The 72,089-nt window shown below is 37.1% G+C and overlaps 2 protein-coding genes across 10 annotated transcripts; both read left to right on the top strand.

Moving 5' to 3' along the window:
• Nucleotides 1-26,977: 26,977 nt before the first annotated feature.
• On the top strand, nt 26,978-49,996 carry LOC132606071 (ribulose-1,5 bisphosphate carboxylase/oxygenase large subunit N-methyltransferase, chloroplastic). 9 transcript variants are annotated; one of them, XM_060319393.1, is made up of 15 exons: nt 26,990-27,192; nt 27,399-27,502; nt 28,064-28,127; nt 28,212-28,322; nt 28,428-28,487; nt 29,270-29,377; nt 38,311-38,380; nt 39,106-39,146; nt 40,653-40,733; nt 42,985-43,020; nt 44,114-44,197; nt 46,613-46,746; nt 46,914-47,002; nt 47,082-47,230; nt 49,365-49,996. In XM_060319393.1, exons 1-15 carry the CDS (start codon nt 27,109-27,111, stop codon nt 49,509-49,511), a joined length of 1,362 nt encoding a protein of 453 aa, XP_060175376.1. In that variant the 5' UTR covers nt 26,990-27,108; the 3' UTR covers nt 49,512-49,996. The 9 variants fall into 9 exon arrangements, 8 of the variants coding, with proteins under 8 accessions (XP_060175380.1, XP_060175376.1, XP_060175378.1 ...); XM_060319397.1 differs by lacking the exon at nt 29,270-29,377 and having other exon boundaries at nt 26,989-27,192; XM_060319395.1 differs by lacking the exon at nt 39,106-39,146 and having other exon boundaries at nt 40,666-40,733.
• A 2,943-nt stretch (nt 49,997-52,939) lies between these two features.
• On the top strand, nt 52,940-53,227 carry LOC132607770 (protein PELPK1-like). Its single transcript, XM_060321850.1, has one exon. The coding sequence runs from the start codon at nt 52,940-52,942 to the stop codon at nt 53,225-53,227; it is 288 nt and encodes a 95-aa protein (XP_060177833.1).
• Nucleotides 53,228-72,089: the final 18,862 nt, after the last annotated feature.

The raw sequence follows: 72,089 nt of genomic DNA, 5'->3' as shown, positions 1-72,089 counted from the left end.
AAGAACACTGTGTTCAAGCCCTACCTAGACTCATTCGTTATAGTGTTCATTGATGATATCCTGGTGTACTCTAGGAGTAAGGAAGAGCATGAGAAACATTTGAGAATTGCTCTTGGAGTATTGTGAGAGAAGGAATTGTATGCTAAATTCTCCAAGTGTGAATTCTGGTTGTCTTGTGTGTCGTTTTTGGGGCATGTTATTTCGAAAGAGGGTATTATGGTGGATCCTCAGAAAATTCAGGCAGTCAAGGAATAGGCTAGGCCCACATCAGTGATCGAGATCCATAGTTTTGTGGGTCTGGCTTGCTACTATCATTGGTTTGTGAAAGGGTCTGCTTCTATTACTTCTCATATGACCCGTTTGACTCAGAAGGAGGTATCGTTTCAGTAGTCCGACGAGTGTGAGGAGAGCTTTCAAAAGCTCAAAACATTATTGACAACAACACCGATTCTGGCATTGCTCGTTGAGGGAAAGGATTTTTTTGTTTATTGTGATGCATCACGTTCTGGTTTGGGTGCTGTTTTGATGCAGGAAAAGAAGGTGATTGCTTATGCTTCTCGGCAGTTGAAGGTGCATGAGAAGAACTATCCAACTCATGATCTAGAGTTGGCAGCGGTGGTTTTTGCATTGAAAATCTGGAGGCACTACTTGTATGGTGTCCATTGTGAAGTGTACACAGACCATCATAGTTTGTAGCATGTGTTCACTCAGAAAGATCTGAACTCTAGACAGCGGAGGTGGATGGAACTGCTGAAGGACTATGACATCACCATTTTGTATCACCCTGGTAAGGCTAACGTGGTAGCTGATGCATTGAGCCGGAAGTCGGCTATTATGGGAAGTCTAGCTTGTTTAATTTCTTTTGAGCGTCTGTTAGCTAGAGAGGTGCAGACTCTGGCTAACAGTATTATGAGACTGGATATCTCTAACACAGGTAAGGTGTTGTTGGCTTGTGTTGAGGCTCCGTCATCAGTTTTAGAGCAGATTAAGGCTAAGCAGTTTGAAGATGCTAAGCTATGTAAAATACGAGATAAGTTGTTGCGTGGTGAGGCCAAGGAGGTCGTGATTGATGAGGAGGGCGTGTTGCGAATCAAAGGGCGAGTGTGTGTGCCACGTGTGGGCGACTTGATTAAGACCATTCTGACAGAGGCTCATAGTTTGAGGTATTCTATCCACCCTGGTGTCACTAAGATGTATCGTGATTTGAGGCAACATTACTGGTGGACTAGGATGAAGCGGGATATTGTAGAGTTCGTTGCGCAGTGCCTAAATTTCCAACAGGTGAAGTATGAACATCAGAAACCTGGGGGTGCATTGCAAAGGATGCCCATTCCTGAATGGAAGTGGGAAAGAATAGCCATGGACTTCGTGGTAGGTCTTCCGAAGACACTAGGGAAGTTTGACTCTATCTGGGTTATTGTTGACAGGTTGACTAAGTCTGCTCACTTTATTCCGGTGAAGATAACTTATGATGCAGAGAAGTTGGCTAAGGTTTACAGTCGGGAGGTGCTTAGATTCCACGGGGTTCCTATCTCCATCGTGTCCGCTAGGGGCACCACATTCACATCCAGGTTTTGGGAGTGTTTGCATGAGGAGTTGGGTACGAGGTTGGATCTTAGCACAGCCTTCCCCCCTCAAATTGACGGGCAGTCTGAGCGGACTATTCAGGTTCTTGAAGATATGCTTCATGCATGTGTGATAGACTTCGGTGGGCATTGGGATCAGTTCTTGCCATTAGCCGAATTTGCTTACAACAATAGCTATCACTTAAGTATTGATATGGCCCCATTTGAGGCATTGTTTGGAAGGAGGTGTAGGTCTCCTATTGGATGGTTTGATGCATTCGAGGTGAGGCTGTGGGGTACTGATCTTCTGAGAGAGTCCCTAGAGAAGGTGAAGGTGATTCAAGCTAAGCTTTTGGCAGCGCAGAATAGACAGAAGGTCCGAGATCTCGAGTTTGAGGAAGGAGAGCAAGTGCTATTGAAGGTCTCACCCATGAAGGGGGTGATGAGGTTTGGGGAAAAGGGAAAGCTTAGCTCGAGGTTCATTGGTCCGTTTGAGATTCTCAAACGTGTGGGAAAGATGGCTTACAAGTTGGCTTTACCTCCGGGTTTATCAGGCGTTCATCCGGTGTTCCATGTGTCGATGTTGAAGAGGTACCACGGCGATGGTTCCTATATCATCCGTTGGGATTCGGTTTTGTTAGATGAAAATCTTTCGTATGAGAAAGAGCCCATTGCTACCTTAGACAGAGATGTCTACAAGTTGAGGTCCAAGGAAATAGCCTCCGTAAAAGTTCAGTGGAAGAAGCTACTTGGGAGACAGAGTCGGATATGCGTAGCAAATACCCTCAGCTTTTCGCCGAGTCAGGTAACTCCTCCCTGGATTCTCATCCTTGTTCGTTCGGGGAAGAACGGTGTCTTAATTGGTATCTAGTGTAACGACCCTTCTGATCGTTATGGGAATTTGGGACTCCATTGGGAATTCCGAGGCCGCGGGTGGATTCATAGGGCGTCTTTTTGTATGTATGCATGTTTTGTGTTGTCTTTTGAGGCCTTGGGTGAAATGTGGCGTGATGGGGGGAAAACTGGATAGAAAATCTAGCTACTGGCCAAAATGCACCGCTGCGACGATGCCGCTATAGCGGGATCGCTGCAGCGGCGCAGTGACCGCCGCAGCGGTCGATGGTAAGGCAGAATCCGGTTTTTAATGCCTTAGTTTTATATTTTCATTCATAACACACCAGCACACTTCCTAACACCTAGATAGGATTTTCAAGGTAGGGCAAGTTAACCTTGAGAGGTAAGTCCCCTTGCTTTCCATTCTACCATCCCATTACCTCCGTTATTGTAATCCTCTTCAGGGTCTTTAATGGTGAAAGTGAAGTAAGAACCCTAGAATATCAATAAACCTTCTAAACTTGATGGGTGGGAATTATTAACGCGTATTTATCATTTAAATGGATTGATTAGTTGCTATTTGTCATAAATTGAACAATTAGACTAGTAAACTAAGTGATTGAGACCTAGGGTTCTATAAAAATGGTGTCTTTGTCATAGAAAACTGTTTGTAATGGGAATGTTTGATAGAATGTGGTATAAATTGATGGTTTATGAATATCAGGGGCTTTGATAGGTTGTTTATCACCTAGAAAATCAGCCACCCTTAGAATGGGGAGAGAGAAGGGTATTTCTTGCCGTGGTATTTGTGAATTGAGCAATGTGACTCATTAAGCCTTCTATTTTCTAGACTGCGAACATATTGAGGCTTTGAGGAAAGGAAAGGTTGTAACAGAGTGACATGCATTGTTCCAGCTCTACTTTGAGGTATATTACGGTTTACTTGAGTTAGACTTTGGTTAGTTGAATGTATGTTTTGTGATTTCATTAGGAGAAAGCATGTCTAGTATTCATTACATGATATTGTGTGGTTAAGCTCCTATGTGCTTGTGATTGAGTGTTGTATAGGCTTCATGCCAATATTCCTGTGTGAGTTAATCTGCAGTCGATGTATTGTGATGAAAAGTTAATATAGTCTTCTCGAGGGTATTGTGACATGAAATGATGAAGTGAATATGGATATTAGAAGGTAAGAAACACTGTTCTGTAAAAGGTATGACAAGGCAAACATGTGGCCTAGATTATGGGCTCGTGGTCCGAGGATAGTTCAGGAAACGAGATGTTTATTATAATATCCCGCGTCCGAGGTTCGTTCCGGAGCGGAGGTTATGCTCGGGTCCGAAGAGTGTTCCGAAACGAGTGGTACATGGACACCATGGGTCCCCTGCAGGTCATGACTACTGAGCTATGACATCAGATAGCATGTGTGTACAGTGAGTGGGGTTATGGTGGTAAATTTATTTCCGTTGTGGTTGACGTGTTTGTGATTCTTGGCAATTTGTTGAATTATTTGTGGTTGTCCGTGGTTGACTTGTTATGATGTATTGATATTCGTGTATGATTGACTGACTTGTTTATTCTATTGATTTTATAAGATATGCATGATACTAATCTTAGTCGGCCTATAATGCTTACCGGTACATAGTCTTTATACTGATACTACCTTGCTTCATTCTTTGAGTGCAAATTTTAATATAGAGACAGCTACTTGTCTTCACATCTAGCGTGGAGGATAATTGCTGACAAATTTTGGGGTGAGCTTCTTCCCTTCAGGCCGCTCGAAGATCTTCTACTTACGATGTCTTTTCTTATTCTAGACATTATGGATATTTATTAGGCAGATTTCAGTTCTTAGACATGTTTTGGCTTAGAGTCCCGTACGATGACTTTCGAATTTTGGGGATTGTAATAGTTAGAACTTCTGCACTTACTACAGTATTTATGGCATTAGTTACTTGTTCTTTTGTTGTTAAATGGGTAATAATTGTTTAGCTTGATTTATATAAAAACCGTATTGAATGGATTAGGTGGTATGTATGTTGGTTCGCCTATTAAGATTTAGATGGGTGCTAGTCATGGCGGGTTGGGTCGTGATAAAGTTGGTATCAGAGCACTAGGTTCGTCGATCTCATCGTACCAGGGCATGTCTAGCAGAGTCTTGTAGATCGGTACAGAGATGTCTGTACTTATCTTCGAGAGGCTGCCGGACACTAGGAAAACTCCCTTTTCTTTCTCCTTTCGTGCTACTTGATTCCAATTGGTATCTTCTGATTCAAATTGGTGCCAGTCATGGCGGGTTGGGTCGTGACAAATCAAGAGACTGAAATTGTACTTGTTGATGTAAATAAAAGAATTGTTGATTGATTGTGTATATCTTGTATATCCGTGTCTCATCTATGTGACTCGAATGTTTTGACTAAATGATTGATTGTTCTTATTTGGTGCATATGTGATAGCCCTAGTGGCCATGAGTTTAATATTGAAAATTACTTAATCACCTTGAGATTAACTTTTTAATAATGCCAAAAGGGGGGAGATTAATTAACCTGTTCATTAATGCTTTTTGACTCATGCTAACCTGGTTTACTTTGAGAAAATTTGGAATATACGATGGACATGACCGTTAGTGCTTGTCATCATCAAAAAGGGGGAATTTGTTGGCATAAAGCCATATGTGAAGTTTTGATGATTGACAAGGCAAAGACTTGGTGTTACGCCTCTCGTTTTCGTCATAGTAAAACTTATGGTTCCTAGTCGGGCATGCCTTAGGAATGGAGACCCGTGCCTGAGTTTTGGAGGTAGAAAGTGTCTTACCCCGTTTACAAATGTACCATCAGGTATTCCTGGTAACACACAAGATTGGAAGTTGAACGGATCGAATCGTCGCAATCTAAACTAAATCGGGGAGATCTGCAGACATCAGTCAGCATCGACGGGCCGTCGACACATCGACGGACCGTCATTACGCACCGTCAACATGTTTTTGCAACCTTAAATCTACAGGCGCAGGTCGACGGAGCAAGTCGATGGACCGTCGACACGTCGACGGGTCGTCGACCCGCTCGTCGAACCGCCTCGCTGGAACTTTCCTGTTACAGTTATAAATAGACGATCCTTGTTCATAATCTTCATTTTCTACCTTCTCCAAAAGCCTTGAAAGCTCCAGAATATTCTCTCCACTATATTAACACAAATTCAAGAGAAATCAAGGATTAAACACCAAAAATCAAGAGGATCAAGTGAAGGAAGGCTCCTAGGGTTTGTAGAAGTCAAGATTCCCTTTGGTATTGAAGTTAGGGTTTCTCTCAAGTGAATTATATTCATCTAAGTTCATCCTTACATAATCAAAGGTGAGTTGTACATCTATTTCATGTTATTAAGAGTATTTGAGTGGTTGAAAGACTTGGATGAGAGAAGGAAATAGAATATGAGCTCAAATATGGAAATAATGATATTTTGAGTTGTAAGTTAACTTGAGCCATGATTCTTAATATGCTATGATTATAATCTTGTTATGAATGATACTAAGGGTGTTGAGGAAGTATTATATGAAAATGAATATGGTGTTGTGTCGTAGTTATGATTATGGATGATTTCGAAAGGGCGTTTTGAGAATTGAACAATGTTTAACGTAAGAAGTTTATTGATTATAGTATTGTGGGTGTTGCTATTGATGTTTGGGAGCTGTTTATTTTATGGAGGAAGTTGTTGAAACAAAGGAAATGCTGCCCAAATTTTTGTTAGCCTTTTAGTCGCTTTAATTTAAACTTAAGCGTGTTTCTAATGATCTAATTTTAGTGCGAATTCTCTTGAATGTAGAGTTGTGAGCTTGGAAGGAGAACGTTTAGTCGTTAAGAATCCATAAAGGTATGTCAGGCTATTCCCCTTTCTTTCAAAGGCATGACTTCTATATTATGATTTCCTCTCTATATTTCCATGACCTTCTTACATTCCAAAAGTTGAAAGTTAAAGATTCTTAAGAGCTTCTTATGAGAAAGAGACAAGATGTGTTCTATGATAATGATGATGATGATTTAACTTTCACAGATTCCAAAGCTTATGAATTGATGTTATTATGAGCTTAATGATTTCATTTCATAATTTCCTTGATGTTATTCATTGTTGGCCATCTCACCTCATGATACTAGTTCCTTCAAGGTGAGACATAGTGATGATGGTTTTTCCATAATGTAATCAGAGGTTACCGACCTTACGTCACTCCGATAGAGTTGTAGCTTTCACTTGGGCTCTCACGCATGCTTTATGTTATGTATATGTATGATTACACCGTGCCTGGCAGACACCACTGCGCTGGGTGTAAGTGGGCAGCTATGATGATAATTACACCGTGCCTAGTTGGTCGGGTAGACACCACTAGTGGGCGGCATGAGATGGTTACCCCGGATGCGGGCTAATGATGATCACACCGTACCTATATGATCGGGCAGTTTATATATGTATAAATGATATGATGGTGTTTTAAATATAAAAGTTAGCATGCATGACTCTGCCTTAAGAAGCAATCAGTTACAGGTTATCTCTTCATCTTATGCTCTCTTATTTCTTGATTATGTTGTTATACATGTCTTACATACTCAGTACATTGTTCCTACTGACGTCCTTTCTTTTACGGACGTTGCGTTCATGCCCGCAGGTAGATAGGGAGACGACACGGACGCTTAGGAGCTTTATCAGCAGATACACAGGAGCGCTCCACTACTTTGGAGTTGCCACTTATTGGTATTTTCTTTTGTGTACGTATTTGGGCATGGCGGGGTCTTGTCCCGTCCTTATGATTTCAATACTCCAGTTAGAGGCTCGTGGATACATATGTGTGGGTAGTAGATGTTATGTGATTTCTTAATGTCCATCTTGTACATCATTTTGTAGCCTGGTGGCTTGCATACATAGATGTTTATTTTGAGAAGGAGTTGAAGATCATTTCATGATAAGCTCGTGTTGGAAATGGTATATGTTCAGCTTAAGTTGGATGATAAGTCTGAAGGGTGGTGCTCGGTGGGCTAGCTCCGGGTACTCGTCATGGCCCTCTAGTTGGGTCGTGACACTTGGAACAAGAAAACCAGCTTACAAGGCATGATAAAAACTAAACTAAAGTAGATTAAAAATGACAAGCAAGAAAGCATAGTGAATTAATCAGGTCCAAGACATATGGGTCAATAGAAAGATAAGTTCCAAGAAGCATATCAGAGAGAGAATGAATGTTCCACATACGTGATCTATGAGAAAGAGATATGATGATTGACATAGGTCCATAGACATGTTCCATTACACAGTAGTAGAGACAGATGTAGGCACATGAACACAGATGGTACAAATATGTGAAATAAAGAAAGTAGATCAGAGATGCTGAGAAAAGGAGATGGAATGATATGTTCACAGGTGAATAGAACTGGTCAAAATTCATGTACCAGATACAGACAAGCACAGTCCAAGAGGAGAGAATGAAGTGTTCTTGTCACAGAGATGTTCGTGTATGACATGATTAGATCTATGAATAGAACAACTGAACAAGGAAACAAAGGGAGAGAAGATGAGGAGATAAGATGACTTAGTGGAAGAAGCAATGGTCACAGGTCATCAGGTGCATTGGTTGAATGACCTAGCAGTGTGGAGGTGAAGGTGACTCAGACTTAGAAGACAATGTTTATAAGGGAGAAATTGTTCAGCTAAAGAGTTTGCAGGCAAAGCATGTGAATCAGGTTAATAGAAGAACCAGGTATGCAAACATGTTCACTCATAGAGCTAGAACAAAATAAGAAGTCAAAGAATTAGTCAATATTGAAAGCATGATTTATTCCAGTAATGAATAAATACATGTGGAGAAGGCAGACATAGAGCTACACATGATCAATGAAACAAGTCTATCAACTGGTTCCATCATCCACACCAAAAGCAGACTCAAGAAAAAGTCAGAAGTATGAATGTAAAAGGGATGATGAAACAGGTATAAGAACATGTTCCATCTCAGACAGTGCAGAGATTCAGAGGCAGACAAACCAGATGGATGAAGCAAGTTCATGAACATGTTCCAAGGCAAGTCCTACAACAACTAGGATTTACAGAATTATGGAAAGAACTTGGTGGTCAAGTATGAAAGATTCCTTTCCATATTTGTAGGGATTAGTAAGCCTTCTACATGTATTAGAAGCGGACTCAGCATGGCAAGAATCCAAATAATACACAAACCCTACATGCGTGTTATTGACCGACTAGGAAAGGGTTTTGTCTTTATCGACCTGCGGAGCTTCAATGTTATAAATACCCAGGTCTTTCAAAGAAGAAGTTTACGCAACAACAAAGAGAGATTTTAAAATATTGTGCTATCAAAAGATAGATCCAGCATATTCAAGAATCCGGGGTTGCATCCCTATTACATAGAGAATGATCGATGGAGCTATTTTACTGAACAATGTTTCTCAGTTCTGAAGTCTAGATTTGTGTATGATATTTGGTTATCGAGTTTTATCTTTATCAGCTTATTAAGAAGCATAGAAGTAGATACAAAATATCGTAACTCCAAGTAGCAAGTTTGCTACTTGGAGATAGCTTGCTAGTCAGTGGTTAGGTAGCAAGGCTGAGGTAGGGGTTAGATTACAAAGGTTGTAATTGTAACTTTGCAGTTGGCTCATTATTGTAGTGGAGTTGGGGAAATCCTGCAGGCATATAGGTTGTGGTTTTCTTCACTTTTTGAGTCGGGTGGTTTCAACGTAAATATCGTATGTCCTTTACTTACCTGTTGATTAAAATTCCGCAAGACGAATAGCATACAACTGGTAGGGTAACGTGTTCCATCCTATAATCTAAAATAAGGCACGTATAGGATAGGAAGTAGGTCATGCAACCTAACAAGTGGTATCAGAGCAGGTTCTCTTTGAAATGGTTAACACCTTAAGAGAAAATCAGAATAGATGAGGTACAACCTACAGGACAAAGCAGTGGTGAACCATTTACCGGCCTTCATGGTTCAGAAGCGAGCACTTCTTCATCTGGTAGAATAGGATGCAAGATTATCTAACAAGTATGGACTACAATCTGTGGATAATCACGTCAGAAAGACAACTAATCCCCATGAAGACTATGCATGATGGAACAAGAAGGCCAAAGATGAAAGAGGAGTTCACGGCTGAGGATATTTCAATGATAGAGCTAAACGCAAAAGCAGTCAACATTCTACATTGCAGCTTGGGAAAAGACTAGTGCCACAGAATCTCAGGTTGCTATAGCGCAAAGGAAATCTGGGACTTGCTTGCACAAACGCATGAAGATATGACTCAAGAAAAGCAACTCAGAATAGAGGTGCTCATAAGAAGATATAATTTATTTGCTATGAAAGAGAACGAGTCAATCAAAGACATGTTTAATAGATTTGTAACTACTACCAGTAACCTCATAGCACTTGGCAAGACTTTCTCCAACGAAGATTTAATCATGAAAATCCTATGGAGTCTTTCTCCCTCGTGGGATCTGAAAGTCCTGACCATCAATGAATCTTGAGAAATAAGCACCATACGGATAGATGATCTATTTATGAACTTGCTAACACACGAAGCAAAAGAAGATTCCTCAAAATTAAGAGCCAGATCAGTGGATTCAGATAGTGACACAGAAGAACCAAGAGTAGACAAATTTCCACACAAAGGATGCTCTGGCTGTGGAAAATTAAACTCCAAGATTCGAAATGGTTCAGCATGGAGAGCAAAAGGAAAGGGGCCCATGACAGCAGCTTCAAATCTAAGATCCAATAAAGACTTGGCAGAAGCAGATTACAAGGCTCTCATAGTCGTTGTAGATACAAACTCTAACATTAAAAAGAACAATGGGGAAGGAATACTTGATCTTAGAAAACTAGATGATATCCCTAAGAAAAGCCTCATAACATTGGTGATGAAATTGAGTTATGAATGTCGAGATAAGAGCAATGAAAGAGTCAAGCTGCTAAGCACCATTTCTAGCTTAACAAAAGGGTCTAGGAGATCAAACAAGAGCGAAAATAAAATTACTAGGGAAAATCACATATTGAAGGAACAGGTAGCCTAACTTGGTTTATACGTAGTAACTTTCCAAGTTGAAGCTCAGAAGCTGACTGAAGAGGCTGACATGGTCTTGAAAAGAGCAAAGTTGGTACCTGAAGAAAAGAAGGAGAAAATTACGCATAGAAAGAAGAAAAATTCAGCTAACAGAGGAAAACGAAAGGGACCCAAACCAGACAAGGGTCATAAGACCAACCTCTTATCATCCAGGCAGAAAGGAGTGACAGAAGGGCAAACAAAACAATGGGATATGCAAAGGCTTGGTCTAAAGTAGCTACAACAGGAATATTTCAAAAAAATTTATTCACTCTTATGTTAGACAAGACAAGGTTTAGAGAGAAAATTGAGTAAAAAGATGAATTCGAGAAAGCACCCAGGGCTGAATGTGAGGGGGAACAAATGCAAAAGTTCTGAAGAAAAATCAGTTCCACTAAGAGGATGATGACAAAGTGGAGACAAGTGATGAGACGAAGAAAAGGGGGAGTGCACTTATTCAGAAGAAGCTGCTTCAAATGGAAGAACAAATCCAAGTGGAAAGCAATCAAGTGATCATGAAACAGGTTGAAAAACCTGTTCTATCAAGAAGAATGAAGACAATCAACTGGAACAAAAAGTTCAATCTAATCCAGCGAAGTGCTACGGTGATTCAAATTCCCACTGGAATAACAATAGAGAAGGACATCAGAGGACTACAACAGGTTATGTAGTATACAAACATGGAAAAAGGTTCCTTCATTGTTTAAACTAAAGCATTGATTAAGAATGAGTGAAAAGGAATGATTATATTAGTATTCAGGATGATTAAAGAGGCACATTATTCCTTTAAATTGGCTAGAAAGGTGTCTCAGACTGTGTGTTTTTAAGGTAATTTAATATTTTACTCAGTCTTGTACATTGAGCTGTATGTCCTATACCATAATATGGTCATGATCTCCTAAAAGGCCTAACATAGTGACTGTCACATAAAACTGGCATAAATGTTAAGATTACATATGGTTAGTCATCTACATTTCAAGTATGTACTGTCTTTTGCAGTCACTTACATACATACATATCAATAGAACAACTCAAACAACCTGGTGTCATCATACTAAGCCAACTATAAACGTCATTAAATATGTGCTGAGAACTTAAAAATTAAGTCATGATGACCCACTTGAAAAGATGTCACAATTATGTCATCCAATCTCCAAGAAGACTGTTCAGATACTCATTCATACTGTATCATTCTTCACTCTCACAGTTGTTTATATTGGTAACCCTTATCACTCTCTTTGTTTATGGAACCAAAGTAGAAAAGATCCATAGATTCGCCAAGCTGAAATAACCATCCCTCTCAGTCACTAAAAAATTTCCAACCTTAGCTTATACTGTTCTGTGTGCTATCTCTGAAATTCACCCTTCCAAAGTTATTCATATGTGCATATCCTCAAGGGAGGTTAAAAGAAAAATTAGGTGGAGCATATAGACAGGGGGAATGAGATGAAACCTCTCAAACAAAAAAAGGTGAGGGAGAAATCGTCAAAGCAACATTTTCTTAAATGGAAAAATGAGTTTCTAGATGTTGCAAGATTGGTTTAGGTAAACACTGGTAAAATAAGGATGAAAACGAGGTGTGAAGAAATAAGGGTTCTGTAACACTCCGTAAATCTGGATTAGGTGTGAATGTATTAAATGAGAATTAATGAGATATTTTTAGCATATGAAGTCCTATCAAGATGAGTTGGGATGGAAATAGTTGATGTAGGATCAAGACCAAGTAGTGAAGTTCGTAAAGTTCTCAAACTCGTCTAAATTTCGGTAAGTTTGATTTGTAGGCCAGTTTCATTAAAATCTGTTGAGAATTTGGGAAAACTTCCTAGATGAAAGTTGTATATCTTTGAAATACCTTTCCAATTATAAATGGTGGAGCTAAAAAAAAAGCTGTGTGCTAGAAGTTATGCTAATTTTACTGAACATCGTCAATGCAGTAGAAAAATTAGGCATGCGCGTCGCCCTGCTCGTCTCCGGGCACGACGCCCTAGGCCAAGTTTCAGAAAACTCAAAATTTTTACACCATCAAAATATATACCATGCGCACCGCGCAGTGCGACGCACCAAGCCATTTTATGCCTGAAGCTATTTTTCCCAAATTTTATAAAAGCCTAACTTTGTAAAACTTTTGAAGGTGATTTATTTCTTTCTTGAATGAATTCCATTAAAGGTTTTATTAAGTTGATGATTTATTCTATCTCTGAATTTTGAACTGATTTAATTGACACTGTCTTACCAATCCTTATTATACTATTTTGTTATATTAACTATTGTCTCGGAGACACTCACTGAGTACCCAATACTCAGGAAACCATTGTTGTTTTTGAAGGTATGTTAGGTAACGTTGAGGAGCAGGTTTGTGTAACGCCTATGACTTAAGAGAACTTGCTATTTTTGAGACTATTTGGTGAGCCCACATGATTGTTCGTGGGGCACCATTCTATTATTACCTATTTATTTCAGTTTTCTGGGTTGCGTCCCGATGAGTTAGACATTTATTTATTATCTTAGAAGCTCCATAGTAATTGTCAGATTGTGGGTAGTGTGTTGGAGTCTCGTATGACTTGTTAAGACATTTTGCCACGTTTTACAACTAAGTATTTTGATATGACTTCCGCTGAATTATCTCTAAGAATGGTTATGCTTTCATTCAATTATAAATGACTTGTTTTATATTTATTAAGACAATTGTTTAACAGCAATGGTTAGGTGTTCATTAATTACAATAAGGTGCTTCCGATGCCGTTCATATTATCGGATGCCTGTTACGTCCAGGGTCGTGTTTGCGACGTGACAGGTTTGTGAAAAAATAACAAACGATGAAATAAAGGAGAACGATATGAATAATTAGGCTGCAAGTGCCAAAAGTATTCTGAGGGGCATAAATTTCAATAACTTATCCGATACCTGGTTGAAATTCAGATCAAGGAGAAAGAAAAATATTTGATGAGCTCTTGTCCTGCCAATGACACTACCTCCAGAGCTAAAAGCCTCTACACATCTCCTAGATAGAACTGCTTAGAATGTGCCCAGAAAATTAGGTTCAATGTAACAATTCTTTGCGTCAAAATTACCAGTCCAGCCTAAATTATCTGATGTATTTAAATTGTAATCAAGAGACTAAAATTTTACTTGTTGATGTAAATAAAAGAATTGTTGATTAACTGAGTATATCTTGTATATCCGTGCCTCATCTATGTGACTCGAATGTTTTGACTGAAATGAGTGACTGTTCTTATTTGGTGCATATGTGATAGCCCTAGTGGCCATGAGTTTAATATTGAAAATTACTTAATCACCTTGAGATTAACTTTTTAATGATGCCAAAAAGGGGGGAGATTAATTAACTTGTGCATTAATGCTTTTTGATTGATGCTAACCTGGTTTACCTGGAGAAAATTTGGAATATACGATGGATATGACAGTTATTGTTTGTCATCATCAAAAAGAGGGCTTTTGTTGGCATAAAGCCATATATAAAGTTTTGATGATTGACAAGGCAGAGACTTGGAACAAGAAAACCAGCTTACAATGCATGATGAAAACTATACTAAAGCAGATGAAAAATGACAAGCTAGAAAGCACAGTGAATTAATCAGGTCCAAGATATGTGGGTCAATAGAAAGATAAGTGCCAAGAAGCATATCAGAGAGAGAATGAATGTTCCACATACATGATCTATGAGAAAGAGATATTATGATTGACATAGGTCCATAGACATGTTCCATTACGTAGTAGCAGAGACCAATGCAGGCACACGAACACAAATGGTACGAATATGTGAAATAAAGAAAGTAGATCAGAGATGCTGAACAAAGGAGATGGAATGATAAGTGCACAAGTGAATAGAACGGGTCAAAATACATGTACCAGATACAGACAAGCACAGTCCAAGAGGAGATAATGAAGTGGTCTGGTCACAGAGATCTTCGTGTATGACATGAATAGATCTATGAATAGAACAACTGAACAAGCCAGCAAAGGGAGAGAATGTGAAGAGATAAAGATGACTCAGCGGAAGAAGCAATGGTCGCAAGTCATCAGGTGCATTGGTTGAATGACCTAGCAGTGTGGAGGTGAAGGTGACTCAGACTTAGAAGACAATTTTTATAAGGGAGAAATTGTTCAGCTAAAGAGTTTGCAGACAAAGCATGTGAATTAGGTTAACAGAAGAACCAGGTTTGCAAACAAGTTCCGTCACAGAGCTAGAATAAAATCTGAAGTTAAAAAGTGACTCAAGATTGAAAGCATGATTTATTCTAGCAATGAATAAATGCATGTGAAGAAGGAAGAGCTACACATGATCAATGAAACAAGTCAGCCAACATGTTCCATTATCCATGTCAAAAGCAGACTCAAGAAAAAGTCAGAAGTATGAACGTAAAAGGGATGATGAAACAGGTATTAGAACATGTTCCATCTCAGACAGTGCAAAAATTTAGAGGCAGATGAACTAGGGGGATGAAACAAGTTCATGAACATATTCCAGGGCAAGTCTTACGGCAACTAGGATTTGCAGAACTATGGAAAGAACTTGGCGGTCAAGTATGAAAGATTTCTTTCCATATTTGTAGGGATTAGTAAGCCTTCTACACATATTAGAAGCGGGCTCAACAAGACAAGAATCCAAATACTACACAAACCCTACATGCGTGTTATTGACTGACTAGGAAAGGGTTTTGTGTTTACCGACCTACGGAGCTTCAATATTATAAATACCCAGGACTTTCCACGGGGAAGTTTATGCAACCACAAAGAGAGAGTTCAGAATATTCTGTTGTCAAAAGATATATCCAGCATATTCAAGAAACCGGGGTTGCATCCCTATTACATATAGAATGATCGATGGAGATATTTTACTGAATAATGTTTCTCAGTTCTGAAGTCTAGATTTGTGTATTAGGTTTGTTTATCGAGTTTTATCTTTATCGGCTATTAAGAAGTATAGAAGTAGATATAAAATATCGTAACTCCAAGTAGGAAGTTAACTACTTGGAGATAGCTTGCTAGTCAGTGGTTGGGTAGCAAGGCTAAGGTAGGAGTTAGATTACGGAGGTTGTAGTTGTAACTTTGCAGTTGGCTCATTGTTGTAGTGGAGTTGGAGAAATCCTACAAGTCTGTAGGTCATGGTTTTCATCACATTTTGAGCTGGGTGGTTTTCACATAAATATTGTATGTCATTTACTTACATGTTTATTAAATTCCGCAAGACAATTAGCATAGAACAGATAGAGTAACATGTTTCATCTTATAAGCGAAAATAAGATACGCATAGGATAGGAAGTAGGTGGTGCAATCTAACACCTTTCCATTTCTAGAGGTTATGATTACAGGTTGCGTATTTTGTTTGGATGGTCCCAAGGACCAGTACTAGCCCTTGGCAGGGTTTACTTACAACAACAATTATCATTTGATTATTGGCATGACACCCTTTGAGGTTTGGTAAGGTAGGAGATGTGTTCCCCAATTGGTTAGTTCGACGCATTTGAGGTCAGACTTTGATACCAGTCTGTTGAGGGAATCCTTGGGTAAGGTGAAGAAACTATGGAGGTAGAGTTAGTAAGGGTACAATGGAAGCACTGTCTGATGGAGGAAGCTACTCGGGGGACCGAGACTGATATGCGTAGTAGAAATTCCCTGCTACTTAGTGATTTCACTACCCCCTCTCTCTTCGTTTCTTTTCTGTTCAAGGACGAACAACTATTTAATTTCTACCTGATGGAATAACTCGTTTGGTCGTTTTACTCTTTTCCTTCAAAATAACCTTTATGTAGTTTGACTTCTTGTATTTAGACTTGCGGGGATGGGTGGCGCGATTTTTGAGACCATCGCGCGAGTCTTGGTTGGTTTTGTGGATTTTAGAGTCTTCTAAGTTGAATATGTGGAAAGAGTTGACCAATAGTTGACTTTTGGATAATTGCATCGGGAATCAAATTTTGATAGTTCTGTTAGGTTCGGAATGAGATTTTTGAATTAATTGAACTCTTGGTTCGGGCTCCGAGGTGTCCGTTTGTGTTTTGGGTCTATGGTTGGGATGTTGGTTTTTGTTTGGCTGGGGTTGACTTGAGCCAACGCCAGGTCAAGGTGATCTCTTTAGAGAAATCCAAATGCACGGACGTGTTCGTAGCGTGTTTTATGAAAGAGGTGCATTTGGGGTTTGTGTTTGGGAGGTTCCGAATGAGTTTCGGGTGTTGGATTAGAAGAATTGGGACTTAGCTTTTTATTCCAAGTGCGGAGTCGCACCTGTGGGTGTCCCTTTGCAACTGCGATCTGGAAGGTTTTAGTGAAGCTCGTACCTGCTTGTATTTTTTTGCTGGTGTGGCATCACGCCTGTGGGCGATGTGTTGCACCTGCGAGGATCGTTGAACCAGTCTATAAAGTCCTGATTTTCAAGTATTATTTTCCCATTCACACAATTTGAGTTCCACTCTTCGATTTTGGGAGATATAAGAGGGGAAATTCAAGTTCTTCATGAGGGTAAGTTTCTAAGTTCAATCTCAGTTATTATCAATGAATCCTTACTTTATTTTACCTTTCCTTTCATGATTAAGGGTAGGAAAACTTAGGGTTTGAACCCACTTCTAGGAGTATATGAGTTATATATGATTAGATACTTAGACTTAGGCATTTGAATCTTTCTTGTGGATTTAGACTTATTAAACATTGGGTAAACTAATTCTAGCACAAATTTACCAATTCAATTCAGGTTTTAGATGAATTGACTTAGGGTTTTTCATACATTTTGGTACTTGGGAAAATAATGAAAGTGAAGGCTCATTGGTGATTAGAAATTGATGGTAATTAATATTATGGCAAATTAGACTATGGGTAGGGTGGATCTAACTTAAAGTTCCAATATTTCCCTTGTGGGCTCGGGGTCAATTTCGGGGTGCTATTTTTGTGTTCTACTTAGAAGTATGGCATTATGGGTGTTCATAGATTCATGTTCTAACGTAGAATATTTATTTGATAGACTTCGATCGTTCAAAGGCTCTTTGCAAAGGAAAGGATTTGGCTTGATTGTTCGTGGCTCCCGCTCGGCCTTTGAGTTAGGTTACGACTTACCCTTGTTAGACTCCAATTAGAGAAACATATGTAATGGTATATATTGATGGGGAAAGCATGATAGGTCTTTGGGCATGGTTGTGGTGCTAAATCCACTGGTTTGGTACGGATGTTGCTATCTGGGATTGCTGACATGATTGTTATTAACCTGTGATTGTTAATTGATCCTTCTAGTTACTTGATATGTCCCTTACTTCATAAAACAAGGAATGAATTATGTATTGATGACTTGAGTTGTGTTCGGCATTCATGATATGCATCCTTTGGTTCCATGATATGTGATATTGTTTAATTGATTTTTATGCATTGGCATACTATCCATTTTGCAGCATGATTTGTTACAATGATAGAAGAGTGGTTGATAGCGTCCGAGGTCTTTGTCGGAGAGTGAGATATGTTGATAACTTCCGTGGTCTTTGCCGGAAAGCGAGTGTTTTTGATAGCTTCAAGGTCTTTGCCGGAAAGTGAGTGTTATTGATAGCCTCCGAGGTCTTTGCCGGAGAGCGAGATATGTTGATAGCTTTTAAGGTCTTTGTCGGAGAGCGATGTGGTACATGGACTTCGTAGGTCCCCCATGGTTCATGACTTTAAGGCATAGCACTTAGCATGTGTGTACAAATTAGAGAGGAGGCTTGAGGGGCATTACATTACATTCCATTGCATATTACTATATCTACATTCTTTCATCTACTCATTGACTGTCTTACTTGGCATTTTTATACACTTAGTATTGTAACGACTCGTTCAGTCGTTATGAACGTTTTGACCTTTTTACCCCGTCGACCCTGTTCCCTAGATTATCGGAAGAGTTTTAGTAAGACTTGAGAAAATTAGAACCTTCAAGTGAAAGCGTTTGACTAATAGTTGACTTTTGGGTAAACGAACCTTTTTTTAAAAATTTTGTCGATTCCGTAAGGTCCGGAGGGTCATTTATGACTTGGTTGGGATGATTGGTTTGGTTCCTAAGGCACCCAGGAGTGTTTTGGGTTGTTGGTTGGAAACTTGTCTTTGGGTTTCGGGGGTTGACCCAGTCAAGATGACCTCCCTTAGGAATTTCGAGGCCACAGTTAGTTCGTAGCGTGTTTTTACTTGTGTCTACGTGCTTCTTTTGTATCCGGAGGGTCACGGATGGTTGTCAGGATTTTGGGTTAAACTTGGTGAAAACGAGGATTCTGATGTCCCACTTCTGCGGAGTGGGTTCGCTTCTGCGACTTCGGCCACGCGGGACTTGGTCCACAGACGTGAGAGGTGATGTGTTTAAGTGGTTCCGCAGAGGCGATGTCCTCTTCGCTTAAGCGAGTCCGCATCAGCGGACAAGGTGTCCGCGGATACGAAAATTGCTGAACAAAAACTTTCTTTTATTCCCAACTTCGAATTATTCACTCCATTCACTAAAATCTTAACCCTAAGGAGTATTGTGGGCGATTTCTGAAGAGTGTTGGGTGAAATCATCTTGGGGTAAGTTCCTATTCTCTCTTATTATTTAATCATGCTTAAGAATGGTATCTCTGATAGTTTGATAAACCATTGAGGAAGATGGGTTTATGAACCCTAGGTTGTTGATTTTAAACCTCTTTTAATCTACTTGAATTGAGCTATTTACTGATTTCTATCATCTAATCATTGGAAAATTAGCTTCTAGGCTTGAATCCTCCATTATTTCAAGAATCAAGTTATGGAAATTAGGGCTTCTACCTAAATTGGGGGTTTTTCGTCTATTGATGAAATTCGGGCTAATTGGGAACTAATTGGTATTGTTTATAAGTAATTGAACTTATTAGACCTCAGATTGACTTTTTCCAATCTATCATTTCCCATTTTACCCTTGTAAAGTTGTAGTCACCTTTGGGGTTATTTTGGGGTTTTCTAAAGTATGGCGATATTTATATAGTTGGATTCTTAGTCTAATGTAGAATGCTAAATTGTTAGACTTCGAGCGTTCGGAAGCACTCCGGAAAGGGCAGGCCCAAGTCTAACGGTTCAAGGTTTATGCTCGGTATCGAGGTAGGTTATGGCTTACTCTAGTTAGACTTTGATTAGCGATTCGTATATGATTGTGTAGTATTGACGGGGAAAGCATGATAGGTCTTTCGGACATGATGTTGGGATGAATTTCTAATTAGGTTGGTATGATTTCTGATTATGTGGGCTCGTCACCATTATTTATGCATTGATTGATATGTAGTGTATTGATTACGTGATTTGGAGTTGTGGGATATGTTATACTCATGTGTAGTAATTGAGACTTGATAATTGATTCGTTTCCATGATGACTCATGATTTATGCAATAATTGATTGGTTTATGGTGCTTGTGATCTCCATAGTACATTCATTGGCATTGATTGCGCTGATTTCTCACTCTTGCGTACATGCATTCATACATGATGGAATGTTGTGGAAAACACTGGATGAAGGAATTATGGAAATGTTTGATGAAAAAAGGTTACGGAAACGTTTGAAAAAAGAAAGAGAAAGATGAAAGTATATTGATATTGCTATGGATACGAGGTATATGCAGATGTATAGCAGTAAGGTCATTGTCTGGCGGTAAAGTCATGTGGTATAGTGACGGTATATAGACTTCCTGGGTCCCCCATGGGTCATGACTATTGAGACGTCGAGATTTCATCCGTAGTATGTGTGTACAGGTTTGAGTTATTGGCCATTGCATTGCACGACATCCATCTCATTTGCATTGCATGTCTCATTATCATATCATATCTCGATTGACTGGATTGTTGGCTATGTTCGCGTTGTGGTTACTTGAGGAATTATTGAGAACTTGGCAGACTTGTGGTGTAGGAGCTTAACCTTAGGTTTGACTTGACTTTGTGAGATTTCTAGCTCTTGTTGGTTATTGTTTGGCTATCTGTTGACTTGTTGATTCTGTGTTTCCGTATACGTGAACTAAGTTGGCCGATGATGCTTACCGGTACGTGTGTGTACTTATACTACTCTTGCTGCACTTTTTCTAAGTGTAGAGTTTGAATCGGGATCTTCTGTGAGACCCCTCTTCTAGCCTTGAGGCTATTCCTGCCGAGACTCTGAGGGTAAGCTACCTGCCTGCCTGTACCCTTGGAGTCCATCTTATTATTGTCTGTCACTCATTCCTTTTAGACAGTGTTTTCATGTAATTCAGAATTATGTATTAATCTTAGATATCATTTTGGATAGTCATTCTTGTATTGTGACTTTCATTCTCGTGAGATGTATTATGGCTTAGTATTTTCCTCACATTCAGTATTTATGATATGACTTGGACTTATTATTGATTTTTCATATAATTTATGTTGATTCGTAAATTGTTTAAGTAAATGGTTTAAGGGAATCGTACGCCTACCAGGGGGTCAGTGTGGGTGCCATCAGGACTGTGATTTGGGTCGTGACAAGTCTGATCTTATACTTGAATACGTTCTGTGACTGTACTTGATTGCTTATCTGTCCTACTTGTTAATTTCTTCATATTTATATGTGTTATCTAATTGTCGGCCTATGATGACTACGAGTACTAGTGTGTTACTTATACTACTCTTGTTGTACTCCTCGTAGGGTGTAGAGTTAATCCAAGTTATTGTTCGAGACCTCGCGACTGATCTCGAGGATGTCCGTTAGAGACTGGGGGTGAGCTATTATGTCACACCCTCATCTTGATAGGGCATGATGGACACCCGACTCTCATCAGAGTCGAGCGAACCCTTAAACGTTCGCTTTACCAAAACCAGTCATTTCAAAAACTTTTAAAAACATGGGACTTTTCCAAACAGAGATCATTGTCTTTATACAGATTATGAAAACTTTCAATCAATTATGTACTTCTTACCAACTCATATCATCTGAAAATACATAATATTTTAACGTCTACAAATGATTCGCACTTCTCGACGCCCTATCCACAGGACACTGTCTGCAAAGTCTCTAACATATACAAAATGCCATAACACAAGTACTTGACTCGGCAATACTCCGAACTGAGCTGGAGCTCGCCAATCCCACTGGGACACCTTCTAGCAAAGTCTTCTACTCATCTGGGTGTACCTGCGTGGCATGAAACGCAGCCCCCGAAAAAAAGGGGTCAGTACGGAATATGTACTGAATATGTAAAGCATTACTGAATCATAGCTCAAAGAAGGTGCAGCAGTAAACAAGTTTAGAAATCAAACTGTAAGTAACCTGAAACAGCATTCTGAACCAAGTCCTGTGGACTTTACCCAAATTCCAGCACGCACAATATAAATACAGCACCCGCAAATTCTAGAATACACAATTTAAATTTAGTATCATAATAGTCCCTTCGGACGGCCGCTTCCGGCTTAATAATAATGATGATGGCCCCTTCGGGCATGCTGCTTCCGGCATAGTAATACTAGTCCTGGCCCCCTCGGGCATGCCGCTTCCAGCATAATAATAATGATGGCCCCTTCGGGCGTGCCGCTTGCGACATTAATAATACTAGTCCTGGCCCCTTCGGGCATGCCGCTTGCGACGTTAACAATAATGATGGCCCCTTCGGGCATGCCGGTTCCGACATAATACTACCCTGGCCCCTTCGGGCATGCCGGTCCCGACATAATAACAATGATGGCCCCTTCGGGCATGCCGGTGCCGACATAATACTACCCTGGCCCCTTCGGGTATGCCGGTCCCGACATAATAACAATGATGGCCCCTTCGGGCATGCCGGTGCCGACATAATACTACCCTGGCCCCTTCGGGCATGCCGGTCCCAACATAATAATAATGATGTCAACACAACTTAATCCACGAATATCAATACAAAGAAGTAATGCTATGGAGTGTAAACACAAATCGTAATCGAAACGAAATAGTAAAATCTCGCACCCCCTTCGGAGTGGTTTTGGAAAGTCTAAATAATAAAATCTCGCACCCCATTCGGAGTGGTTTTGAAAAGTCTAAATAATAAAATCTCGCACCCCCTCCGGAGTGGTTTTGAAAATCAACCTTATGTTCCCTTTAATACAAAACAAATTTTCTTGAAATCATTAGTAAAACACAAACGCGTTTCAAGTTAATCCGAGTTAGCATAAGAAAGTTAACAACCATATGCACGAACAGAGTAATGGGAAAGTAAATGCGCATGAATCAACTTTTAAGACTCGATGTATAAGTATACTTACCGACGCCTGCAGACTCAGAAACAAGTTTCGGGTCAATCCTACTTAGTATAAGAAAGTTATGAGCGTTTGAAGTACAGAACCTTCTACGAACGTTCAGAAGCTATTTTTGGAAAATTAAAATAACAATCATACCAAGTACCTTTCAAATATCGTTATGGACATCATTCATTATAGAACCCCCAATGAACGTTTCTAAAACAATCTGAGTTCGCTTATGAAATTTATGAACGTTATTCATTATAGAAACCTTTATGAACGTTTCAAAGCAATCGGAGTTAGCATATGAAAGTTAGGGACATTACTATTTACAGAACTCTTTAGACTTTTCTTGTTATTCAATCATACAATAAGCTCGGAATCAAGAATAGAGTTACCCCAAGATAAGTATCATAGCTTACTTAGCTCTAGGACATGCCAAAAGAAAGAAAAGGTAAACTTTACATACCTGCTCCACGTCCTATTAGCTACGCTTAGTTGCCCAAGCTCGTTATCGCTAGTCTACATTCAAGAAGATTCACACAATCATTAGACTCATCGTTATACGCTTGTCTTAATCCTTCAAATAAATTCATTTATAATCTGCCGAAATTTCGGCAGCATTTCCCCTGTTTATATGCCTAGCCCAGAATTACAATTCAGCAACCAATCAACAACAACAATAATACCAACGTCAACAACACCATTATTCATACCAATATTTTCCATAAACATCCCACACGATGTTTTTGAACATACAACAACAAAATACACTTTCTTCCATCCCAATCAAGGAATATAATCTCATCAACACACCAACAATGTTAGATACCATTTTTATACGCATAAATCAGTTCATCCACACGGCCACAACATGTCCAAGACAGCCCATAAACACAACAACTACAACGCGACACTTTATGACCCTCTCTCCATAACTATTTTCATTTTTAAAGCTTGCTAGACCTTCAAATAAATTCAACACAAGAGATGGGACGAATAACATACCTCATATTTGAAGAAACTCAGCCACCCCAACTTTTTCCAACACCAAGCTTAAGTAGAAACAAGAACAATCACTTTTCACGGACTAGTTTGGCGTAATCTTGTCAATTTCTTGGTTTATCGGACTATAATATTTGGGAGGTGTTTTGAGAGAATTCTAGGAACTTTGGAATGTTAATTTGCTGAAAGAATGGGGTTGAGGGGGGTATTTATAGCCCCCTTAGGTCGGTTTCACCGACCTTATCATGTGGGGCCCGCGGAACCTTTTGGACAGTTTGAGGTCTTGCTCTTAAAATGGCCATAACTTTTGATTCCGACATCGTGTGAGGGCCCACGACCTATGGTTGAAAAGATCTTTCAATTATCTACAACTTTTATTTCTTGGTGTTTTTCCAAATTCTAAACTTATAATGCCGTTTTTACCCCTCCAAGTCAGGTCATCCGAAAACGTTTTCTTAAATCGTCCTTTTGGAGGGCTTACACTCATTTTTGGCTTATGGGTCCTTCTTAGGACTTGCTCAAATCCACATGTACTACCCATATATCTCTTCATATGTCTTTTATAAAGTACCGACGTGTGGGACCCACCTTAACTTACTGTAATGAGGGTTTTTCGTTAAATAACTTATGAACCAATTCACACCATATTGTCTCCAAATGTCGTATGTGTATATATTCTTAGACTTAGATCACCCAATATTCATCCTTAAGCCTTTTTTGACTTTACTCCTTTTCGAGCTCGTACCACGCCGTCTACGATTTTGTAGCGCGAAATTTTCCGGGGTGTAACATATTAGATGGATTTACAACCCTGAATCTCTTGTTATATTATATTGTCTACTTCCTATTCTATAGACAGTTTCTCATTCCTTTACTTAGAGTTGTTTATGTCAGTACTTGGTAAATGCATTCTTTAGCAACTCTTGTACAAGATCAGGTTTTGGGGTTGTTATACTTTTAACTATTCAACACTGTTTATTCGTATCAAGTAAGTCTTTTAATATAACTGTTGTATTCATTTATGTATATCCACCTGTTTAAATAATGGGATATAGGAAAGGGTTCGCCCACCTAGGACCGGGGGGGGGGGGGGGGGGGAGTGTGGGTGCCCTCACAACTCGCGAAATGGATCGTGACAAAAGCATAAGTAATATCAGTAATGTAAATAGACATAAGGAACAGACAACCTGTAATTTTGAATGCCGCTGAGGGCGTATAACATGCATGCTTTCGTGTCGTACCCCGCCGACTATAGTGCGGCTCGGTGTCATTATATATATATATATATATATATATATATATATATATATATATATATATATATATATATATATATAATGCATGATAGACTCGTGGAATAATATTTTGAATATTTCGGAGTGACGTAAGGTCGGTAAACCTCCGAATACGTTATGTGAGCTAACTCGTCAACATATGATGTCATAAGAAGCATAAAATACCATAAACATACAGTTCATTAGGAATCAAATATCAATATAATATGGATTAGAAATACATCATGGAAGACAATGAACATGAGCTTCTAAACTACTAAGAGTAGAGTCATTTATGAATATCATTCATTTACGTTTCGTTCATTCGAAATCATGCCAAAAGAAAGAAGAAATGTGCCTTAAAATACCTTATATCGAACCACGACGTATCAAGCGGGAATTAGCCTCCTTCATGCCTAAGTCTATAACCAACAAGAAGGGTACTAACGTTAATTACGAGCAGTTCAACAATAATTACGAGTAGTTCAACAATCCCCTGTCAAGCGGCAAGCTCGTTCTATATAAAATTGGACAGCATATCCCCCCTTTTCTTAATTTTCCAAGTTCATAAAAACAACCACATACAACCTTTGATTATATAATTGCAGCACCATAACACACCCAATAGCCTAACAACACAAATCAATTTACACAACAACAAGTGCACAAACGTCACCAACGAAACTACTATTTATCACGACGAGCGGCAAGCTCGGATTGGAACCAAAACTCAACTCTTTTTCCCATGTCTCCCATAGTTACAACACCATCAACATGTTCAGAATATAAACATATATATTGACATGACATTCCAGTCTTATATCCATCTTAAAAATAAACATCAAATAGCCCAACAAGATTAACAACAACATAAACAACTTCTAGATGTTATATGACCACTTCTCCTTCTAGCTTATAACACCATCTTCATAACCAACACCAATACAAGCATAGATACAATAACCACAACATAACCAAGCTATTGTCCATAATTTCAGCCATAAGAATTTAAAAATTATTAAAAATAAAAATAAAATAGAGGTATGTTATTTTTAAGGGCAAAAGTGAGCTAAAAAGGTGAGCCCATGATATTTTTAGCAAAATAGGTGGATGAAGAATATATTTAAAACTTTTGAGATAGTCTAGAGATATTTTTGATCCTTTTTCGAAAAATTTATCATAGAGGCTGAGGAAATTTTTGCTTGCTGCTATTTTAGTGTGTTTATTTACTATTTCGGGTTAATTTTCTTTTGTTGAAAGGAAAAGTTTTCTTTCTCTTGATGAGTAAAAACAGAAAAGTTCTCAAAAGGTTTAGAAAGAACTGAGCGAATTAGTTATGAGAAATTATGTTAAAGTTCGATTTCTTGTGAAATATACATACAACAAAAATGTTATCTATAAGGAAGTAATAAACAAGATATGATCATATCACATACTTGTACTTAATTATACCAAAATTAATTTCACTATACACCATACTTTTTTTTTCGTCTACTGCACACTATACCTATTTAATTAAATTTTGTTGTTCAATCTTACATATTCAGACGATATCTAATCATTTTACTTTCGACGATTAATTAGTTGGTCGAATATATTCATCATTTATCTCTTGTGCTCCCCCTTCCCTCCTTCCAAATTGGTGTTACTTATCACAAATATATTTTAATACTATTTATTTTATTTAAAAAGTTTATACTAATTGACATAAGATACACATGTAAAACAAAGGCTAGTACTCCCTCCATTCCATAATGAGTGATTTTTTAGCTCATGCACACCCTTTAAGAAATTGCTTACTCCTAAAAAATTATGAGTATTTTTACTAACTTACCCCTAATTAGTGTTTAGAAAAAAAGAAGTTATTTAATGATTCTTGATTATAAATAAGGGTAAATTTGAAAGAATAAGATTAATTTTTTCTTAAAATCCTAAAACGTTACTTATTTTAAAATAAAATAGAAAACCTAAAAGGTCAATTAATATGGAATGGAGGAGTATAATATAAATATATTGATATAGGTATAGATTATGAAGTTAGGCCGCAATTTAAACCGGGGTCCCAAAATTGGCTATTTGTATGCCAAGGCGCGAAGATTTGGGGTTTTTTTTTTTTTTTTTTGCTTTATCTCATCACTGCATAAGATTTGGCTTTTGATTATCCTTGAAATGCTGATTACATTTTCAAACACCTGGCGGCCTCCACTCTCACTCCTCGCTCGGCTCCGCTCCCACTTCACTTTCTCCACCAAGGCTTTCCTCTAAATTCACTCATCTATGTTTTCTATTATCTTTAATTTCTCTCTACTTGTTCTTATCAATCACTCACTGTTGCTTACTTATTGTAATTTTCCTATTTCAGTCATTTAATCCAATTAATATAATATTCCCGTGTTGTTTAGTATTTGGAGTAGTGGACGTGAATAAGTTGCTAATTTTAGTACTCCCTTGTGGTACAGTGCTACATCGATGAAGAGTGTAATGACTTTTTGCCGTGGTTGGAACACGAGGCAGGGGTGGAGATATCTTCTTTGCTTTCAATTGGGAAGTCTGCTTATGGAAGGTTAGCCTCTTTTTATCTGCCATAGGTCATCCTGCATTTGCTCTGATTACCATCTGTTTCTATGCTTGTGATGATCAACAGTTGTGAAATTTTATCTTCTTAATATTGATTTCTTTTACTGTCTTTTGCAAAAAAGAAACATTTCTTTGTTTTTCTCGATCCTGCTGACCTGGAAAATATACTAGGTTCACTCTACTGTGTTATGCGACATACTAAGGGGTTGCTTGGTAGAGTAAGAATAGTACTGAATAGGGTGTATTAGTAATGCTCGCATTAATAATGCTAGGATTATGCTGACATTAGTTTTTTTCGACTGTTTGGTTTGTTGTATTAAATAACATGCATTGCATAATTTTTAAATAGTACTGAATAGGGTATATTAGATTATGAATAGTACTGGTATTGTTAATGCCATGGTTTACTATGTATAAGAAATACTACCAAACAAGAGATTAAATAATACCAAAGCTAATACCAGTATTATTTTCTCTAATACCTCCTTCCAAACGACCCCTAATAGCTTTGACGGATAAGTCAAGCGACTTTCTCTTCTATATGCAGGTCGCTCATTGCTCGTCACCCTATAAAACCAGGCAATTTCTTGTTGAAGGTTCCATACAATGTGGTATGTGATTCTTTAACTGGAGTTCTAGCAACTGTTTAAGTGGTTCTGTTACTGTACCTGACAGAATATACATTCTTATTGCAGCAATTGGCCCCTGATAATCTTCCTAGAGGAATCGATGCATTATTAGGAGATAATGTGGGAAATGTTGCTAAAGTTGCCTTGTTGATTCTATATGAGCAGAAGTTGGGCAAGGTACCATGAATTTACATGACTTTGGCTCCAATTAGTGCCTCTGTTGTTTGTGTATTTGGACTCACGCTGATTTATTACACCTGTGTCCTTCCGTGTTGTTTGCAGAAATCGAAATGGGCCCCTTACATTACTTGTCTTCCCCGTCCTGAAGATATGCACAACACGGTAAATTTTATTGAATATACGTCAACATCCCCTTATTATGAATTTTAATCTTAGTTCATCCTTCTTTAACACTTCTTCATCTTGGTAGGGGTATAACTAGTTCTCTACAAGTAGATTGGAAGAGGGCATACCACTCTAAATGAATAAAACCCGAGATGGAATTGTGTCAATAGAGAGTCAGGATACTAAAAGGTAGTTTTGAATCATTCTACTAAGTTCTAGGGATCCATGGATTTGACAAGTTATGGAGGACACGGACTAGGGTAGAAGGTTAGTACGTAGGTGAGTGTTGTCCTACTTATCCTTTCATACTAGTAGTTGTAGCATTAATCTTGTAGTCTATTGTCCTTCGATTTCTGCGACTATCTGTTGTTTCATGTGCTTTGGTTTTCATATTCATTTGAGGTTGTTACGGCTATTTTTTTCTAGATAGCTTTATCATGCTTTTATAGTATTTTGCCTTGACTTTTTACACTACTTTGAATTGCTTGTCCTTGTGCCGAGGGTCTACTAGAAACAACCTCTCTACCTCCCAAGGTAGGGGTAAGGTCTGCGTACACTCTACCCTCCCAGACCCCACTTTGTGGGATTTCACTCGGTATGTTGTTGTTGTTGTTGTGACATCCGAGTCATAATGAGAGGCTGTATTCACTGGAAAGAGATTGCAGAGAAGGGGGAAAATATATGTTGATGTTTGGGAGTAAGGAATCTGATTCCAGAATCATATGCTGAAACATTTTCATTTCAGCAAGGTTGATATTAGTTGGTTTACAATTTTGCAGATATTCTGGGATGAGAACGAGTTAAAGATGATTCAACAAAGTTCTTTACATCAGAAAACAATTATGCATAAGCTGTTTGTCGAACAAGAATTTTTAACAATTAAAGAGGTTAGAAAGGGCTCTATATCTTTTTTCGGTTTGTTACTTCACTTGCTGTTGAAATTCATTGCAGTTTTACTTGCCTGTGATAACAGTATCAACATGCAATTTCTCCACTTCTAAATCTGAGTAGTGCTATCGTGATTTAATGTTACCCTAACTGATCAGTTAGTGAATGGTTAGAGTCACTTTATGCACCCAACAGCAGTGATGTTGATCTTATCTAAGAATTTGTTAAGAAGCAATTACCATCATGAAGAAAAACATGAAGATATCAAACCTTTGTTCTCTTATACCAAAATGTTATTATTAGTGATATAAGATCTAATATCTGGAGAAATCAGTTATGGATATTTAGCTGCTGGAGATTTAACTCAAGTCATTTTTTTGACAATGTTAACATTTTATTCATCAGCATAAAGATTATGCTGGTAGCAATATTTACAAGCTACAACCCTTGTGTACTTTACAAGGCTTCCAGAAGTTGTAGAATAGATTTTGCATCCACTACAATAGACTTTTTACATCAAAAATGAAAATTTAAAATACAATTCACTTTAACTACTTGTATGAAGCTACTCTTATCTACAAAACATCTATTGTTTCTTTCCCTCCATATAGTCCACTAAATGCAAGTTGGAAAAATCCTTCACCACTTCTTCTGTTTGTCCATTCTTCCAACATAGTTCCAAGGTTTTAATTGATCACATGTATTTCCTGGCATTATCCGTTTCTGAATTACCGGGGCCAGGAACAGATTCCATAGTTGGGAAGTGAAGATACAATGAAGGAAAAGATGGCTGTTATTTTTAGTTTCAACTTTTTGCATAGGAAACATCTAAAGGTTAACTGCATACCCTTTCTCTGTGGATATTCTTTAGTTAGACAATCCCTTCTTGCTACCAGCCATGTAAAAAATTAACCTTGTAAGGTATCTTGATCTTCCAAGTCTGCTTCCATGTCCAGTTGATGTTCTGTTGTCCATTTGTGGAAAAATATGCATATGCCTTCTGACTGTGAAAACCTTCTTGCCTATGCCTTTCCATATCATGATATCTTCATTGTCATTTACCTTTTCAATCCCTCCAGCCACTGTGTGCAGTTAACAGTCATTCAATGCTTTCCCGAAAGTGAGATCCCATCCATGTTGGCTCCATACTTTCACTAATAGTTGCATTATGTTGCTGTGATAACTTAAAAATATCAGGGCATCTATCTCTCAAGGGCTCATGTCCTATCCATTTATCAGACCAAAAAGCTATTCTCGTACCATTCCCATGGTAGAATTCAATATTAGCTGCAAAATCTTCCCAGAAAGCTCTGATGGATTTCCAGTTATTCACCCCAATGGCTGTCATGACAGGTTTAGAGCACCATTGTCCCATTGTCCCAATTTCCCATATTTCTGTGTTATGACCTCCCTCCACAAGCTATTTTCTTCCTTGCCGTACCTCCATAACCATTTGGAAATTAAGCTCTTGTTATGTAATCTCAAGTTTCTTATTCCCCAGCCTCTTGCTGCCTTGCTTGTGATCACTGTTTTCCATCTGACTAGATTGTATCCTTCTTTTTTGTGTTACCATGCCACAAGAAATTTCTTCTAATAGCATCCAACCTGTTCTCCACCTTGGAAGTGAGCGGAAATAGAACCATAACATATGTAGGCAAAGCATCCAACACTGAGTTTATCAGAGTGGTTGTACCTTCAACTGATAGATATTGAGCCTTCCATTAGCAAGTTTTTGTCACATTTATCCAGTACATTATTTCATATTTCCAATTGCTGTTCTTTGATCCTAGAGCCAATACCAAATATTATGTAAGCAATGCTCCCGCCTCACACCCAAGGACACCAACTAAAATCAGAGTTTCTGCACCTTCATTTACAGGATATACCTTACTCTTCTTCCAATTCACATGTAACCCTGAAACCGCTTCAAACAAGGTCAATATTAATCTGATGTGTCTGAGATTCCCTTGGTTAGCTTTACAAAAAATTAGTGCCACAGCAAACATGAGGTGGGTGATGGCTATATTTGTTGATATGCTGTTTATCTGTGTTACAGAATGTATATAGACTCATTATTGGTAATGTACATAGCCATAGTTAAGGAGCATATTTGTAGGGATTTGTAGGACAGATTTGTAGGAATTCTTTTCATTTCTTTCCTTAGTTAGCACCATGATGTACTGTATTTATACTTTGCTTATCTATTGGAATAAGATAACAACTTAACTTCAATTCGATTACATGGTATCAGAGCCAGGTCCATTCCCGTTTGGACTCCCAGTCCACGCTTCAGTTTGGCCTGGGCATGTAGGGGGGTGTTAGAGTCTCAGATTGGTTGAGGAATGAACTGGTGGTTTGCTTAGATGGACTTGGGCAATCCTCCCCTCTTGAGCTAGCTTTTGGGGTTGAGTTAGGCCCAGGTGCTATATCTTTACATGGTATCAGAGCGACATCTGTGGCTTCGACGGAATTAGATTTTTCTTGCCGGAGTTCAGCTCTACATCGCTGGAGTTGAGCTTTGTCTCGCTGGAATCTTTGTCACATCGTGAAATTGATCATTATCATTTGACTTGGGAGAACCTCCACTCTCCAAAATACAAGTACCCAAAATTCGGTGGCCGGATTCAAAGTGCGTGACTCTTACGCGCTGTCGAAGAGCTCTGTCTCGCCGGAATCTTTGTCACATCGTGCAATTGATCATTACCAGTTGACTTGGGAGAACCTCCACTCTCCAAACTACAAGTACCCAAAATCCGGTGGCCGGATTCAAAGTGCGTGACTCTCACGCGCCGTCGAAGAGCTTCGGACCAAAATTTTCCGAAAAGTGCGTGGAGGGGCATTTTTTTTTTTACCCATTCTCGTTCCAGTTTCATTCTCCGAGGTTGCCTTAAGATTTACAGTCGATTTTTTGGTGGTTCTCTGATAACAGAACCACGTTTTGAAGGAGAATCAACTTCGGATCAGATTTTTCATCTGGTTTGGTCAGTATCTGGAGAAGTTACCTTGACAATTATTTGGTATTTCCGGCCAGTGTTTGGTGTTCCCAGTTCCACTCGGTGTTTTGCAGTTTACTTCATGATTTAAGTTCCGATCACTCTTGCTAAAAAAGCTCCAGGTTTTGTTTCCTTGGTCAAGATTTGTGGTTGGATCTTATTTGCTTACTTGGTCTTCGTAAGCTACAGGATCTAATTGCTCCTTTTTAAGAAGTTTAATTCCTTACATGGATTTTCTTTAAGTAATATTTGCTGGAGATTACTGTTAGTGTTACTTCATTAAAGAATGATGATGACGGATAAGAAAAACAATTTTGGGGTTCATAGCCCACCTTCTGATAAAATGATTGTGGTTTCGGCGGATGAGTTTGCAAAATTTTCTGAATATCAAAAATTACTTAAGGAATCTATTTCAGTTACTACCCTTGCCGAGTCAAGTAAAGCATGCCTTGTCTCCTCTTCAAATAAGTGGGTCATTGATTCGAGTGCCACATATCACATGAAAGGTAATCCTAATGTATTTTCTAGCTTTCAATCACACAAAACACTCTCCTGTGAAGGTAGCTGATGGCTCAACCTGTAATATTGTGGGCTCCGGGATTGTTAAACCAACCTCGTCCATTACTCTGTCATCGGTATTAATTCTACCGAAGTTGGCCTTTAATTTGATTTCTGTGAGTAAACTTACCAGAGACCTTAAGTGTTATATTTCGTTTTTTCCTGATTTTTGTCTATTTCGTGATCTTACGACGCATAAAGTTATTGGCAAAGGACATGTATTTGATCATCTGTATATCCTTGATGAATATGAGCCTCGAGTTGCTACCTACTCAGGTGTTGTGTCTCTATTTGAAGCACATTGTCGATTTGGGCATCCTTCTTTACCTATGTTGAAGAAGCTTTGTCCTCAGTTTCAAAGTATTTCTTCCTTGGACTATGAGTCATGTCAATTTGCAAAACATCATCGCAGCACGTTACGTCTAAGGGTTAATAAATGGGTTGAGTCAGCTTTTGAGCTAATTCATTCTGATTTTTGGGGACCATGTCCTATCGTTTCCAAAACAGGACATAAGTATTTTGTCACTTTTGTGGATGGTTTCTCTCGAATGATTTGGATTTATTTTATGAAAAGTCGTTCTGAAGTGTTTACTCACTTTTGTGCTGAAGTCAAAACTCAATTCAATGCTACGATCCGTACAAAACTCAATTCAATGCTATGATCTATACTTTGAGGAGTGATAATGCTAAAGAATACATGTCAGAGTCGTTTCATTCCTACATGAGACGACACAGTATTCATCAGTCATCATGTGTTGATACACCTTCTCAAAATGGAGTTGCTGAAAGAAAGAATTGGCATTTACTTGAGACAACTCAGGCACTTTTGTTTCAAATGAAGGTTCCTAAATAGTTTTGGGCCGATGTAGTTTCTACAACTTGTTTTCTGATTAATCGCATGCCATCGACTGTGCTTGTTGGTAATATGCCCTACAGTGTTCTTTTTCCAAACAAGTCTCTATTTCCAGTGGAACCAAAGGTATTCTGGAGCACGTGTTATGTTCGAGATGTTCGACCATCTATAACCAAATTGGACCCTAAGGCATTAAAGTGTGTTTTCTTGGGTTATTCTCGTCTTCAGAAGGGGTATCGATATTATTCTACTAAACTTGGCAAATATTTGCTGTCAAATGATGTGGTATTTTCAGAGAATACACCATTCTTCTATAGACCTCCTAATTCTACAAGTCAAGGGGAAGAAGATGAGTGGTTAGTTTATCAGGTTACTCGTGCTGTGGAAAAACAATCAGATGATATTATTCTTCCATCTCCTAGTTACTCTATTGAGCACCAATTGATTGTTGTGCCTTCAGCACCTACTCCAGCAAGACCGCTAATTGTTTAAGTTTATTCGAGAAGACGAGAGACTGATGATACATGCCTTGCACCCGTTCCTCTGTCATCAGATTCTCCTCCATCTGATCCTCCAGAAAACCTTGACCTCCTAATTGCTCTTTGCAAAGGTACACGGACTTGTAAATCCACGTATTCCATTGCTAATTTTGTTTCCTATGATCGATTATCTTCTACGTCTAGATCCTTGATTGCTTCTCTAGACTCTATTTCTGTACCCAAAATTGTGAAGGAGGCTTTGAATCATCCTGGATGGTCAGATGCGATGCTTGAGGAAATACATTCCTTAGAGGAAAACCACATGTGGGATTTGGTGGATTTACCCGACGGGAAAAACCAGTGGGATGTAAGTGGGTGTTCACAACTAAAGTTAATCCAGATGGTTGTATGGCAGGACTTAAGGCCAGGCTCGTAGCTAAAGGGTATGCTCAGACTTATGGAGTGGATTATTCAGACACCTTCTCTCCGATTGCCAAGCTGACTTCTATCCGTTTGTTCATTTCTCTAGCTGCTTTTGAGAATTGGCCTTTACATCAGTTGGATATCAAGAATGCGTTTCTTCATGGTGATCTTCAAGGGGAAGTGTACATGGAGCAACCACCCGGTTTTATTGCTCAGTGGGGGTATGGGAAAGTTTGTCATTTGAAAAAGTCCTTGTATGGCTTGAAGCAGAGCCTCCGGGCTTGGTTTGGAAAATTTAGTGAGGTAGTTCAAGAGTTTGGACTGAAAAAGAGCAAATATGATCATTCAGTCTTCTACAGGCAATCATCGGCTGGAACTATTCTCCTTGTTGTATATGTTGATGATATTGTTATTACAGGAACCGATTATGCAGGAATCTCTTCTCTCAAGTCTATCTTGTATACTAAGTTTAACACGAAAGACTTGGGACAACTGAAATACTTCTCAGGAGTGGAAGTCGCTAGAAGCAAGAAGGGAATTTTTCTATCTCAGAGGAAGTATATTCTTGACCTTCTTGCAGACACTGGAAAGTTGACAGCCAAACCCTGCAGTACTCCAATGGTTCCCGGTGTACATCTTATGAAAGATGATGGTGATCCTTTTGATGATCTGGAGAGATATAGAAGGTTGGTTGGAAAGTTAAACTACCTTACTGTGACTCGTCCGGATATCGCTTTTGCGGTAAGTGTAGTTAGTCAGTTCATGTCCACACCTACGGTCAAACATTGGGAAGCTTTGGAACAGATTCTATGTTACTTGAAAGGAGCTCCTGGACTTGGCATATTGTATAGCAATCACAACGATACCTGTATTGAGTGTTTCGCAGATGCCGACTATGCTGGATCCAAAATTGATATAAAATCTACTACAGGCTATTGTGTCTTTGTTGGAGGGAACCTGGTAGCATGGAGGAGTAAGAAGCAAAGTGTTGTATCTTGATCCAGTGCAGAATCCGAGCACAGAGCTATGTTACAATCTTCATGTGAGATTATGTGGATACATCATCTCTTAACTGAATTGGGTTGAAGCCTCATACACCAGTAAAATGATTTAGTATTTTCCCATTTTCCACTGTAAAATGATGAGGGTGTGGTCAGATGCAACTCTTGGCAAAGTGGATTGTCGAATGTGTCTAAAACTCTCATCCCATTATGTAGAGAACATGATCCTAACAATCCTGGAAGCCTTACCCCGAATGATGTCAGAGAACTCCTTCATAGCTCTAGTTTGATTGGAATTGTTACTTCTCTCATTAATGAACCTAGTTGTGTTGAAGTCTCCATGCAAAACCCAGGGTCCTTCACAAATTCCTCTAGTAGCAGCAACTTCCCACCACAGTAATTTCCTTTCCTTTCTGCAATGAGAATTGAGGACCATATACTCTTGTGATATACCAAGGGAAATTGTTGTTCAAATCTGTCAAATGACAGGTAATGCTGTGACTGCCTGTATACCTATATTCTCTTTAGTCCCACATAATCCACATAATCACTATCCCCTCTCTAGTCCCATTTGTTTCTTGTAATACCACCAACTCTTCCTTCTATTTTGTCAACATTTTTAACAACAGCCCTCTTTTCCTTTTTGTTCATCCCCCTCACATTCCACGAAATTATTTTTAACTTCATTTATCACCGAATTTTAAGAGATTCCCCCCTATTTTTTGGCTCACCATCCTTGAATCTGGTGTTGCTTATCAGCACCTGTACCTCCTTAGATCACCTAGGTTTAGCTGTCTTAGTATTTTAACTACTATACTCCACCCTATTCCCGTGTCTACTTTTATCAATCTTCACAGAAAGAGATAAGACATTCATCCACACACTTGAAAGTGAACCCCAAAATTCTTGCTCATTTTCAACGCTTGATTGTCATCTCCCATCATTAGATCTGCTTCTTGAGGCCCTAATCCCAATTGAATCATTCCTTGTTCCTCCATTTGCTCCTCTGGTTCTGCTGTCATTTGTGGTGTAGCACAAATAATATTCTCCAGTAGAGGCGTAATTGTTCCTTCTTCCATCATTGAGTTTGTGATATTCCTCTGTTCTTCATCGAGTATCTCGAGTGCGTAATAATCTACGAGGAAAAATCAGGGCTTTGAAGGTGTGTCTTATTTTATTTTATTATTTTTTTTTGGTAAAAAGATTACCTCTGCCCGACCCACCTCATTAGATAATTCATGCCCCTCCTCGTCTGTATATGTTTCCTTCCCGAGTGTCCCTTCACGTGTCTCATTTTTGAAATTTAAATCATCCTTACCTCTGTTATGAGCCCCCCGTCCCATCGATCCTTACACCCAGTCTATCACCCCAGTAAGTCATCGTCTCCCGTCCATCTTCACTAGGCTTGCGTTGCTTACTGAATCTCACTGGAATTTCTCTCCAGATTGGAAAGAGTAAGAGTATTGCTCCATCGATGTTGACAACACAAGGAATCTGCTCCAGATTCCCTTTTCACTCATGCGAGTTGTTTTTGGGTTCAGTTTCCTCTCATTTTAATCCATCCTCCTCATCGCTTTCCAATTTCTCTCATTATTTTTTGTCCACAGATGTAAGAGAAGACCTAGCACTCTTATCCAAGTCCCGAAAACTGGCGTTTTTTTGGGCAAACATCCAGACGATGGTGACCACCAGGACAGCTGCAGAGATTTTTGCTCCCACTTCCAGTCCCCAATCAGAATGTGTTACCGCCATTTTTCTGGGTACTAACTCAAAAAGTAATCGATGGTCACACATTTCAAATACCCCGGTTGAGTTTCCCTATTTGCCGTAACCCCATCTTCAAACAACTGGCTGCTTTGGGATCTCCTCTCCATTGAAGTGTCCCACCTGGCCACCAAGCATCTCCATTGGCCTTGATGCTGCTCCCTTCCCCCGGATCCACAATGATTTTTCCAGCTCTGGCTGTCCACCTGTTTCTATTAGTTGCTTTGGCATAGGCTGAGTCCATCACTGGAGGTTGTAATTATGTTGTGATGTGATCCCTTCTATAAATAATACTTTTAATATTGTATGCTGGCTCATCCCATCCTGCATTGAATGCTGTTTTTGGTAGCATAATAACGGATCTTTTGCTCCCTTGTTCCGCTTCAATGGATATAAATCTGCCAAAGTCATTAAATTTCTTTGCACAGAAGTAGTTAGCTTGATGGTCACTGAGGTTCCACCTTCTGACTTCCTTGCCTCTAACCTCTGATGCCTTGTGTAATAAATTGCATATCCATGTCATAACATTCCAGCTCATTGTCATTCTTCGTAGCAAGTTGTTCCTTGTTTGCATCCAGTCAAACCATGTTTCCGAAAAGGTATCATCTTTGGTGATATCTATGACTTATCTCCAACTATAAATATATCTTGTCATCCATGTTTTTAGTCAATCACTGGATGATTTGAAGTAAAACACAGTTACCAAGCTTACCGGCGATGTACGAATACCCCGGAACTAGAACACTCTTAACTAACCGTGTGGTTTACGTGCCTGGGAGCATTTCTCATTGTTGCTCTTTTAAAAGCAATATATCTTTACCCAAGTTATTTCCTCAAATATTATTATCTTTTTGATTTCAGGCTTCCTTCCAATTCTCTGAAATTATCCAAGATGTGACATTAGAGGACTTCAAATATGCATGTGCTTTAGGTAAAGTCTTTCAGTGTGGATACATTCTTTCTTAAAAGAATTTCTTTAAGTACGAATTACTTGAATTAAGTTGTCTCCTACAGACCCCACTTGTGGGATTCTTGTTGTTGTTGCTGAAGTTGTCTATTACAGGCTTGCAAAGATGTGCACGCAATTTCAATATGATTTAGTTGGAGGTTCAAATGCCTCTCCTAAGATGGTCGCCATTTTATCCTGTGAATTTTGTTATGATTTAAATATTTGCAAATGACGTAGTTGGTATTTATATCCTTAAACTGTTGATTATTACGAGGTAAGAAGTAAACATAAATAAAATTTCCATTTTTTCTATGACAGTTTAGATGACGCTGCGAGAATCTGTGTATTCCTTGGCTTTTTCTCTAGAATGATTTATTTGTTGAAGAAATTTATCTAAAGACTTAAGATAAAGCATAAGGAAGCTGGAAGCACGCATCTATCTATCTTCTGATAACGTGAGTTTCATATTACTGATGTGGATTTGGTTAGAGGAAGTAGTTCTCATTGACCAGCTTTTCCAGTCTAAACTAAATGCCTGAGACACTGTCTTAACTATTTGGCAACTGCCTAGCCAAAGACTAGCATGTTGGAATGGTATTCTGTTTCCTTTTCATGGAGCAGGTCTTGTGTTTCAACATTGCCTTGAATATCATGGATTATGGATCTGTATGCCCACATTGATCAAAACCCCTTTTTCTACATTTCAGTAACATCGCGAGCATGGGAAAGCTCTAGGGGTGTATCAATGGTATTTCTGTTAAGGGGCTTTTATTTTGTTTTATTTAATTATTTTATTGAGTTAATACCTCAAACCCCCATAAACTATCCACTTTTCATCAGTTTAATACTTAAACAATGGGGTGTCGCTGTTACCCTCCTGAACTATAACATTTCCTATCAAAACCCCCCCCTGCAATGTCATGTGGCTTGGAGAGAGACCTCACTCTCTTTGTAGTGTGTGGGAGCTAGAAAATAGGCTAAAAAGAGCATCCGTCTGACATTTTATATTTATTTTTTTAGTTTTTATTTGTTATTTTTTCTTTCTTCGTTTCTTATCATTTTTTCTCTTCAAATCTCTACTATCGTTTGCTAATAACAGTAAACTAATTGAAACCCATAACCTTAAAATAATAGTAACACAAAAATAAAATAATCAATAAAAAATCTAGTTAAGAATCACGACTGTATTTAATCATAATCGTAAACTCTATTCAAAAAGATAAATCAAAATAACAGTAACACAAAAAAATAACAAAAACATAAAAAGTTGTACGTTAAAGCATAAAACAATATTTTTCTTCTTTGTTCTTTTGTTCTTGGCTTATCTAAATTTGTTGATTTCTTTTTTTTTTCTTCTTCAAAATTGAATAATTTTTTCATAACAATAAATTCATATTTCTAAAATAGCAGTAAAATTAAAAAAAAAACCTGATAACAGTATACCTAATTGCAAATTAGAACAAAATTTACTTAATAATAAACCCAATTGAAAAGTTTGAAAATTAAAACATACTTAAAATAAATTTTGTGCGCGTTATGTGTTATGCCTTTTTAACCAAGTTGACCGGAAGAAAGAAAAAATAAAAAATACAAATAATAATAATTATAAAAAATGACTGTAAAATGCCACGCATACTCTCTTTTTGTCCTATTTATAGCTCTCACACACTATAAAGAGAGTGAACTCTCCATGCCACTTGACATCACAAGGGGTTTTAGATAGGAAATCTTATAGTTCAAGAGGGGTAACAACAACATCCCATAGTTTAAGTATTAAACTGACAAAACGTGAAAAATTTCAGGGTGGTTTTGAGGTATTAACTCTATTTTATTTTGTTTTGCATCTGATTGATAAACGTAGGAAGGATATTCATCCAGCGAACTCCTTTTAGAGCCCGTTTGGATTGACTTATAAGTTGCTGATAAGCTGTTTTCAGCTTTTTTGAGTGTTTGGCTGGCCAGCTTAAAGTCATTTTGTGCTTAAAATAAGCTCAAAAAAATAATTGGGCCTGTTTGACTTAGCTTATCTAAAACAACTTATAAGCTGAAAACAACTTATAAGCCAAAAAAAAAAAGTTGGGCTACCCCAACTTATTTTTTTTAGTTTATAAGTTGTTTGCAGCTTATAAGCCGCTTAAAATAAGCCCATCCAAACAGGCTCTTATTTAGACTTCTAGAGAGGTTGAGTCTTTTACGACTGTTTCAGGGATGACTACTTTTTGGGTGCCTGAATTGTTTGTTCAATACATTCTAGATTCCTTTTGCAGATTTTGCAAATCATAGTGACCTCTCTGACACAACTGTTTTGGGTAATGAAGAGAAGCAACTTTCAGAGGTATGTTCCACCAGCTTGACACATGGTTTTCCATCTTTGCATCTGCCAGAAAAAAAGCTATGATTATCACCTGCTCTACCTCTGAAATAATAACAATACTTGCGTTGCATATTATTTCTCCTTTTCTGTGTGTGTATGTGCTGCACATGATGACATGTGCTTTAAGTATCATTTCCATGTTAGTCTAAGAAAGCAATAGTTCTCATGATGTTCGTTCTCCTGACAGCATTAGAGTCTGATCTACATTATAAATATTCACCGGTTATGTTTTGGTGCAAGATGGAGGAAATGGATCAAATTTTGCATCTCAACGGTAAGGTATTCAGTCCTTGTGAATGGTAACCCATGCGGCTGTTTTGGTGGTTCAAGAGGAATGAGACGAGGTGACCTGCTATCCCCTATGCTGTTCATTCTAGTGATGGAAGCATTGAGCACGATGATGGATAAAATTGTGGCAGGAGGTTACTTTAGGGTTTCTCTATATCGGTTGGTTGACAAAGTTCGGTTTCACACCTCTTGTTTGCAGATGACACTTTGGTGTTTTGATGCTGATAGTGCTCTGTTGATTTACTTGAGACAAGTATTGGCATGGTTCCAGGTGGCGTCAGGCCTAAAGATCATCCTAAGTAAATGTGACATCTTCAAGTTGGCGAGGCAGAGAATATTGAGGCCGTAGCGCAGGTGTTAAATTGTGAGGTTTTGGCTCTCCCTATGACTTATCTTAGTTTACTGTTAGGAGCAACTTATAAGAACCAAGCAGCTTGGAATCTGGTGATAGAGAGGGTAGAAAAGCGGCATGCCGGTTGACAAAAGAGGTACTTATCCAAAAAGGGAAAAAGGAAGTGTTAATCAAGAGCATGCTATCGAGTATTCCCACATATTTTTTTTTCTTTGTTTCACGCTCTTGTCAGTGTTATAGAGAAATTGCATAGACTTCAGAGGGATTTTCTATGGCATAGGTGAAGCGGCGAGAGAAAGTTCCACCTGATAAATTGGGAGACTGTCACTACTTCAAAATGTTGGAGTGGACTGGGGATTAAAGATTTAAGGGTCTATAACAAGACGTTACTGGGAAAGTGACTATGGAGATTTGGGTAGATGTAAATGCTCTTTGGAGGGGGTAATTGCGGAGAAGTATGAGGTTTTGGAAGGGGGGTGGAGGACTAAAAGTGTGTCACTTTCCTATGGGTGCGGGGTATGGAGAAATATTCTGAAGGGGAAGAAAGTGTTTATTGTGAATATATCATTCAGGGCGTGTGATGGGAGCAGGGTGAGTTTTTGGAGGCATAAGTGGTGCGGGAACATAATCTAGAGAATCACATTCCCAAACATGTATAGAATCTCATGCCAAAAGAGATGTCAGTCCGACGACTACGAAGTCTGCAAGGGGGAGAAATGCAGTGGGATTTGAGGTTTAGGAAGAACTTGAAAGATTGGTAGTTTGCAGAATTTTAAAGTTTGATTGAGCTGCTTCACAACCAAAGCACTGGATAACCATGATGTATGGAGATCGGTGAGGCAAATAATGACATTTTTTCTGTTAAGTCCTATTATGAGAAGTTCATGATTAGGAAGGAATCGACTTTTCACATATCTTAGTATGGATCCTTAGAGTACTGGGAAGTTGTTATCTTTTGCTTGGCTAGCGGCAAAGGGGTCAATCTTGACAGCAAAGAACTTGTGGAAGAGGAAGGTTACTTGTGTCAGTTGGTGTTTCATGTGTAAAAGCTCAGATGAAGATGTGAATAACCTCAACTCACATTGTCGGATAACGTCTTTCCTATGGCGGAAAATTGTGAGATGGTTTGATATTATGTCGGTGATGCTGGGCACGGTGAAATAGATGATATTTATCTGGACTCTTAGAAGACAGAAGAGAAGAAACAAGGCATGGGATGTTGCTCCTTTATAGCTTATGTGGACCATATGAGAGTAAGAAATAAGAAAGCCTTTGGTGGAGTAGAGGAGGATTTTGTCCAGTTCAAGAATAGCCTTTTATCCCTTATTTCTTTTTGGAGCACCCACTAAGTTCCCTATAGGTATATAAGACTGGGGTCTTTCATAGAAAGCCATTTCTTTTTCTAAGGTTTTCTACTTTTTGGTGTACTTCTTGTTATAGGCTTGCTTCTTGCCCTTTTTAATATAATATTATTACTTGGTAAAAGGATATTACTTCTGTCATTTAATGGAGTGTATCTCCTACTCAGGTTTCTGTTTTATGTTTGACCCGCCCTATTTTACGCATCTGCAGGTTATTGCTAATTGTAGTTACGCTCCTGGTGATCAGGTCTCATGCAACTCGAATGGATTTTTGGTTCCATATAATACTATTCTTTCTCTATCTTTATCAAAGTGTCATCTGCAACTTTTTGCCTTTTTGGTCATTAAGTTAAATTTTTTGGGCTAGCTTTTGATCTCAAGCCTTCACTTTGAATATTTAATTGTAAAATGGCTCTTTTCTTTTACTTGGTGTAAAATGAAATATGGAACTAAATTGTTAAATCCCTTTATTTTGATTCTCCATGCGAAAACTAGTTTCTTGCCTGTTAGACTAGTATGGTATTATAATTTGTACATATTAGTGCCCCGCATTGGACAAGTATAAAGTATTCATTGTCAAAAGTACACATACAAAATAGAAGCACGAAATGTTGAAGTCACACAATTCAAAAACTGTTTCTTGTGTTCTATTTCTCACATGGTATGATAGGTTTGGAGAGAAAATTTTCACTGTGCAACATACCAACGACATCGAGGCGGAAAGTCACTGATCCTTAGTAGTGTTCTCTGAGAGGATCAAACACTCACAGGTTGATTGTTACATATTAGATAAAAGATAACTCTCAAAAGATATTATCTCGAGATTTATAATGTCGAATAGCTTGCAGACATATTTACCAGATCTTGCAAGTCCTGAGTTGGTTATATATGTAAGAAGTTCAGCATATACGATGTGTATGCATCAATTTGAGGTAGAGTCTTAGATAGGCTAGTATATTATTGTACATATTAATGTCCCACATTGGACAAATGTAAAGTATTCATTGGGAAGTGTGCATACAAAAAGATAGAAGCATGAAACAATGAAGTCACACATTCTCATAATCTCTTTTCCTCATGTTCTGTTTCTCACATTACCTTTGAACAATCCATCAAATTTTACTCAGAATCATAATTTTTCAAAAGGAATTCTAGACAAATATTTGAAAGCTTTCAAATTATCAAAGATGAAAGGGTACACCTATAAACCACGAGCATAGATGTTCATATCACGATCGACTGAATTACTACAAATTATTGCCGGTGATAACTGTGGGCTAGCAGACATATATTTGTGAAATAAGCAGTCTGAATGAATATCAACTACAATTTTCCTACAGGTGCTCATAAGATACGGAAAGTTTTCAAATGCAAGACTCCTTTTGGACTTTGGATTTACTCTTCCTTGTAATATGTATGACCAGGTAAGACTACAAGCTTACTGTATGTTTTGCATTATCTTTCAGAAAGGATGAACCAAACTGAAGTACTGAACTATCACTCAAGCTCATTCACTCTTAGGTTGCATATGCAATTCCATTTTAGTAATTTATGTACTTTCCCCATTTCAATTAGGTTGAAGCGGTTGATAGATACTAGATATTGCTTGTCGGGAGTCCTTTAAGCGTGACTACATGCTTTAGCCGAACCTCATTACTTTGACATTTTGGGGCCGAACTGCTAACAGCTTCCCTTTGCTGACATTGTTGGAGGCACTGTTTCGGCTGTGATTCTACATCTATTAATTGCCTCAATAGGATACTCATGCATACACATGTTTCACTGGATGGTTTATCTTTGTTCTTTGGAAATCTAGAAGCTCAGGATATATCAAACTACATCTATTTGCATCTGCCCTAAAGAAATTCAACTGCAAACCCTTTGAGGGATTTTCCTAACTACATTCTTCTTACACTTTTTACTTATTTTTTACGCTTTTTGGTCTCAATAGTAAAGGCGTATGGAAAGAGTCCAGCTCCACAACTTTGAGCCGTATGAGCTTATGAAAAACATGTTGGTTAGTGTTATTGTCTTAAGGGTAGCCAATATTGTCACAACAGCTGCAGTGAGGTCTAAGGCATTTTCCCTACCTTTTAGGAGAACCGTTCTATTCCTGCAGATTAAAAAGCTAAATATTTCAATTTTATTAGTATCAACGTCATTAAAAAGAAATTCATAAAACGGGGCTGTGACATCTTTAGGAGAACTTGTCAAGATTTTATCCATGCTAAACCGATGGCTGATCGAAATCCTACTAATGCCAAGACCATTGAAAGCTTGTTTCTTTGCTTTCTTTGCAGCAATGAGAATGGTATGAGGGAGTTAAACTCACCTTTAATGTCTCTCTTTGCCCTTAATTTCTCACCTTACATCAATTGGAGACAAACAATATCTGGGACAATATGTGAGACAACTTTATATATGCATTACATATTATTCATGTATAAAGTTGTAGCTACGACCCAAGCTTTACAACTTTTTTACAGGATTAAAATGAAGTGGTTAGTTTTGGATCCAGAGAATGTCAGAAATTTTGCTCGTTGCAGAGGGCTTGCCTAGTGCGGTTTACCTCTCTTGTGTGGTTTGCGGGCTATTACACTGGAGCGGGGTTTACCCTGTGCGCACCCGAAGGGTAGCGGTTGCAGGTTCCATTGTCATAAAAAATAAAATAAAAAAATAAAAAATAAAAAGAATGTCAGAAATTTTTAGCACCGTTTTTCGATTTTGTTTGAGCTATTTCCTTTCAGTGACAGCAGTACCACTGGCATCCTTAACTAAGTGATCCATGTAACTCTGACCCTTAAACCACAAGTCTACGTAAGCAAATCAAGATATGTAATGACAACTATACTGCAGTTTCACAGTGGTAATAGGAGAGCTTGAAATAGAGGAAAAGGGAAATTTGAGGTCATCTTTTCCTTTCATGTTGGTGAGATTAGTGGAGATGGACAACACATGACCATAGGAGCTGGGAGTTCAACGATAAGAACCTGCCAGTATATGCTGTACCTAGTGTTTGTCTACTGATTAAATAAAAATGCTGTACCGAGTGATTCTGATGATATTTCTAGCATATAGTCAGGGATGTTTTGTAGGCCAAATGAGTCGTGACCTCAGATGAGTTGGTCAGGGTAAGTTCCGACAAGGGGAGATGCCAGAAAGTCAACTTTAGGGGATTGCACTTACTCTGTAGGGATCTGCAGCAGTCAGAATGAAGAAAAGGGGTGGACTGTAGTTGGGGATGTTTGTTGTCCTCAGGCAGCCCTGCTTATGAAAGTCCTTGACAGAGGGGTGGGGGAACGTTGATCACCCGTCGGTGCGTGAGTTGAGGTCCGATGGCTCGAAGTGGTGAGTGGCAGCTGACAGGGGAGAACTTAGGATGGGAATTTGAGATAAGCTGGACCCTGCGATTGGTTTAGAGTAGTGGTGAGACCAAAGCTCACCCCATGCTCGTTTGAGTAGGATCTCAAGGTGATGAACAGTGATGGTCTTCTCTCATGGCTTATGAAGGCTCTGCTTTAGACTGTAGTAGAGATTTATTTCTATACCTTTGATACTGTATACTTGGAGAGGTGGGGATAATATGATTGAGCAGCTTGACAATTCTATCGAACTTAAAGTATTGATACAATCTACGTTGGTTACATATTGGGTAAGCTACAGATTCTAGGCAAGATTACATGTTCTAAGTCCTAGCGCCTAATATGCACGTGCTAGGCACATTCACAATAGCTAAATCGATGCAAAGTCAGTCAATAATCTCAACACTCCCAAATTATCCTCCTTAATTATGGCCGTATTTAGTTACTTTTCACATAAAAGTTATCATTTTCTCTCAGGTTCAAGTTGAGCTGACGATACCTCATGAAGATAAACTACGTCAGTTGAAGTTGGAGCTTTTGAGCAGACATCAGACACCAATTCTTAAAGATGTCAATGGATTCAGTTCCTCTGAGAATTCGTTTGCACTCAAGTTTGTATCTCTTTACCAAGTTTGGTTTTTGATAATATAGATATCGTACTTATCAGCAAACAATAGTAAGATATAGTTGATTTAGTATCTGATGGCTGCTGGTAAAATTTGATAATGCTGTTAGGTTCTTTTTCTTACCCCACCCCCACCCCCCACCCCCTCTTCAGGGAAGTTAGGTCTGCTGACGCTCAAGGTAGGGGAATTCCACAGTCAATTCGTGCATTCACTCGTGTTCTGTGCTCCAATTCTCCACAAGGTCCCAGTGTCATCACTATTTCCTATTTCACATTATACTCTAATAGGTATATTAACCTTGTTTAAATTGTAACATGCAGAGATAAATTATTTGGCTGTGGAAGCTGCCGAAAATGATGGTCGGCTGGCTCGGCGTCCACTAAAGGACAAGAGCAGAGAGATTCAAGCACATCAGTTTTTGCTCTCAAAAATCAGTGAGCTTATAGAAGAGTATAATGCATCTATTAAGGTAAGAATAATAGCTTGTTCATTTGTTTTAGCAAGATATCATATAGATTCAGCATGGAGCCACAAATAAGGATGTCCTGTAATTTATTAAAACCACCACTCTTTGGTGCAAGTACTCGGGATAGTACTTCTCCTGACATGCCATAGCTAGACAGAAGTGATATTTCAAACACCAGAGTTGCAGGTTATTTCGCAGGCACTATTGCTGAAAATCATGAAATGCAAAAAACTTGTATTATATTATTGGGAAAAGGGTCAAAGTTTCCCTCCAAGTATGATTTATAGTTTAAATTTGCCCTCCGTCAAAGTTTGGGATCAAATTTGCCCTTCCCGTTAGGATACTTGATAAATTTGCCCTTATATGGATGGAAGTTTGACTTGGACTCCACAACACAAAAAATTAGCTACGTTAGATCCACGTAGGCTCCACGTAAGTTCCCAACCCAAATTATTTTAACCCGTAACCCGTTTCCCCATCCCATAAAATCATACAACCCACGTAAGCTCCCAACCCCAACAGATATTGTAACACTTGCTTACCCACATTAAGAGACATCTTTTGGCACATACAACTTGGTACACGTCACAAGGAAGCTGTGGGCAATAGGCTCAATACAATGCGACACGAGAAAGCTAAAATAGACAAGAGTTAAAAGAAGCAGCCCGTGCGCTGCAGCAAATTGAAACAGTAAGTGCTATTATACGGGGATATACGTTAACATATAAGTTTACACATTTATGACCAGAGATTTCAGTTTCCTGGTAACAAAGGATGGGATCTGAGGCTTCAAATAGAAAATATTGATGTTAGTATTTACCATCCAAAAGAAGATAAGACGGCTATGCAGCATACGTAAATGATTTTACATTATATGTGTGTGTGTGTATGCATTTATTTAAATTTGAAGGGTTTCATCTTTACCTCGGAAGCAGACTTTCTCTTTGTCTGCGAAGATCAGTTAATGTTTGTTTCTGTAATTACATATCTGTTTTAAAAATTCTTAAGGCAATTTTCTTCAAGTACCATTACTACAAGTCCTCCTTCATGAGGTGTAGTGTGCTAAGCAGCTAGGGTAGATTAGTGTAATTTCATGTACAAGAGAAAAGTCTTTGGAGGGATATTCTTCTTAATTGTCTAATTAGCAGGTTATATAGCTGCTCAAAATATGCTGTTGGTACCAACTTATATCCTAAGATATCTCAAAGTGGAACACTTGACAGAACGGATATCCTGATTAAAACGAAAAGATATCTCTTAATGTGGGTATGCAAGTGTTACAATATCTGTTGGGGTTGGGAACTTACGTGGGTTCTATGATTTTATGTGATGGTGAAATGGGTTACGGGTTACGGTTAAAATAATTGGGGTTGGGAGCTTACGTGGTGCCTATGTGGATCTGACGTGGCTAATTTTTTGTGTTGTGTCCAAGTCAAACTTCCATCCATATAAGGGCAAATTTATCAGGTATCCTAACGGGGAGGGAAAATTTGATCCTAAACTTTGACGGAGGGCAAATTTAAACTGTAAATCGTACTTGGAGGGTAAATGATGCAGAGGACTATGTTGAGTTCCCTACACAAGCTACTTGCCCGCTCAAGGGGGCCAGCAGCCCTTAGATGGACCTCCTGCCACCCATGCAGGAAGGGTTGGGGCTAACAATAAGGCTCAACCCCCCTTGTATGGGGTTGGCATGTGCTGCAACTACTAGGCAGTAGTGAGGGAAAATGCCATAATGGCTTCTTGACTCTAGCTTTTAGGGAAGGAAAGATGACTTTTTCATCTTTTAAGATGTCTCCTGCTACTTCTATTTTTCGTCAGTAACGTTGCAGCCTTCAAGTGTAGTAAGAACTGTGCTTATTACTTAGATCCCACTTATTACTCTGTTGGTATTATCAATAATATGTGTCCTATGTATGGCAAAGGCATTACTTATAAACTTTATCATCTTCAGTTTGTCCAACATCTGGCTGAATAATGAATGCCTCACATTGTTGTGGAAATGCATATTGTTCTTTTGATACTTGGCACTATAGGAAACAGTTTTTTCCTGGCAGCAATCACTGTGTGGTTGTAGTAGAAATAATCAGTCTGTTCATTTGGCACACTCCTGAACTTTTCACTCTCGCTTTTTCAGTCATTGGAGCTGCGTACTCTGTGCATGGTTGGGAAACTTGATTCACGGAGGCAAATGGCTCAATATCTTCTTACTGGTGAGCTTTGTGTACTGAAATCTGCTGCACTATGGCTGGAAAATTATTGTGCAACTTTATTCAGAGTTTAGAGAACATTCTTATGCTCATTTGAGAAGCAAAAAGCTAATCGCTTGTGGAGTCAGGTGCATTCATGCTTGCAAACTTTAGTTATCTTTGTTTGAATTGGTAGTCTTTATCATGGTGTGGATCCTATTAAATATAAGAATTTCATCTGTTTGCTTTCCTACGGATGGAAAACGATGATCTTGATTTGGCAGTAGGACATAAATCATCTGTATCCTGTCACTGTGTTGCTTCCTGTGGGGAAGGTCTGGTTATCTCAAGTCTAAAGTTATTGAACTTGCCTGTCCTCTTTTAGTTGACGAGGCCTTGCATAGCCCCCAAAAAAGTTCTCAGGGCTCTGTACATTGATGAGTAGATGAGTGCTGCAGATGGTTTCCCAAGAAAGTATGAGTAATAAACACTTGTTTTTAACAGTCTGAAACAATTGAATAATTGATATGATTGGCGAGTAAATATTCTGAAAAGAGAGCTGCTTTGATTCATTCATTCAGTGCTAACACCCATTAGCTGTCTTGTGTTTTGATTTCTGAGCCAATTCATCATTATAGCTTTCAGGCTACATTTTTTGCTCCCTTATAGATGCAGATCTAATAATGGGGAAAGGGAGGTCCACTTTTTCTTTCCTGGAATGTTGAAATTGCAATTTTTTGGGGAAAAATATTATTCGAGTCAACTATATTACTATAGGTTTTGTAACTTTTTCACTCATTACATTGTGGATGAGAAGATGCATGAAGCAAGGAGAGAGGGGAAAGGACGATTCATTTACCGCGAGACTCTTCCCATGGACAACATAGTTGTGTTCAGGGATTCCTGAACTTGTACAACAAGCTCCCTGCCTTTCATTTTCTGTACTACTTAATCCTCCAGTTTCTCTTTTTCTTATCTCTCTTTTTGGTTGCTTTATCTATGTCTGCTTAATGAATTTGCTCCTTTTTTTGGCTCTCATAGATGTTAAATTGTGAGCTGGCTATGTCTTAGATGAAAAACAGAGACCATAAAAATATGGCAGAATAGATCGGGACTCTCCTGAACTTGTCGATTTTTATGCAGTGTACACCTAAACTTTTACCCCCTCAACTTGAAAATATGATAGGCAAGATCCCCCTAGACGCTGACAACCTATGGAAGTGTAACACACGCGCTGCCACATGAATTTTTTTGTCCATGTGGCATTTTTAAAAGGATAAAATATATATTTTTTACCTTTTTAAGTACAACAATTATTTAAATCATTTTTTTCGGGCCAAATTTGTAAAAGAACTTGAAAATATTTTGACTATAATTTTTTATTTGCCTAAAGATAATGATGTTCTAATCAAGTTATTTTATATATTTGGCCAGGAAAAGAAGAAATACACCGTCAGAACAAATGATCATTGCATCTAAAAAGGAAATCAAATAAAATATTAACCAAATATTTTTACGAATTTACCCCCAAAAAATAATGCACAGTTAAAATAAATAGTAATTGCATGAAAAGAAAAATACGCAATATTTTTGTAGAAAATGCACTGTCTAAACTTCATTACTTTTGCTAAATCTTATTTTTATTTGGCTAAAATAAATAGAGTTTCAAGTTGAAACTTTCAACTAAGTTATTCAGATTTGGATTCGAAAAAACAAAAAAAAAATACATAGCTGAAATAAATAGGGGAAACTCACATAAATGACTACATTTTGAGGGTTGTTTTTTAGGCATAGCTACACTTTAGCTAATTACATTTCGTAGCTACAGTAGACGCGAGGTACAATAGATTGTATTCGCGCACTACAGTAGATTGTATTTAAAATTCGGCTGTGTCAGATTTTGGTGTATTCAATTTAAATTTCGCTGTATTCAATTCAAATTTCGTTGTATTCAAGTCAGATGTATTTAATTAAGTTGTATTCAAGTCAATTGTATTCATTTGTAGCTATTTTTATATTATATTCACTTTATTATATTTAAAATCGGTTGTATACAAAAAAATATCCTTCAAAAAACAAGAAATAAAATACACTCCAAACACAATTTTGCACTAAAATTTAACGGATACACTAAAATACTAAATACAAGAAATAAAATACACTCCAAACACTGGATTGTATGCTAAAAAATTAATGAATATACTGGATTGTATGCTAAAAAATTATTGAATAGCCTCATAAAGAAACATTATTTTCCAGATCCGGCACTGAAAAATATTTTTAGATCTGGCAAATATTAATGAATACACCGCTAGATGTAAGTTCTGAAGGCCTAAAGTTAAAGACCAAGCCTATTTGAACGGAAAATATTAAAGACCAAATCATTTGGAGGGCAGATTTGAACAGAAAATATTCTAGATCTTCACAATTTGCCTTTTTCTGGTCAGATCTGTAGCAAAACGGAAAAGACGGAGAAGATGGGTCAAATCGCCACCATACAGATCTGGTCGCCACCAACAACCCTCCAACCACCGCCACCAACAACCCTCATCCACTTCCACCCATCTCGTCGGGCAGATCTGAGCCACCACTTGTGTTCTTGTTTTTGAATAATCTCTTAATCTAGCAACAGTTAAGATTGTCCAAAAACAAATGAAAAATACGGTCAAAGACACTGTAAACAATGATGTTTGGTTATAAATGTCGACCCTGCAATGTCATGTCATTAGGAAATTAATACCCACTACAGTGACTTTTTTATGTGAACAAAATAGAACCAGAGAGAAAGTAGACGTTAGTGAGAGAGGAGGAGAGAGTATCTGACTTAGAGAGTTGGGATACACACGTGTTTAATTATTTTACCTTAATAGCTAGTAAGTGTCATTAACATACAATTATTAGCTATGGGAAGTAATTAATTCAAAATATAGCTACTAAATATAATTAATAGTAGTAGTTTGCCATGTCATGTAGATTTCCCAATAAATAATCGTCATATCGAAAAAGAAAAAAACACAATTGGGATAAAATATGCAATGTATATTTAAGAAAAACCAAAAGGAAATATAATTGGATCAAATAAATCATTTTATTGATTATGACGCAATTATTAGTTGAAAAATACCCCATTTGGAAGCTGATTTTTTAATTTTTCACCCTTCTACGCGCCTAAAAGAGAGTGTATCTATGCTCTTTGCTACATCAGCATCTACGGGGGTTGAGGCTATCATATTTCTAAGTTCAAGGGGTAATTAATTCAACGCATAGTTTAGGTGTGCACTAAATAAAAGATAGCAAATTTGGGGGTCCCAAGCCATTCTGCCTAAAAATATTCGTGATAACTTTATTTCATAGTGAAATAGCTACTTGTGCAGCAATTAAACCAGGCCAAATTTTCTCCCGACCACACAAATCATTTGTCATTATCATTCTCCACACTTTGCTGTCTATATAAACTTTCCTCAAGTCTCCATCTTCATCCACCAAAGTTCACTTGGAACTGTTTAAATCATCTGCTACAACAATGGCTCATCTCTCCCTTTACCTTCTATTCGTCTTTGTCTTATCATCAATCAGCAGCCATGCAATTCAAGCAGAGGCTCGTTGTCTTTTGGACGTAACTTTGCCGGATTTGCCAAAGCCTGATCTCCCCACTGGCCTCCCAAAACCCGAGCTACCGACATTGCCACAACCTGGATTGCCCACATTAGCTATGCCCAATCTTACACTGCCAGAACTTCCAAAACCTCAACTGCAAACTTTACCCAAACTGGAGTTGCCAGTACCGTTGCCATCTCTGCCAAGCCCTTGAGTACTAAAGCTCCCTCAATGAAGGAAAGTGTACTACATGCTATCCAGAAATGACTCATTTGTATGATTGTTGTTGTTGTATATTTTGTGAATGTAATGATTTTCTATTATTTGTTATGTTTGCTTTACTTCTGTATTTTATTTTTTAAAATTGCTTTGATATGCGTTACTTGAACCAAAGGTTTTTTGGAGACCACCTCTCTATCTCCATGAGGTAGGGGTAAAGTCTGCGTACACCATACCTCTCTAGACCCACCTGTGAGATTACACTGGGAAAAAACTTTTTCTTACCCCAATCCCATCCCACCCCCACCCCCCACACCACCCACCCTCACCACCACACTATAAATTTAGCCAAGCTTAATTAATTTATGATCACTGGAATAAAAAATTAATTGGCATAATCTACCGAAAAGTTCTACCTCATGAACTCAACATATTTCACAAGATCAACGTTTAAATCGAAAGACACAAATAGTTATATATATGACTTCCACAGTTATGGAGGAGCAAATAATTTTTAAAATATGTAGGGAATTAACGATCCGGTGGTTATTTCAAATATGCAAAGAGCACCACCACTCCCCTCAGCCTACCCCAGCTCCCAACCCGAACAATATCGATTTAATTGTTCTTAAATATTACAAAGCCAGCATCAAATTTTCTTATCCTTTAACATTTGAATGAAATGTAATATTTGATTTTTACTAACAAAGTAATAATTTAGAATTTATTACAAGCAAATTTTGAATAATTGAAAGATAAAGTTTTTGAAGCTAAATATTTAAAAGATATAGATATTATGAATAAGAACAACTAGATAATCCCATGGAATAACAAACACGAGTTTCTTTTTATTAAAAAAAAAATAATTGATTTGTTTCTAAAACAATCGTTTTCTGAGGAAATTTTTGAAAACGAAAAAGATAGCTAATGAATCAGTATAGGGCAAAAAGCAAACAATGGTGGGGACCTTTGATTATTACAAAGTAACCAAAAACTCCTCTATTTATATACTTTATACTAATTTAAAAATACATTGGATCAAAATATGAGATTGTTTTGATGAAAATCTAAAATACTAAATAAGAGAAATTAAGATATCAATAAAGGAAAACATTTTGAAGAGGAGAATACATATAGTACGAAGGTATTGATATTTTCACGAAAGAGCTTATTTTTTTCATATAAGAGAAAACATTTTAAAGAGGAGAATAGAGATAGTACTACTTTTAGAGAATAGCAAAAACAGTTTTTCAAAAGCTGAAAAAAATAGTTTTCCCCCAAAAATACTTTTTTGAAAAACATTTTTGAGAAAATTACATTTAAAAGTACTTTTTAAAAGCTTGGCAAAATGCTAATTGCTGCTCAAAAGTGCTTTTTAAATTAATTGGCCAAATACAAACTACATCTCACGTCAATTACTTTTTTAAAAAGTACTTTTCAAAATAAGCCGATTTAAGAAGCTTGACCAAACAGGCTATAAGAACACATGATTCCGAAATTGAAGAAAAAAACCAAGTCATCAACGAAGAGAAAGAGATTTCGAACTCTTCGCAAAGTTTTTTGAATTCTTTTAATTAATTTGTCACATCACCAAAATCATATAGTTTCTACACTGTTACATTACTGTGAAATAAAATATTGAAGATCTTATTTGAACAATGAAAATTTTTGGTTGATTGATATTATGAAATTTTTTGATTGATTAAATTTTAAAATTAGTGAAATCTTATAGGGGACTAAAAGTACATTTTAAAATTACTCAAAAATTACACGATAATGATATTTAAAAATAAATAACTCAATAACTTAAGATGTGTGTTATTATATGGTTTAAAGCAAATAAAATCAATTGTCACGTATCCAAAAAGAACTTAAGGTAGGTTTGCGTTACATACTTAATATTTTAAAACATACGAGTAATAATTTTAAGCATATAAAAAATTATCAAAAAGCAAGGTAAATTATGTGGTCACACTTAAAAAGTTGTTAACCACTGTAGATTAAATAAACGGGGTTTAAATGTTGATTTTTGCTGTTCACTTTGTTAGATGCATGATGAATCCACGGAACACCAATTTGTTCAATGTGAATTTACAAAGTGGGCATGGCTAGACTGTTGGTATGGCTTCGTAAACAGAATATAGGAGCTGTGAATTGGTAGCAGTAGTTGCAATGTTCCATCAGTTGTGTTTGGATTTATAAGAAAAACTTCAGAATTTTGAAAAGAAGAGTAAAAATTGGACTGTGTATAGCAAAAGATATAGTTTATGTTTGTTATGTTCGAGCCTCACCAGGTATAAGAACCCAAATGCAAAGATTTAGGTTCTACGCGAGATGTTACAATAAGTGGTTTTCTAATATTTTGTTGGTGCTCCACTTCACATAGCTGGCTTTGATGGCCTTGATATGGATTTGTAACTATTTCAACAATGATTAATACAAAGGCAAGAATATTAAGTTTTATGATAAGCTAATAATTATCTGTCCATATTTATGTAATCTATATGAAGTTAGCTATAGCTAAGATGCATTTTCAAAAGTCAAACAACTTATTTCTTTTTTTCATTTTTTACTTTTTTTTTCGGACCTAAAATATGATAAGCTAATCAAAACTCAAACTTTAATGTAACATTACTACATAATGAATAATGCAATAACTATGAATTTTGAACAAAATAATGAAACAATAAAATATTCAGGGTTAAAATATAAAAATATAAAAATATAAGAAATTTGAATTTGAGATAAAAGAGAAAGGAAATTAAATACTAACTACGGAATACTATAAATACTAATTATTAAGTCAAAATAACGGTACATTTTATAACGACCACTTCACCAACTACTTTAAGCATAATTGAACACCAAAAAGTTATTAAGTTGATGCTCTAGATGTTCGTATCAATAAAGATAGAAATGCTATTATCTTTTATAGAAAACCAAAAATGTTGAAGGGAAGAAAAGAATAAGCAAAAATTTTAAAAATACATGTAAACAATAAATAGAGATTTTTTTTTCATAATTTAATCTGAGAGATTATTAAACATACGTTCTCTTAATTATAGTATGTTTTTATCTGTTTTGAATCATGTTCTATATATGTTCAAGTTACTTGTATAAAAAACTATATATGCTCAGATTTTCATGTGAATAGAAATAGAAAGAACCTGGACAATATACTCTTGAGATTTCTATTATCTCTCTCCATTCTTTTTTTCTTTTTCTTTTAAACATCGCGCATCGCGTGGGTACGCATACTAGTATTATTAAAAAGAGGATAGTTTGCCTTAGGATCTTGACAAGTGGCGGCATAGGATTATGACACATGATAGTTTTAAGACAAAAAATAGTTAATTAGTTAATAATTAGGTATTAGTTATTGTTTAGAATTTAAAAAAAATACGTTTACTTGTATCTTTCTTTGTATCTTTTAAAGAAAAACTGCACGTATCTCCCCATTACCTCAATCCTACGTCTCCTTATTAAAATTAAATCTGAAAAAAAAAATGCAAAAAAAGGATATCTACCAAAAGGAGGTAGTTTTTTTTTCACACTTACAAGGGAAGTTATATTTATCTTCAGAGTAGAGGAGTGAATGCTTCAAGATTTACCATTTCCTAAAAATGGGGAGAAACCCTCCTGCACGATGCGGTAGTTCATAACATTAACAAAAAAAAAAAATACTTTATTCAAAATAAATCACGTTTTCCACAAAAGAAGTGTTTGCGCATGCAGTTTTAAAACTGCTGGTGCACGCATATATGCTTTTAATCAATAATTAATTAATAATAGTAATAATTTGGCTACAGTTAAGTGTGGTCAGTTTTAAACCTCTAAGAACTTTTTGAAAGCATCGAACAAGTAACATGAAAGTTCTTTTGGTTAAAGAATCCGTTTAAGATTTATTTTTGTCCGTTAGCAGTACATCAGTTTTGTTTTCACTGTGGTATTAGTACTTGAAGCAAGAAGATAACATGCTCAAATACTTGGTATTTTGACTCTTTATCTTTTACTGATCTAAATATTGCCTTGACTTTATCATCACCGTGAAGTTATTGATTTTTGTAACTAGCTGTTAGTCCATGCCTTTGAATGATGCTTAGTTCCTTTCTTATTAATTTGTAGGTGGCAATGATCAAGCAAAAACGAGGGTACAAGGACTGGTGGCTATGGAGCATAAAGTTATACACTGATGAAAAAGGAAGTAGGTACCAAAGGGAAGGCTGTTTTGTCATATGAAGACGATCCTTCTGCAGCGCACTCGACTGGAGGCATTTTTTAAAAGTAAAAAACTGTAGTAAAATGATTTATTTTGACCTTAATTATGCACTATATGTCTTATCTACTAACCATGAATATGTTCACAAAATTACGACTTCAGAGGTTATAAGATCAGTATTGCAATGGCTGAAAAGTCTGCACCAGAGGCTCCTCCGGCATATGGTTTTGTATAAGTCATAGAGAGTTATCCTTTTTTCATTCTTTTTGAATTTATTTTCTTTCATTTTACATAACTTTCGGTTTTATCTTTTTCTTTCTTCTAAGAGAACTGTTCAGAATAGTTTTAATAATATTAAGCCATATAATTAGCACAATATCAGAACATTTGAGCCATAAGGAAGTAAAAATACACCTTAACATATAAAGGAATCCTCCTTTTCCTCTGAATATATCATGTTGACATGTTATGCCTTATCATCATATGTGGTGCAAAGGTAAAAGTAGATCATTATATGCTCGACGGGTGCCCAGAAGAAGGAGCAATTTGACATTCCAAAGTTCCAAAGGTTGCAAAGGAGCTTTAGGTAATGATTTAAATTATGTATTGCCTTCCAAATGAAGTAGATTTATGACTCAAAGATTTATTTCTTGAACGAGGTAATTTAAACCAATATGTAATGAAATATAAAAGCATTTGTGTTGCGATTATCGCAGATTCCATAATATGATAATCCAAACATGTCTTTCTCTCTTTAACTAATTAAAGAAGGAAACATATAAAATAATTTTTTGTATACATATATTTGGATAATATTTGTTTGAATTGGCACGAGAAAAGTAGTACTATGAATAAGATCATGTAACTAAAATTTTAATAGATAAGTTGAAAATAAATGTAAGATTTAAAAATTAACAAATGCCAAGCAACAAAATAAAATTGATATCTCAAAAAGGAAATTTAAATAATTGCTTATTGCATATAATACTAAACTAATAATTATTAAAAATATTAATAGATTTATGATAAATTAATAAAACATTCTCTATTTATACTTTTAAAAAATTTGAATCACAATAATACATATACCATTTTTCGCATCATAGGTAAAACCTAATTAAAATACTATAGTAGCAAAAAAAAAAACAATGCATGCGTAGGAGAATTAGAGAAAATATTAATAGAATTTCGAGAAACAGAATAAAGGTTTACAAATAAATAAATTTTCAAAAGTAAGAAAAATTATACTTATCTATATTAAACAGGAAATAACGAGAAATAATATAAATCAAGTGAAAAGCTAATGAAAATGAAAATAAGTCCTACTTTTTAAAAGCATTAAAAATAAAGTTTACATCAGAAAAATATATCAACTGCCAAGTAACTTTCTATGGTGAATGAAGGAATTTCAGCATCATGCATAGTTGAGTGTAGATGTTAAGGTAGTCTTTGATGGTAAAAATTCATTCGCATTCATTTTTTACACTAAATCATACTGCTAATTTACTATGACTATGCTATAAATTAAGAAAAAAATGTGTAATTAATTAATGTTTAGTGATAAGAATGTATATAATGACGTGTAATGTATTGATTAGTTTATAGTAAACATGTCAACTTTTCCTATTCGATTTTAGTTTTTTTTATTTTTTATTTTTTTTAGGATATATTGAATAGGAAACAAAACCACAGTTACAATTGTTTTTTTTTTTTTAAATAGATATAATGTGCTCAAACAAACAAGATAATAATTTTACACAACTAATCTATATATCTACATATATATATATATATATATATATATATATATATCATTAAAAAGAGGATAGTTTGTCCTAAGATTTTGACAAGTGGCAGCGTGGATAAAGACACGTGTTAGTTTTAAGACAAAAAATAGTTAATAATTAGTTATTATTTATTATTTTTGAATTTGAATTTAAAAATAATTAATTATATACATCTATATATTCTATTTTAAGTTGGGAAGTTACCAATTTAAAATAGAATATTAAAAAAAAAACTGCCGGATCAAGTGGTACTACTTTTCCACGTTTAAGTTTTAAGAATTTTTAATTTATTTTCTTTTAAATTCTACTTAAGAAAAGGAAAAAATGAAGGGGAAAAAGAAAAGAAAAAAGAGAAGGTGGTTTAAGAAGGAAATAAGAACGAAAGAAAGTGGCAAGAAAGACAGAACTGATGCCACTCAATTATAGGACGATATAGAATTTTCAATTTGTTTTTTTTTTAAAAAAACTAACGTAACTCACCCCACTTGCACGCCCTCATTCCCTATTTTATCCCCACGTTCTCACCAAACACTCACCCCACTAAACACACGCATTAACACACGATATACTCTCCATACAAATGCATATATATAATCATATACATCTCTTGATATCTTCTTGATTAATCAGTGTTTTGATATTATTGCTTATGCCGCATGGTTATTTTAAGAAATGCTGAGGCCCGAAATGATTTATGTTATTAGTTGCATTCAGTTTCCTACTTTTACTTGCTAATTACATGCGTTATCAGTTTATATTGTTCAGTAATTAAGATGATATGCATTTGGCATGACTTTATTTTATCCGAAATGTAGCGTTTTTAGCCTCATGACATCTAAAACTCTGAATTGTATGAATTTTGTATTTGTAGGTGGCTATCTAGAAAGGAAACCTGCAACAAAAGTGTGGTATGTAAAAGATATGTGCTCTATAATCAGTCTTATATTTTTTCTATTTTTTAGCTACTCTTTCTTATATGAAAAATCAGAGACTCATTAGTTTCTATTTCAACACCATTATAGTGATCTCCAATTTCCTGATAAGGCATCAACGGAATGTAGCCTTCCAACTACTTTGTACTTTGGTTTTTCTACTAGAAATATTGGTAGTAAGGAAGCATACATTTTTTGCACGGTTTGCCTTCTGCTTTCAATTGTTTTATTTTGGGAACATTTGCAATAAATGTATTTAGGATGTACAGTGAGTTTTCATAAGCAGTTATGACTTACGAGGATTTACATGATGATCGAATAGTTGTCAAAATAGTCATCCAGGCAGACAAAAGATTTATAGCTTTAGTAATTTAAAGACAAAACTAATTATAGTTCAAGTAATTAAACTAATTATTATAGTTTTCATATGCTTATATCTTATGGAGTAATATATAATTTTTTTGGTCATACATGATCTTTACAATGGGTAAAAATATTATAGGTCATTCACATCTAATTTGTCAGAATAATTGTCAAGGTATATTGTTCATGCTTAATTTAACTTTTTTTGTAATTTTTTTTCTTTTTGATTGTCTACAATTAATATTATATTTATCTTTTGCCACAAATATAGTTAAGGAATCTGATGTTTTCATAGATTAGATGTATACAAATATCTCACAAAAGCGAAATGAATATTTGAAAAATCAACAAGCAAAATGGAGAACCTAAATATATAAAGGAGTTTTACCAAGTTATTTGTGTAATGAATGATTGTGAATATATTATGTGTGTCCAAGATGGGCGTAGACTATTACAATGGAAGAGTCATCTTTGTAGTAATCCCATAGCTATGAAGTAATACGATCGGGTAATCCTGCCAATATTTTGATGTCTAGCTGAATTTAAGTAAGCAGTTACCCGCTCCTAAGATTGAAACAATGCTTTAATTCTATCTTCTTTGAGGACACCTTTTTTCATATCTAAATCTGGCCAGAAAGGCACCATCTTTGTACTTCATGACTCATGTTGGTTTATCTACTTTTTATGTTTCTTTTTTTCTTTTGTTCTATTGAAAGTTATAACTTGATCTTTTACTCCCCACATAGTAGAATTTTTGGGTTCTTGCATACTTTGTTTTGTAGACATTCGTATATGAAGCAATCCACATTTATCCAAATTTTATTCGAACAATATATAGAATTAGAAAAACTTTATATATGTACGCTAAAGATGTTTCCGTAGGTAAATATTTGACTTTGACATGAAACGAGAGTAATTTTTTTAACATGATTGAAAGATAACTTTTTCTTGAATTTTAATTAAAGATAATAGTTTTCATAGATAAAAACTATTTTTTGCTATCTTAAACAATTAAAGTTAAAAATTATGTCCTTTACTGTTCAAATTTCACATATATATATATGGGAATTGATTATTATTTCGAATTTTAGTATAAAATTCATAATTAGGTTTTACATCACCGATGTCGCTAAAATTTTATTATATAGATAATTAATTTTCATATTTCATATTTATCACTTTAAATATATTACGAGGTACGATAAAAATTATTATTAGATTTACATAAAATAATAATTTGTTATAATTAGTTTGCTTTAATATATAATATAAATAATTGGTAACATATATATATTTGGTAACCTTCAGGAATGCATTTAAATTACATATAGAAAATCTATACAATAATGTGTTGCTTAGTAATCTTAGCTTGGAATCTATATGTAACTTATGGACGAATTATTAAAAAATTATAACGATTCATTAATAAACCTCTGAATGTTATTGCACATAACACAAGATTACTACATAATTTAAGTTGGCGGGAAAAGAATTTTCCTTTCCTGTTAGCCTTCTTATCAGAGTTCGCGGATCAAAACTTTCCAGTTAATTTAAAAAAAGAAATTAAATCTGAAAACTTTGGATACATTGTATCCACTTTTGTGATTGCACTTTTGAACCTTTGAACATTCAATAATTTATACAATGTGCAGGTTGATGAGTAATCGATTAGAAGAGAGAAAGTAATTTTGTCTAACAGGCAAGTAGGGCTACCTTTTCTTCATAGACATTATATTAATTCAATCTTCTTTTTTTCTTGTGTGATAAAAGTGAAATGTTGCATTAAATATTGTTAAGGAGTACAAAATGATTATTTATATTATATTAAAAGAGGCGTGATAGGCAAAGACATAAGTGAAAAACTAATAAATAATCGTATGATAAAGTAATTAAAAATGCAAACACAATAAATATGGAACAAGAAAAATAAAAAGTATTTTTAAAAAAAATTATAGTATTATTAACAAATTGTAAGTATTAACTATTGTAACATGTCGAGGTGCTAAATATGTTAACATTTTCTCAGGTGAGCTTTATAACATTATTTTACAACAAACTGAACTTTAAAAATGTTCAATAAACCTGTATATTCATGATTACACGTATTAACTGACCGCACATCGCGTGGGTACGTATACTAGTTACCCTTAACGTAGGAATTTCCAGCGTTAAACAAGGTGGTTTAACGCAAAAATTTCATGTGTTAAACAAGCCATTAAAACTAGGGAAAAACCTCCTTTTTCCACACTTCTCCATTCTTTCATCTCCTCCATTTTTGCTCTTTTGCCATACTTTAGCCCCCCCATAAGTCATGTCTCAAAATTCCGAAACATCGTTTTATACTATGGAACCCGATATTTGTATGTGCGGTGTATATTGCCAGCTCATCCGGGTTGTCATTTTTGGCGTTGTAAAGTGCTCGAAGTAAGTTTATTTTGCAACTTTTTGTAGAGTTTTTGTCACATTGTCTACATATTCTACTTTACAAAAAACTTATTTTTTATTTGTTGTTTTACTAGGCAAATGGTGGGTGCACATATTTTCGGTGGGAAGATCAAGTTCCCGTGGATCAAATGGTTGCGGCAAAGTTTAAAAAGGTACCCGTTGATGGAGATACCACGACTTCACGAAGAAATGTAGATACCGTGAAGTTAGAATCCAAGGGTCTAATTTAAATTCGAAGTATAGTAATTAGTGGAAGAAGAAACCAGCTAAGCCATAAGAGAACAAACTACAGAAGAATAACCTTTAAGAGTTATCGAAAAAGGGTTTCCCTAAAATTGATAGTGTGAGCAGAGTTAAGTCATTAAGATTGTGTTTTCTAGTTACAAATACGTTAGCTTTCCATTTATGTAAGCAATTCAGTTTTTCCTAGTAAGAAAGATTGCTCAGAAGTGAGTCGAAGAATGAGTCATCAGTGTTGTAGAGCAATTTTTTTTAATAGAAGATAAGGAAAGTTAATTGGATCCCAATAAAAGAGAAGAATCCACAAGTATAAGATGTTAGCCTTTGGTCTTCGGGGGGGGGGGGGGGGGGGGGGGGGTGTTGTAAATATTTAGTGAGTCCAGTGGGATATTTGAAAACCCGAATAGTTAGCATGAGATATGAAGAACATCAGTAATGAGATAGTCTCAGTATGGGATATACCTCGCGTGCACAAGGAACTCGAAGTGAGTCGAATGATCGTCAATCGACGTGTGTCCAGACCAGTTATATTTAATTAAGTGATCACAAAAAAGCTATAAGATCGTGCCCATTTAAGTGTCACAAGGGTAGTGCCATTGCACGAGACTCTATTCTTCAGGGTGCTGGTCAAAGACTTAGCACACACCAGTCATATGAGTATTTTAGTAAGTATCTTAGAAATAAATCAAGTATGGGGAGTTTAGTCAGGTTGAGTGAGAATCATGGTGAGAGAAGTTCATTATTTAGCAAACCTAGGAGTTCGACTGTTAGACTCAGAAGATGGTGGAGTTGTCTTTCAGAAAAAAACTTATTCCTTCTCAGTAGCCGAAGTGAAGGAGAAACAGTTTAATGATCCCTACTTTTTGCAGCTAAAAGGAGGGTTTCACAAGCATAAGATGACGGCTTTTGGAAAAGGGGGGAGATGATGGTACTTTGAGGTACCAAGACATATTGTGTGTTCTAGACATAGATGGGCTCAGAGAGGGAGGGTCATGTTAGAAGCCCATAATTCCAGGTAGTCTATCCACCCAGTGTAACAACCCTTCCGATCGTTATGAAAAATGTAGGATCACCCCACCAAATAGAACCTTCCCATGTGTAGAACAAGCTAAAAGAAACTCGATTGTATAAGTCTAAGAACTGAAAACTTGACGTGTTTGTGATTTTGTTTAATTGTGTTGAGTCCATCAGAGGGGGGGAGGTGGGGTGACGTAGGAAATTAGAACTCCATTGGGAATTTCGAGGCCACAGGTGGATTTTTATGGTGTTTTTATGTCTATATGCATGTTTGTTTGTGTTTGCGAGGCCTCAGATGAAATGTTGGGTGTTAAAGTGAAAAACTGGGAAAAATTGCGAACTTACTGCCTCAAGGCCAAGTGCACCGCTATAGTAGTGAGCCCCTCGCCGCAAGCAGTCAATCGGGTTCGTTGTGACCGTTGTGGCTGGAACTGGACCGCTATAGCGATGTCGCTATAGCAGGATATGGCCCGCTATAGCGTGGTCTGCTATAGCAGGCACTGGCCGCTATAGCAAGACCGCTGCAGCGGTGAGTTGACCGCCGCAGCGATCGACGGGAGCAGAATTCCGGGTTTTTAAACACTTAGTTCCGAATTCTTTATTCATAAAACTCCAAAACAGTTCCCCACAAGCACCTAGGGAGAATTTCCAAGCTAGGGCAAGAATATTTTTGAGAGGTAAGTCTCATCCATCCCTTTCAATTATTTTATTATCATCTTCATGATTATCATCCTTTTCACGGGTCTTCAATGGTGAATTAGTAATAGTAACCCTAGAACCTAATGGACCTTCTATAATTGATGGTTGTGAGTGTTATCATTTATTTATTATCTAATAGCTTGGATTAACTCCTCTTAATCAAGAATTGAACCATTCGAGTCATGAACTAAGTAAATTGAGACTTAGGGTTTTATAAAAATGGTGGCTTCACCATGGAAACTGCTTGTAATTGATGTATTGATTAAATATTGTTATAGATGGATGATTAGTGGTTACTAAGGCCTATGTTAGGTTATGTTACACCTATAAATCATTCACCCTTGGGAATGGGGTTAAAGGGAAGGGTGTCTTGAATTGATTTTGTGACTAGAGTAAGTATGACTCATTGATCATTCTAATTTCTAGACTTTGAGCGTTCTGAGGCTTTACGGAAGGAAAAAGATGTAGCGAGTGATTCGCATTGTTCCAGCTCTACGTTTGAGCTAGGTTACAGTTTACTTGAGTTAGACTTTGATTAGTTGATTGTATATGTTGTGAATTCGATAGAACAAAGCATGTCTATTTTTCAAACATGATGTGTGTGTGGTTGAACTCCTATATGCAATTGATCGAGTAATTGTGTGGGGTACGTGCCGCCATTCATTGTGTTGAACCTACAGTTTGATGTTGTGTGTTCAGAAGTTAATATGACCTTCTCGGTGAATTTGTGACATAAAATGATGATTCGAGTATTGAAAACAAGAAGATAAGAAATACTAATGTATATATACATGAAAAGGCACAAATGTAACCTATATTATGTGCTCGTGGTCCGAGGTTCGTTTAAGAAATGAGTACATAATGTGGACCGCGTCCGAGGTTCTTTTCGGAGCGAAGAATTTATGGCTCGGGTCCAATAAGTATCCAGAACGAGTGGTCCATGGACACCATGGGTCCTCTGCAGGTCATGACTACTGAGCAATAACATCAGTTAGCATGTGTGTACAACGAGTTTATGGTTATTGTTGGTGGACTTGTTCCCGTTTGTTGTTTCTGTTGATTTGGTTCTTGATATCTTTGGATGACTTGATTCATAATATCCCTAGTTGACTTATTGTTGGATTATTGATTTTGTGTTGTTGGCTGACTTTTCTATTTTATTGATTTTATGATGTATGCATGATACTAATCTTAGTAGGCCTATGATATCGACCGGTACATAGTGTTTGTATTGATATTACCTTGCTGCATTCTTTTGAGTGCAGATTGTGATCCAAAGACTGCTACCTGTCCTCATATCTAGCGTTGAGGCCGTTTCTGACAGATTTAGGGTGAGCTTATACCCATGCCAAGCCGCCCGAAGATCTTCTTTTATGATGTCTATTTCTATTTCAGACAATGTTGGTCATTTATGTAGACAAATTACATTCCTTAGACATGTTTTAGATTAGAGTCCTTGTACGGTGACTTTCAGATTTTGAGTTTGTAATAGTTAGGACTTCCGCATTTACTTCATTGTTTTATGGCATGACTTATTTTGATTATCTTGTGCTTGAATGAGTAATAACCGATTGAATTGGTTAATATAAAAATAGACTTAAATGAATAGATGACTTATGTGTTGGTTCGCCCACTAGGAGTTAGTGTGGGTGCCAGTCATGGCGGGTTGGGTCGTGACACCCAGGTTCCATAAAGATGTATCATGATCTCAAGGAGATTTATTGGTGGAACGACATGAAAAAGAACATCGCAGACTTTGTGGCCAAGTGTACGAATTGTTAGTAAGTGAAAGTCGAGCAGCAGAAAGCCCGGTGTTTTACCCAAGAATACACCTATTCGTGAGTAGAGATGGTAAATATGGACTTTATAACAGGATTATCCAGCTCATTTTGAAAGCATGATTTGATTAGGTGGTTGTAGATCGACTTACCAAGTCAATGCAATTTTTGCTAGTGAAGACCACAGATTCAGCAGAAGATCAAGCCAAGTTACATATTCAGGAAATTGTCAGATTGCATGGGACTCCAGTGTCCATCATTTCAGATTGTGGTGCACAGTTGACAACAGATTTTTGTAAGTCCTTCCAGAAGGTATTAGGCACAAGAGTAGACCTCAGCACAACTTTTCATTCTCAAACAGATGGTCAGGCGGAACGCACTATTCAGAATCTTGAGGACATGTTAAGGGCATGTGTTCTGGATTTCAAAGGTAATTGGGATGATCACTTGCTTCTCATTGAATTTTCAAATAATAACAGCTATCATTCTAGTATCTAGATGGCACCGTACGAAGCTCTTATAAACAGAGATGTAGCTCGCCAATCGGTTGGTTCGAAGTGGGCGAAGTAGAATTTCTAGGATCGGACTTGTTCCATCAGGCTACGGGAAAAAAAGGTTAAATTTGATTTAGGAGCATTTGAAAGCGGATAAGAGTCGCCACAAGTCCTATTCAGATGTGTTGCGCAGAGATTCAGAGATTCATGTTAACGATTGGGAGTTTCTTGAAAGTTTTGCCTATGAAAAGCATCATACAATTTGAGAAGAAATGGGAAGCTTAGTCCCATATATATATATATATATATATATATATATATATATATATATATATATATATATATATATATATATATATTACCATACAGGATTCTACAAAGGACCGATCAAGTGGCTTATGAGCTAAAATTTCCACCAGAGTTGGTCGTCGTACACTCAGTGTCATGATATAACATTCACGTTTCCAGTATTCAGATCTCATGTCACACTATTCACGTTTCCAATATTTAGATCTTATGTTATAACATTCACGTTTCTAGTACTCAAATATTCATGTCAGTTCAACACTCAGATATTCATGTCAGCTTTGTATTCAGAATTTAAGCTATAATCTCCATGTCCCCAGCACTCAATCAGTTCAGCATTCATTTAGTTTGGTATCCAGTCAGTTCCGTACTCATTCAGTTCAGTATTCATGAAGTTCAGTATTCATGCAGTCTAGTATTCTTGTACTTATGCCAGTTTAATGTCCACATGTTCCCATTAGCCACATTTGTCATCCAGAGTTAGCTGTAGTTACAACCAGGACAATCATTAAAGGACTATATGAACTTAGAACGTAATCTAACTAGACTTGTGTTTTATACCATGAATCTCTGTCTAGAAACTCAGTATGCTTAGAAACAGTTAAGGCTTCAGGTCTCATAATCAATTCTAGAATACATGTCTCAGTTCAGTAATTTTCATTATTCTAGGGATCTCAGTTCTTTAATAATAATTGTTGAATATTGAACTCTTGCATTTTTCCAGAGGGCCACCCTTGTATTTTGCCCAAGGGCAGCTCTTGTATTTTTTCCCAAGGGCATACTCTTATGTATACGTATACTTGGCCAGGGCCATAGACTGATGCACTTACTTGGCCAAGGCCGTAGTTTTGTGCATTTATTATTGGGCCAAGGCCCCACACATAAATACAGAAAAACAGGGAATTCAGATACATAACAAAAAGAACTTATAAGTCCACTTCTGTTGTTCATTTCAGTTTGCAGTTTCAGTTTCGACATTTATTACTAGTTTATTTATTGGGCTTCCCTTTCTAGAGCACCCCACTTATAGTTCTTACTTTCAGTTGCTTTACATACCAATGCAATTTAGCTGTACTGATGTCCCTTTTTCCCAGGTCCTGCATCTCGTGATGCAAGTAACGATTTACAGGAGGACATATTTTCTCGCTAGGATCTCCAGTATTAGCTGATTGGTGAGCCCCAGTTATTTCGGGGCCTTCTCATTTATTTAAAGTCTTTATAGCAGTTATAGAAAGTCATGTATGCTGGAGGTCTTGTCCTGGTAAACAGTCAGTTTTCAGTACTTCATTAGAGGCTTCATAGACTAGAGTAGTCAGTCAAAGTCGCAGGTTTGTATGTTAGCCATGTTGGCAACTTTGTTATACTTCAGACTTTGTTTAGTACTTCTGCACTTTCAGTTATTTATTCATTCAGACTTTCAGTATATCAGTATATGTTAGTTTATTTTTCCGCATTTAGTATGTTATGATACCACATGTTGCTTCCGGATTAGGTGTTGAGGTGTTAAATGAGTATTAATGTGATATTTTAGACATGTGAAGTACTATCGGGGTGAGTATGGATGGAAATAGTTGTTTTGGAATCAAGACGGATAGTGAGGTGCTTAAGATTCAATAGAATCGGCTAAGTTTTCGATATGTTTGTCTTCCATCCAGATTACGTGAAGATCCGTTGGGAATTTTAGAAATTTTAAAACATGAAAGTTGTAGCGAAATACCTTTCTATCCATATAAGTTGGAGCACAAACAAATCTCTGTAAAAACAGTTATGACCATTTTACTGAACGTTGTCGGCAAAGTAGAAAAATGTGAAATTTTGACTAAGTGTGAAATAGACCTAGGAGCTCGCTGAGCTCAACTCAAAGCACGACATAGTCATTCCATAAGCTAAGCATAGCGCGGTGTAGTGACCAAAAGGAGAAAATTCCTGAAATTTTTTCTAAGTACATTTTGGACAGGTGAGCTCACTGAGCTCAACTCAAAGCAAAGCATAGTCATGCTATAGGCTAAGCTCAACGAGCCAGGAGGTCCAAAATGTCCCATCTTATAAATTCAGCACTTAACTCGAAAATTCATTTGTCAGACATCCCAACTACGTAGAAAACATCTCAAGGACGATTTTCTCTCCTCTTAAACCCCCCACATCAAGATAAGAACATCTCTATGATTCTTAATCTATCCTAGCACTAAATACATGATTCTTAAACAAAAACATAGGATTTCCAAGATAATCCTTCTCAAGTGATTCAAGCTAGGGTTTTGGGTGTTCTTCGTCAGAGAAGCAAACTAGGTCGTGGGATTGGAGCAATTACAGGTATGTGAGGCTAACTCCCTATGTTTGGGAATGTTGATAATTCTCCCTACGATACGGTTTATTGACTATTACGATTTGCCTCAGAGTTATAGTTGTGCTTTAGTACCATGAATAATTGCAGAACCTTTATTCTCTAGTTTCGTATTTAGTTCATGACTTTCATTCCGAACGCTGTGAACTTAGAATGTAATCTAAATAGACACGTGTTTTATACCCATGAGTCTCAGTCTAGAAACTCAGTATGCTTAGAAACAGTTAAAGCTTCAGGTCTCATAATCAGTTCTAGAATAAATGTCTCAGTTCAGTAATGTTCATTATTCCAGGGGTCTCAGTTCTTTAATAATAATTGTTGAATATTGAACTCTTGCATTTTTCCCAAGGGCCACCCTTATATTTTGCCCAAGGGAAAATATTGTATTTTTTCCCAAGGGCAGAGTCTCATGTATACGTATACTTCGCCAAGGCCATAGACTGACGCATTTACTTGTCCAAGGCCATAGTTTTGGGGATTTAGTATTGGGACAGGGCCCCACACATAAATATAGGAAACTAGGGGATTCAGATACATAACAGAAAGTACTTGTAACTCCTTTTCTCTTGTTCATTTCAGTTTTACAGTTTCGACATTTATTACCAGTTTATTTATTGGGCTGCCCTTCCCGAGCACCCTATTTATAGTTCTTTCTTTCAGTTGTTTAACATACCAGTGAAATTTAAAATTTACTGACGTCCCTTTTTCCCGGGGCCTGCATCTCGCGATGCTGGTAACAATTTATAGGACGACGCATCTGCTTACTAGGATCTCCAGTATCAGCTAATTGGTGAGCCCCAGTTCTTTCGAGGCCTTATCATTTATTTACTATCTTTATAACAGTTATATATAGTCAAGTATGTTGGGGGCCTTGTCCTAGTAAGCAGTCAGTTTTTAGTACTTCATTAGAGGCTTTATAGACTAAAGTAGTCAGTTAGAGTTGCAGGATTGTATGTTAGCCATGTTGGCAACTTTGTTATACTTCACACTTTGTTCAGTACTTCCGCACTTTCAGTTATTTATTCATTCAGGCTTTCAGCATATTACTATGTGTTAGTTTAGTTTTTTTGCATTCAGTATGCTATGATACCACATGTTGATTCAGCTAGCCAGTTAGTTTGCTTAGTCACTTGTAGTCAGGGACCGAGTGCCGTGTTACGTCCTGGCCCAGGTTCGGGGCATGACAAAACTTGGTATCAGAGCACTAGGTTCAAGTGTCCAAGGGAGTCTATGAAGCCTTGTCCAGTGGAGTTTCCTTTATATGTGTGTGCCGGTCACGCATATAAATGGTTAACTACCAAGACATTCAGGATTGTCTCATTCCTTTCATACTCTAGATCGTGAAATTAGAGCTATGCCTTTAGGAATTCTTCTAACTCATGCGTATTTCATTCTTTCTAGAAATGTCTACTAATATAAAGGCAGCTACGAGCTAAACTGCTGCTACTGATGCTACCCCAGAGAAGGACTCTCAGACTTAGGGAGTTCACTCCTGGGACTATGGATTTGCGAGTAACTTTAACCCTGAAGGACCGTTGAAAGATAGAATTAGATAGTTTTTTGACAGTAGGTCATCAAGGCCTGCTCCGTTTATCACTGGTGTTCCGGCCCAGGCCAATATGAGAAAAAAGGGCTTTCAGAATCCTATCTGCAGCAAGTGTGGTAAGAGACACTAAGGGGTGTGCCACTTAGGCATTTATGGGTACTTGGGTGTGGCCAGAAGGCTCACTATCTGAAGGATTTCCCATCAGCGGAACAGGGTATCGAAGGTAATGAGGACAGAATGCAAGAAGAGAAGAAGCTGCAGAAAGAGGAAGACAGGGAGTTTTTCAACAGAGCTACGTCTGTAGGTAACTCAACCATGGGGAATCTCATGAAGGTGGAAACAAGCAGTTCTTTAAGAATGGGTCATTAAGACCTACTCTTTCTACAGCCAATGCACCAGTCCCGAAGTCGAAGTTTAATCAGAAGCATCGAGATTTCGGAGCGGCAAACTCATAGCCACAGGCCAGTGTGGACCACCAAGGTCCTAAACACCCTACATGATACAAATGTAGTAGGAAGCACCCAGGAGTGTGTCGTTCAGGCTTAGATGGTTGCTTTGGATGCGGTCAGCAGAGTCATTATCTAAAGGATTGTCCTTCAATAAGACAAGATATTGGAGGCAGAGGTCGGAACCGCTTATATGCTCTAGCAGGTCGTCAGGACTCAGGGGCATCCTCAGACGGAGGTA

Source organism: Lycium barbarum, chromosome 8 (assembly GCF_019175385.1).
Source record: "Lycium barbarum isolate Lr01 chromosome 8, ASM1917538v2, whole genome shotgun sequence".
Lineage (NCBI taxonomy): Eukaryota > Viridiplantae > Streptophyta > Magnoliopsida > Solanales > Solanaceae > Lycium > Lycium barbarum.
Note: the sequence above shows the minus strand (reverse complement) of the source record. Positions and strands in the feature narration are given on the sequence as shown.

Coding starts and splice junctions, on each gene's coding strand:
- LOC132607770 (XM_060321850.1), top strand. CDS start 52,940: ATGGCTCATCTCTCCCTTTACCTTCTATTCGTCTTTGTCTTATCATCA.
- LOC132606071 (XM_060319393.1), top strand. CDS start 27,109: ATGCTGATTACATTTTCAAACACCTGGCGGCCTCCACTCTCACTCCTC. Junction 28,128..28,211: donor TGAAGGTTCCATACAATGTG/GTATGTGATTCT, acceptor TTCTTATTGCAG/CAATTGGCCCCTGATAATCT. Junction 46,747..46,913: donor GAGAATTCGTTTGCACTCAA/GTTTGTATCTCT, acceptor CCCCCTCTTCAG/GGAAGTTAGGTCTGCTGACG.